Consider the following 72,089-nt stretch of genomic DNA (forward strand, 5'->3'; position numbering starts at 1 on the left):
AGGCATAAAACATTAACCATATAATAACAATTGAACCATATGACATCAATAGTTAAAAAAAGTAAATTTAGGACACAAAATGCCCTCAATTTGGTGATGTGTAGCAAGATGGGCAAAGGGTAGTAAAGAGTTTCCCACAACTACAATTTTTCTAATATGGTAGATTATAATTGATGAATTATTTCAATTGTTAAATTTTTCATTTCAAATTAAAAATATTTAAAAATAATAAATAATTATTTAAAATTAATATATAAATATAAATAAGTTGTCGCAAAAAATTAGCACTCACCCACTCAAATACTAAATTTTTAATTGAATAATTAGTTGTAAGTATTTTCTCGTGTTCGACTATTATTTTCCAATAATTAATTTAGTGGTTTATTTGTAATCAAAATAACATGAAAACAAATCAATAAGTGAAAAAATTGGAGTTAGTATATTTGTTTTGTGACTCATTTTCATCAATGTTTAAAAATATTTATTTTAATTAATTTACTATGAATATTTATTATATTTTTGATTTTCATCATTTTAAAAGAAATATGTGTATTTTTATATATCCACATTAGTCTTTTATGTCAAAGCCTATTTCATTAAAAGAGTTAGTCAGAAAAAGTGAAGTATTATGAATTAAAATGGTGACAAATATTGAAAGAAGAAAAAAATTAATTATTTATTATTGAATATAATAAAATGAATCAACTTACCTATAACATGTGGTAAAAACAAACTTTTCATAGTATAGTGCTTTATTAGTATATAGGAACAAGTTTTGATCTTCTGCTAACTTTTATTGGTATATCCATGGCGTCTTCCATTAATATGGGAGGCAGAGAATGGAGCATTGTAGGTAAGAAACTCGGTAAAAAGGAGTCACAAGGAAGGTGGGATATCATGAAGAATGAGAGAGGTGTTGTCAAAGGCATGACGACAACGTTCTTCTTCATGGACTTTGGAGATGGTTGGAAGGCTAGGGATTTGTTTTTTGAGTTTAAAGACATTGGTGTGGTGGATGAAATTGTTATCCCGGCTAAAAAAGATTCGAGGGGTTTGAAGTATGGTTTTGTGAGGTTTGTGAATGTAGAGGATGAGAGGATGGTGGAGACCAAGCTCAACAATATCTTCTTAGATGGAAGGAGGATAGCTGCTAACATCTCAAGATTCAAAAGAAAGATTGTTAGCAACCATGACGGTAGGGCTCCTTTCAAGAGGAATGATGGCAATGGTGTTAGGAACAAAGTCATATTTGGGAAAAATGATGTTGTGTTTGCTTGCCCTTCATGTGCTTATGAAGGGCGTGGGGATGGATCAGAAAAAAGTTACGCAAAGGTGGTGAAAAAATTCAAGGGGGAAAGTAAGGATATAGAGGAGGAAACGGATAAAGCCTTCACTTTCAATTCAACATAGGAAGAGAAATACAAGTTCTGTAAAGTTATGGTGGGCATCACGGTTGCCCCGGGCCTTGATTTTGGGGTAGCTCAGAGTTTGATAGAGGAAGGAATTTTTACGGTTCAAGCTATACCGTTAGGACCAAACTTATGCTTGTTAGAGGAGACTACGGGGGGAGATCTAAAGACTTTGCTCAAAGAGGGGGAAGAATGGAAAAAGAAGTGGTTTCGGGAGGTGAGAAAATGACAAACGACGGATGTTGAATGATTTAGAGCTGCATGGGTCTCTATATATAGAATACCTTGTCATGTGAGGAATAAACATTTTCTTGAAAAACTACTGTCTGATATTGGTATTATTATCAATTTCGATTTTCTCGATAAACCACCGGAGAGGCTTGACGTTCTATCTTGCATGATTTTCACTAAGTGCATAGAACCTGTTAGAAATATGGTGAAGGCTAAGATGGATGAAGGATGGACAAACTTGATGATAATGGAAGATCTCTTAGTACGTAGCGACTCCAATTGGGGTCATGGGGGAGATGATTCTTCTTACAATGGTTATGAGGATAGTGATGATTCATCAGAGGTGGAAAGTAAGGAAGATGACGAAACGGAGGTGAAGCTTCGTTTTGACGAGGTAGGGTTAACCGAGAATGATGGAGACATTTCAAGGAATTTCAGTAGCAATGGGAAAGTTGCTTCTGATGTTGGAAAGGGGGAGGTATTCGACGCGGTCACAAGAAACATTAATTGCAATAACAATTTTTTGGACAAATATGCATCGGGTAATGTGTGCCCTAGCCTCTCTGATACCATATCAAATGAAATATACAGCCATGTTGCTTGCTCCATAGCAATTGCAGACACAGCCAAAAAAACGGTGACGTGGAAACAAAGGTGGGACCCACTATGTTATTTGTTAAAACAGAACCTGGAGGTGATTCTTTTGGACCTTTATTTGATGGAAGTGGTATTGGATGTGGGCCTCTTTGTTTTTGTGACCCAAGTAACAACTTAATTGGAAATTTGATTACCAATTCCAACGGCAAAAATCAGAAAACACAAATCGTGGATTTGGCTAACAGTGAGGGTACCAATCCACTTACCTTCGATGAGCATTGCAACAAATTATAGAATTCCAAGAAGCTGAGGAAGAAGATGCGAGAAGTTATTAACCTGGGTTTGAAGATGGAAAACTTTGGCTATCTGGTGGAACTTCACTCTTGTCTCAATCAGGAACAGAATCTAATTGTATCAGGTATCAACAATCTCTATGCTAAAGATAATTATTTATCTCATGGCATACCTTTATCCTGGGATTCCCTATCCCAATTTGATATTAGGAACTGTAACCATAGAATAGAAAAAGGAGCTTTGGTAAAAGTTTCAGAGGGGTTATGGAGGTCTATTAAAAGACTGGGAGTGTCTAACAATTATGTTGATTTTGACCCGGTGACCAAAATAGAGGAGATAGAAAGGAGAGATCCAGGAGGAGCCAAGGTTGGGAAGGAGATTGAGAGGAATTACCCATGATAATTCTTTCTTATAATATTAGAGGTGGGGGCAGTAGCTCTAAGAGAAAGAGGGTGGGTTTCCAAAACCAAAAAAAAAGATGTAGATGTTGTTTTTATTCAAGAAACAAAATTAGGAGGATTGGATGAGGGCATAGTTAAAGATTTTGGGGGTAATGATAAGGTGGAGTGGTCCTCCTCGGATGCGGTGGGAGCGTCGGGAGGAATACTAACTATGTGGAAAAAAGATTTGTTCGCGTTGGTGTACAGTTTTAGAGGGGGAGGTTTTTTGGGATTATGCGTGTTGAAAGAAGGGAGATTGATCTATTTTATTAATGTCTACGCCTCGTGTGATCATAAGGTGCAGATGAGAACTCGGAAGAAATTGTATGATTTCAAAAACAACAATCCTGCGGGCTCTTGGTGTGTGGGGGGATTTTAATTCTATTTCGAGTCTTGATGAGAGAATAGGCATCTCAAAGAGGAAGTATACAAAGGATTCATATTGCTTCAAGGAGTTGATAGAGAAGATGGAGTTAGTGGATGTTCCTACTATAGGCGGCAAGTTCACTTGTTTTAGTAGCAATGGTAGAGCTATGAGTAGAATTGAAAGATTCTTGTTATCGGATAGTCTCATTGAGGATTGGAAGGTTGCGGGGCAAGTTATAGGTGGTAGAGAAATTTCCGATCACGCTCCTATTTGGATAAAAAATAATAAGAAGGATTGGGGCCCTAAACCGTTCAAATTCAATAACAATTGGTTGAATCATAATGATTTTGGAAAGTTCGTGGAAGAAGAATGGGCCAAGATTAATGTGAAAGGGAGGGGAGATTTTTGTTTGGTGGAGAAACTAAAAATTCTAAAAGGAAGGCTTAGTTGGTGGAATAAAGTGGTGTATGGTTGGTGGGATCTCAACATTGACAAGGCAAGCGAGGAGTTGACTTTTTTAGATAACGAGTTTGTTCATTTTGCAAGTAAAGCTCTGGAGGATGTGGTTAGAAAGAAAACAAAGGCGTTGGAGGATTTTTTGGTTAATCTTAACAAGAAAGTGTTAGAACAAGATTTGTTCTTATCAATTATCTTAGTTTTGATGATAACAATAATATGAATTTTGCTTAAGATAATATGGTACTCTAATCCAATGCAATTTCCCTTTCAGGAAATATATAAAGAGTACGCATAATTCAGCGCTCAGAAGTTGTGTCTCAAATGGTTCAGCATGCAACATCAGAACATGGTCTGGCAAGACATCAGAAGATGGTCGAAGCAGAATCAGAACATGGGTCTATGGAAGCATCAGAAGAACATGAGATCAGAAGCACTGAAGATCAGAAGATGGTATCACGCTCAGAAGCACTTCAAGGTCAGAAGATCAGAAGATGCTATGCACCAAGCTGTTTGACTCTGATGATATTCAAACGTCGTATTCACAAACATCAGATCAGAAGGAAGTACACGTGGCAGACTACGCTGACTGACAAAAGGAACGTTAAAGCTACTAAAGGCTACGTCAGTAGACACAGCGTGAACAAGGCTCGAGGTAGTTGACAAAAGCGTATAACATTAAATGCAAAGCTGTACGGAACACGCAAAGCATTAAATGCATTCAACGGTCATCTTCTCAACGCCTATAAATATGAAGTTCTGATGAGAAGCAAGGTTAACGATCCTGAACAAAGACAATTCAAATTAACTTGCTGAAACGCTGTTCAAATCAAAAGCTCAGAATCTTCATCTTCATCAAAGCTCACTACATTGCTGTTGTAATATCTTAGTGAGATTAAGCTTAAACTGTAAGAGAAATATCACAGTTGTGATTATCGCTTTTAAGAAGCATTTGTAAACTCTTGATTTGATTACATTAAGTTGTAAGGAACTAGAGTGATCGGTTGATCAGTATACTCTAGGAAGTCTTGGCAGTTGGCTGAGCAAAAAGTCTTAGGAGTGAACTAAGCCTAGAGTGATCGTGTTGATCAGTAGACTCTAGAAAAGTCTTAGGAGTGAACTAAGCAGTTGTTCCTGGAGTGATCAAGTTGTGATCAGAAGACTCTGGAAGACTTAGTTGCGGACTAAGTGGAAAACCATTGTAATCCGTGCGATTAGTGGATTAAATCCTCAGTTGAGGTAAATCATCTCTGCGGGGGTGGACTGGAGTAGCTTCGTTAACAGTGAACCAGGATAAAAATAATTGTGCAATTTATTTTTATCGTCCAAGATTTAAAGTCACACTTATTCAATCCCCCCCTTTCTAAGTGTTTTTCTATCCTTCAATTGGCATCAGAGCGCCGGTTCTAAGGTGCAAGCACTTAACCGTGTTTAGAAAAGATTCAGGAAGAGAAAAACGCTTCATTTAAAAGATGGTTGATGAAAGTGAAAAGACTACATCTACATCTGGCTCTGCTGAGCAATACAACGGTAACAATGGTTATACTAGACCGCCGGTATTTGATGGTGAAAACTTTGAATACTGGAAAGATAAACTGGAAAGTTACTTTCTGGGTCTAGATGGTGATCTATGGGATCTTCTGATGGATGGTTACAAACATCCTGTAAATGCCAGAGGCGTAAAGCTGTCAAGGCAAGAAATGAATGATGATCAAAAGAAGCTTTTCAGGAATCATCATAAATGCAGAACTGTTTTGCTGAATGCTATCTCTCATGCTGAGTATGAGAAGATATCTAACAGGGAAACGGCCTATGACATATATGAGTCCTTGAAAATGACTCATGAAGGAAATGCTCAAGTCAAGGAGACAAAAGCTCTTGCCTTAATCCAGAAGTATGAAGCCTTCAAGATGGAGGATGATGAAGACATTGAAAAGATGTTTTCGAGATTTCAAACTCTGACAGCTGGATTGAGAGTTCTTGACAAAGGATACACCAAGGCTGATCATGTGAAGAAGATCATCAGAAGCTTACCCAGAAGATGGGGTCCTATGGTGACTGCATTCAAGATTGCAAAGAATCTGAATGAAGTTTCTCTGGAAGAGCTTATCAGCGCCTTGAGAAGTCATGAAATAGAGCTGGACGCAAATGAGCCTCAAAAGAAAGGTAAGTCTATTGCATTAAAATCAAATATCAAGAAATGCACTAACGCTTTTCAGGCCAGAGAAGAAGATCCTGAAGAATCAGAATCTGAAGAAGAAGATGAACTGTCCCTGATCTCCAGAAGGCTAAATCAAATCTGGAAGACCAAGCAAAGGAAGTTCAGAGGCTTCAGAAGTTCAAGGAAGTTTGAACATGGAGAATCTTCTGATGAAAGAAGATTTGACAAGAAGAAGGTCATGTGCTATGAATGCAATGAGCCTGGACACTACAAGAATGAATGTCCAAATCTTCAGAAGGAAAGTCCCAAGAAAAAGTTTCATAAGAAGAAAGGTCTTATGGCAACCTGGGATGAGTCAGAAGATGATTCAGAAGATGAGCAGGCCAACTGTGCGCTGATGGCGACAGAAGATGACGGATCAGAATCTACATCAGAATCAGATTCTGAAGAGGTATTTTCTGAACTTACTAGAGATGAGTTAGTTTCCGGATTAACTGAACTTCTGGAATCCAAGTCTCAGATTTGTATTAAATACAAAAAGCTGAAAAAGCTATTTGAATTTGAAACAAAGAGGCTTGAATTGGAAAATTCTGAATTGAAAGACAAACTTTTAAAATTATCCAATGATGTTGGATCTCCTTCTAATTCAGAAAAATCCATTCCCAGTCTAAACCATATTCTGAAAGAATATGATTTAAGTTTCAGGAAGTTCTTATCTAGAAGTATTGGCAGAAGTCAGCTAGCTTCTATGATATATGCTGTGTCTGGAAACAAAAGAGTAGGCATTGGTTATGAGGGTGAAACCCCATACAAACTTGAACCTGTTGATGAAATGAAAATTACATACAAGCCATTGTATGATCAGTTCAAGTATGGCCACTCTCATGATATTAGGCACACTTCACATGCACAAAGTTTTCACATAACACACACCAAGAAGCATGTGACACAACCTAGGAAATATCATGAAACTCATATTAAAAATTATCATGCTGTTCCTCCTATTGCTTACAATGTTAAATCCAAGTTCAATCAGAACTTGAGAAAATCTAACAAGAAAGGACCCAAAAAGATGTGGGTACCTAAGGATAAGATTATTCCTATTGCAGATATCCTTGACTGCAAAAAGGACAAGGCACAACATGTCATGGTACCTGGACTCTGGATGCTCGCGACACATGACAGGAAGAAGGTCTATGTTCCAAGACCTGGTGCTTAAGTCTGGAGGAGAAGTCAAGTTCGGAGGAGATCAGAAGGGCAAGATAATTGGCTCTGGAACTATAAAGTCTGGTAACTCTCCTTCCATCTCTAATGTACTTCTTGTAGAAGGATTAACACATAACCTCTTATCTATCAGTCAATTAAGTGACAATGGTTATGATATAATCTTCAATCAAAAGTCTTGCAAGGCTGTAAATCAGAAGGATGGCTCAATCCTATTTACAGGCAAGAGGAAGAACAACATTTATAAGACAGATCTGCAAGATCTTATGAGTCAGAAGGTGACTTGTCTTATGTCTGTTTCTGAAGAGCAGTGGGTCTGGCACAGGAGATTAGGTCATGCTAGTTTGAGAAAGATCTCTCAGATTAACAAACTGAATCTGGTCAGAGGACTCCCTAATCTGAAATTCAAATCAGATGCTCTTTGTGAAGCATGTCAGAAGGGCAAGTTCTCCAAACCTGCATTCAAGTCTAAGAATGTTGTTTCTACCTCAAGGCCATTAGAACTCTTGCACATTGATCTGTTTGGCCCAGTCAAAACAGCATCTGTCAGAGGAAAGAAATATGGATTAGTCATCGTAGATGATTATAGCCGCTGGACTTGGGTAAAATTCTTAAAACACAAGGATGAGACTCATTCAGTGTTCTTTGATTTCTGCATTCAGATTCAATCTGAAAAAGAGTGTAAAATCATAAAGGTCAGAAGTGATCATGGTGGTGAATTTGAGAACAGATCCTTTGAAGAATTCTTCAAAGAGAATGGTATTGCCCATGATTTCTCTTGTCCTAGAACTCCACAACAAAATGGGGTTGTAGAGCGAAAGAATAGGACTCTGCAAGAAATGGCCAGAACCATGATCAATGAAACCAATATGGCTAAGCATTTCTGGGCAGAAGCAATAAACACTGCATGCTATATTCAGAATAGAATCTCTATCAGACCTATTCTAAATAAGACTCCCTATGAATTGTGGAAGAATAGAAAGCCCAACATTTCATATTTCCATCCTTTTGGATGTGTATGCTTTATTCTGAACACTAAAGATCATCTTGGTAAGTTTGATTCCAAAGCACAAAAATGTTTTCTTCTTGGATATTCTGAACGCTCAAAAGGCTACAGAGTATACAATACTGAAACATTGGTTGTAGAAGAATCAATCAATATCAGGTTTGATGATAAGCTTGGTTCTGAAAAACCAAAGCAGGTTGATAATTTTGCAGGTTATGATATTGATATATCAGAAGTTGTTGAGCCAAGAAGCAACGCATCAGAAGCAGAGCTTCTCAGAAGCAAAGAATCTGAAGACCAAGTATCAGCTTCTCTGGAGGATCTAAGCATATCTGAAGAACCATCTGTCAGAAGATCATCCAGACTCATCTCTGGTCATTCAGAAGATGTCATTCTTGGAAAGAAGGATGATCCAATCAGAACAAGAGCATTCCTTAAGAACAGTGCAGACTGTCAATTAGGTCTTGTATCTTTGATCGAGCCAACTTCTGTTGATCATGCTCTAGAAGATCCAGACTGGATAATTGCTATGCAAGAAGAACTAAATCAGTTTACAAGGAATGATGTTTGGGATCTTGTTCCTAGACCAGATGGATTCAACATAATCGGTACAAAATGGGTCTTCAGAAACAAGCTCAGAATGAGAAGATGAGAAATTCTTACGTATGAGTATCCTTTGATATGAAATTTTTTTTAAGAAGTTCTGATAGAAATCAATTAGAAATTGTGATTCAGTTATTACTAACGTTTCAGTGTCTAAGTTGATTCAGAATCTCTCTAAAAGCAAAACAGCTGTAACTGGCTATCCAGATGGTAAACACGTGTTCACTATTCCTGGACAAGCGTGCGTGCAGTTGAGGGGACGTCTACTTAGGTAACTGTGCAAATCACGTCTTTTGTCATTATTATCTCTCCTCATGTCACGTAACATTAAATGCTTTTCATCATTTACTCTCTTTCAGTTTTTTATATATTCTCTTCAATCGTTTCTTTTCCCTCTCATATTTCTCTCTCTCTGCATTCGGTTTCTTTTTCATCTCTCTCTCTTTTCATATCATAAACCCTAGCAGTTTCCATTATCTGAAAGTTCATCATGAATCCATCGTCAAGCTCTGGGAATCAAGACAATGATAGGAAACAAAAGAGAAAGGCATCTGCTGAACCAGAAACCAAACCTAAAAGAGTTAGGATCTCCTATGACCCTCTCAAAGTATATCAACCCTTTGACGGTTCCCGTCAATCACCTCCCTCCTCAAAGACCTCCACCACCTCTTCCTCCTCATTCATCCTCTCGGAACCACCTTCTTCACCATCTGATATCTCCTCTCCTTTAACCCTTCCATCAGATATTTCTTCATCCCTCTCATACCCTTTTCCCACCAGAACACCTAATCCCTATAGTGTCGTTCTTCCCGACTCAAGATTCACTGTCAACCCTCCAACCCCTACCACTCAAACATATCTGGAGCTTTTACATGCTGATGTAAATGGCTGGTTGGAGATTCTAGGTGCTGCTCACCTTAATCATCTGGATGAGTATGCTTCAAACAACCTCTGGAATACCTTTTGTCAGGACTTTCTGGATAAGGCTACAGACACTCAGAGAAGGATTATGTCTGAAGCTCCTGGTGTTCGTGGTCTCCGGTTGGAAGTTGGTGAGAGCAGCCATCACTGTCTCATCAGGAACAGAAGCGTTCTTGAAGAGAAGATACCTGCAGATGAGTTGGAAGAAGAAAATCTCTGCAGAGATATCGTGGTGTGGAAACCCCGGTCTTCTGTGCTCTGGTTTCCTGTGCTGACTGGAGATTTTCAGTGGCTGTTCAACTGGTTCAGAATGAACCCTTCTGAAAAAGCACCTCACATGGTCTTTCCAGTAGTGGTTTATCGTGCTGAAGTTGCTGGTCCTACTTCTCCAACAAACCTAGCAGCTATTCTTCAAGCATTGGAAGATGGAACTTCTGAGCTGCCTGAACCAGAATATGCTAAGGCTCCTTCTGAGTCAGACTCAGATGAGGAAATGGGAGATGCACAAGCTGAAGATCTTCCAGAAGATCACCCTGCTGAGATTGCTGTCCCTCTGGGCAGAAATACTGGTGCTTCTTCTTCTGGTGAAACCTCAGCTCTGATGGAGACCTTGGAAACTCTTCATCAGAATCAAGCTATGCTGGCTTCTCGTTTGGACGCGCAAGAAGCAGCCAATGCTGAGTTTCGTTCCTTCATGACAAGGCAAGCTACAAGCACTGACGGGATTCATGATGTTCTGGCGCGGATTTTGCGTAGGCTAGGATCTTAGTCTTTTGGTCTTTGTAGTTTCCTTTCCTTGTTGCATCTGTTTTTCCTGCATGCCTGTCTTGTAAATCTTCTTAATTATCAATGAAAAGTTTCTCTTGTTTTACATTCCAGTAAATGTTTTCTTTTGTCGTTTTATACATCTGAATCTTTTTAAATATTCTTTTTGATGTTATGACAAAAAGGGGGAGAAAGATAAATGATAAATGATTTGATTAAATCTATCAGTTGCTGGGTAAAGGCTCCCACACATTCACTAACAAGAACTGCAAGTTCTATATGGTTTAAGTGTTTTGCAGGTACAGAAAAGTGAAGAGAATCTTCGAAGCAAAACCATGGAGACTGAAGCAAGCTGAGTGCTATCAAGCTTCAGAGATCAGAAGCAAGAAAGAAGAATGAATCAGAAGCGCTGATAATAGAATTTGAATATCATTGTCTATCCTGTTATGACAAAATTCTATATGCTCTGATACATATAAATGTTATGGCTCTGATACATTATTTGCTCTGATACACGTTTTTAGCCTAAATGCTCTGATACATTTGGCTCTAATACATATCATGTATTTGAATATACATTTTATGTTCTAACTCGTTCATGCTGACTTTTGTCGTTTAGTTTTTGTTCTGTAACATTTCAGGATGTAGAGATGCTCTGATGATGCTCTGGTACATTCAACAATGTTCTGATACAAATCTAGCATGAAGTGATGTTGGTAGACATTCAAGTTCTGAAGCTATCCGAGGGAAGCAGAAATCAGAAGATGTGAATGTCCTAAAAGATCCAGAAAATTCAAGTTCTGAAGCTGTCCTGAATGGAAGCAGAAATCAGAAGCTGTGAATGTTCTGAAGATCAAAGAAATTCAAGTTCTGAAGCTGTCCTGAATGGAAGCAGAAGTCAGAAGCTGTGAGTGTTCTAAGGATCTAAAGAAATTCAAGTTCTGAAGCTGTCCAATGGAAGCAGAAGTCAGAAGCTATGAATTCTCTGAAGGCAGAAGCTTATATGATCGTCTCTACCGAAATAATCAGGGAAGTCTTTTATCAAAGTTCTTCGAGTATTTATTTCAGGGGGAGATTATTTATCTCAGGGGGAGATTGTTAATCTCAGGGGGAGACATATTCATATGCTTATGCTATAGCTGTGTAATTTGTCTTTTGCCGTCTACTCTTTCTGATCGCAAATTCATATCATTTATATATGTTTTTGTCATCATCAAAAAGGGGGAGATTGTTAGAACAAGATTTGTTCTTATCAATTATCTTAGTTTTGATGATAACAATAATATGAATTTTGCTTAAGATAATATGGTACTCTAATCCAATGCAATTTCCCTTTCAGGAAATATATAAAGAGTACGCATAATTCAGCGCTCAGAAGTTGTGTCTCAAATGGTTCAGCATGCAACATCAGAACATGGTCTGGCAAGACATCAGAAGATGGTCGAAGCAGAATCAGAACATGGGTCTATGGAAGCATCAGAAGAACATGAGATCAGAAGCACTGAAGATCAGAAGATGGTATCACGCTCAGAAGCACTTCAAGGTCAGAAGATCAGAAGATGCTATGCACCAAGCTGTTTGACTCTGATGATATTCAAACGTCGTATTCACAAACATCAGATCAGAAGGAAGTACACGTGGCAGACTACGCTGACTGACAAAAGGAACGTTAAAGCTACTAAAGGCTACGTCAGTAGACACAGCGTGAACAAGGCTCGAGGTAGTTGACAAAAGCGTATAACATTAAATGCAAAGCTGTACGGAACACGCAAAGCATTAAATGCATTCAACGGTCATCTTCTCAACGCCTATAAATATGAAGTTCTGATGAGAAGCAAGGTTAACGATCCTGAACAAAGACAATTCAAATTAACTTGCTGAAACGCTGTTCAAATCAAAAGCTCAGAATCTTCATCTTCATCAAAGCTCACTACATTGCTGTTGTAATATCTTAGTGAGATTAAGCTTAAACTGTAAGAGAAATATCACAGTTGTGATTATCGCTTTTAAGAAGCATTTGTAAACTCTTGATTTGATTACATTAAGTTGTAAGGAACTAGAGTGATCGGTTGATCAGTATACTCTAGGAAGTCTTGGCAGTTGGCTGAGCAAAAAGTCTTAGGAGTGAACTAAGCCTAGAGTGATCGTGTTGATCAGTAGACTCTAGAAAAGTCTTAGGAGTGAACTAAGCAGTTGTTCCTGGAGTGATCAAGTTGTGATCAGAAGACTCTGGAAGACTTAGTTGCGGACTAAGTGGAAAACCATTGTAATCCGTGCGATTAGTGGATTAAATCCTCAGTTGAGGTAAATCATCTCTGCGGGGGTGGACTGGAGTAGCTTCGTTAACAGTGAACCAGGATAAAAATAATTGTGCAATTTATTTTTATCGTCCAAGATTTAAAGTCACACTTATTCAATCCCCCCCTTTCTAAGTGTTTTTCTATCCTTCAGAAAGAAGGTCTTCTTCGGCTTAAATTAAGACAAATGTGGCTATCCGAAGGTGATCGAAACTCCCGTTTTTTTCATGATTCCCTTAGGAATAGAAAAGGAAGAAGCACGCTTTTTTCTATTTCTACAAGGAGGGGTAAGTTGGAGGAAGTTACCGAGATTAAAGATTTCATCTCTGATCATTTTAAGGAGTTCTTTAAGGAAAATGAGGTGTGTAGACCGGTTCCTTTAGATATGGGATTGGGTTGCATTTCAAGTATGGAGAGTGTGGAGATGGAGGGTTCGTTTTTGGAATCAGAAGTGAAGGAGGCAATATGGTCGTGTGATGGGAATAAGAGTCCCGGTCCGGACGGGTATTCTCTTGAGTTCTTCAAGATGTTTGGGACGCTACTTAAAGAGGATATTATGCGGTTTTGCTCCAATTTCCACTCCAAAGGGAAGCTTGTGAAATCAATCACCTCGTCTTTTATAGCTTTAATTCCCAAAAAAAAGAACCCACAAGATTTATTTGAATAATGTCCTATATGTTTGGTGGGAAGTCTATACAAGATTATCGGCAAGTTGTTGGCCGCTAGAATCAAAAAGGTTATTGGTAATTTGGTCTCCTCAAACCAAACCGCGTTCTTTCCAGGAAGAAATATGATGGATGGTGTGATGATAGTGAAGGAGTTATTGGATTGGTCTAAAAAATGAAAAAATGTTGTTTCTTGTTAAAGGTTTACTTTGAAAAGGCGTATGACTCCGTTTCTTGGAATTACCTAAGATTTGTGATGAATAAAATGGGCTTCGGAGTTAAGTGGATGGAGGCTTGCATTTTCACTAGTCACTTGTCGATTTTGGTAAACGGTAGTGCTACTAGTGACTTCAAAGTGAAAAAGGGATTGCGCCAAGGGGATCCTTTGTCTCCTTTCCTTTTTGTTCTAGCTATGGAAGGATTGGCCGCTCTCGTTAGAAAAGCGGTGACATTGGGGGATCTTACACCGTTTCATTTTGAAGAGGAGGTAAAAGTGGACATATTACAATTTGCAGATGATACTATCATCTTGGCCGAACCAATAAGAGACAACCTTTGGAGCTTGAAAGCTATTTTGAGAGGATGGGAGCTTGTTTCAGGTTTGAAAACGAATTTCTCTAAAAGTAATGTTTGTGGGGTTAACATAGGAGATGGATTCATGAACTCCGCTACTACTTTTCTAAATTGTAATAGAGGGGACATTCCGTTCACTTTTCTCAGAAATTTGGTGGGAGCGAATCCTAGAAGTAGGAAGGTGTGGACTAAGGTGATCAACAACATTAAAGGAAGATTGTCTTCTTGGAAGGGTAGGAACATTTCGATTGGTGGTAGAGTGACGCTCATTAATGCGGTGCTAAACGCTATACCTTCTGACACTCTTTCTTTTTACAAGGCGCCGGTGGTGGTTATCAAAGAGATTAGAAGTCTCTTAAGCAATTTTCTATGGAGTGATAGTGCGACCAAAAGGAGTATTCATTGGGTTAATTGGAAAAAGGTTTGCAAACCGAAAGAGAAAGGTGGTTTAGGTGTCCGGGATGTGGGGGAGATTAATAAAGTTATCCTTCTCAAGTGGAAATGGAGAATCCTTGAGGAGGACAATGCTATATGGGGTAGATTCTTGGATTTACGCTACAACAATTCAAAAATCAAAGTGCTACATTCAAATGGTGAAGATTGTAAACCAAAAGACTCTAATTGGTGGAGGGATATAATTTCCAACTATATCAAGGTGGACAACGGAGAAGAAGGCTTCTCGAGGTATGTTTTTTGCGATTTAAAGAAAGGAAAGGATATTCTGTTTTGGGGCAGCATGTGGATAGGTGATCAATTATTGAGTACTTTATTTCCGGAACTGTTTTTGTATGGTGCAAACAAACTGTGCACAGTAGCTGCGACATTCACTTGGGATAATGATGATGTTGTCTGGCACCAGGAGAAACTTATTGGTGTAGAGGCTGCTGTCTTCAACAGCACCGCCGGTGTAGAAACAAAATCGCAGTGGCAGCAACTCTCTCTACTGCTGGCCGCGACTTATCCTGCGAAGGAAGGGGAGGACCGCTTTGTGTGGAGGCCCAATTTAGATGGTGTTTTTTGGTCGCTAGCATTTCAGCCATGGTGTCGAATTCCAAAGATTTAGCGTGGTCACCTTCGACTATTCTAAATCTGAACGCTGTGTGGAAGACAATAACACCGAGTAGAATCAAGATTTTCATGTGGGGAATGCTCATTTCAAGATTACCAACGAAAGACATGTTGATCACGAGAGGTGTTGCTATAGAATCCCAAAATCTTCTCTGCGAGTTTTGTGGGATTCAACCGGAGAATTCGACTCATTTGTTCTTTTCTTGTGAAGTGTCGAGGCATGTTTGGGGTAGAATTTTTACGTGGATGGGGGAAGATCTACCGCTTAATTTTGAGGATTTTTTGAATTTTAATTCTATCCAACAGAAGGTGAAGAACACAAGTGCGAAGATTAAGATCAATTTCATTTGGATAGCGGCAATATGGAGTTTATGGTTGATGAGGAATGCAATGATATTTGAGAGAGCATCATATAGTTTCGACGTGGTTTGTTCAAATGCTATGTTATTTTTATGGAATTGGTTGATTAATTGTAATCCGGTGTTTTTTCATTGTTTTTATGATTAGTTCATAAAACATTTAGGTTGTTTTAATTTTTTGTAACAGTTTTATGTTGTAAGAGTTGCACCCCTATTGCGATTACTTATATTAAATGGCTTATTGAAAAAGAAAATATATATATATATATATATATATATATATATATATATATATATATATATATATATATATATATATATATATATATATATATATATATATATATATATATATATATATATAGTTACATGATAGTGAGATATTAGTGAGATATACAACGATATAAATAAAAGTTTACCATATCATATATTGTTGGGTATATTGTAATTGAATTATAGCTCTTCTTCCATGGGGGCGGAAAAATAGATAGATATATGAGGACCAATGACATAATAATCACAATAAATGGATTGGGATGTTGGAAATTCTTTGCAATGTGTTTTGAATTAGTCAATACATGCAACTGTGGTGGAACATGGGAGTCGCCACCAGGGGCCATGCATGCCTCTTCATTCACCCTCAAAATCATCAGACTTGTCATTCCAAGTAGGCTCAGAGAAATAATGGCAACAAATAACAACCATAAAATTTAAGGGATAGGTAAATTTAAGGGATTCTAAGTCTACCCAAAAATAAAATATTGAAAATCAATAAATGTGTGATTTCATTCAACAATATGTGGAAAAAAATAGAATCTTTATATGTCTCAAATAAGGAAATAATAAATTGATTTTGCTGAATATATAGCTTCATAAATTTGAAATTTGAAATATGAAGATGAAACTGTTATGCAAATCACTCGCATGATTTTCAAGAGCTTTTTCATCACATGTTCAAAAGGGATATTGTTTTGGATCATTCACAAGGCCTAAAGAAAAAGGGCCAAGAGCACCACTAGATGGTAAAACGCGTTGAGTTGATCCTTCCTCATTCATTAAAGAACATACAATTTTATAAAGTGTTATAAAATTGAGGTTGAACACTTTATAAATGAGAGACTCATATACTTATTATCTTAAAGTGTTGGATGAATATGTGATGTCTCTCTTATTTATTTATTTATTACTCTTAACCTAATGTGGATGCTCTTCAAGATGACCTAACCCCTCCAAAAAGATGATGTAGAAAAAAATTACTGAGTTCATGGCCGTAAACAAAGGAGAGGGGAAATTCAAATGGGGAACCATAAATTTTGAATAAAACTTTTTTTTCAAAAAGAATTTTAATCACCTTTAAGTTATAGGACTTGAATTCTCTTCTGTCTGTTGTAGCAAGTAATGCAGAATTACTCACGTTGTTGTATTATTGTGTCTCGTATGTTTTGTAGCCACCATCAAATATGTCGATAAGCTCCACTAAAACTATACGCCCTACGTTATTGACTTTTCTCCATGAAATTACAAACTCAATTATGGTTTCCTCTATCTTCATAAATTTTCATTGTCATATATATATATATATATATATATATATATATATATATATATATATATATATATATATATATATATATATATATATATATATATATATATATATATATATTTATAACTAGTCACTAAGCCCTTTGGCGCTATATATATGTGTGTCTTACGATCATCATTGCATATATCAAACACACACACATAACACATTAAGTGAAGTGAGTAATATTAAGTTTATACATTCATCACTAATTAAGCTATGGAGAAGAAATCACTAGCTGCTTTGTCCTTCTTCTTCCTTTTCCTCTTTGTTGCACGTAATTAACTCATCATTCTTAGTATATTACTTAATTGTTATATAATGCATTTGTTAAATTCATTAATCATTTTATCTTCAAACAGAATTGACAAATTATTTGTATTTTTTATTTTAATTATTTAATGATATTCTAATACTGTTTTAATGGTAATTATGGATGCAGAAGAAATTGTGGTGACAGAGGCAAACACTTGTCAGCATTTGGCTGATACATACAGGGGAGTATGCTTTACTGATGCCAGCTGTGACGACCACTGCAAGAACAGAGCCCACTTAATTAGTGGCACTTGCAATAATTGGAAATGTTTCTGCACTCAAAACTGTTAAAACTTTTTATAACTATAAATAAATAGTATAAATAAATAAGATGCATGCAGTTGTAGCTAGCGCTGCATCTATGTATGTACTCATAGTGTATGACGTACTAGTTATGCACTTTTATCTTATGTGTGTACTTATAGTGTATGACGTACTAGTTATGCACTTTTATCTTATGGAATAAAACATAAATCAATAATAATTAGGGAAATTCTACGGTGCATTCGCCCATTTGACTTCAGTGGTGAAGTCACTGTCTGACCAATCAGAATTAAGCCCTAAGTCCTAATAGTGCCACAGTGGACTGAAGCATTAAATGACCCTTATTGACACTTACTGTGGTAATTTTATAGTTTGTATATTGCAACTTAGTCCCTAACATATTAATATTGTTTTTAAATTTTAATGTTTATTAGTTCCTAACATATTAATATTAATATTGTTTTTAAATTTTAATGTTTTTAAAAGAATAAAATAAATTATGATTCATCTTCCACACTTCATCTTTTCATAGTCGTAAAAATATAATTTCAGATACCCTTTGATTTCAACAATTTCACTTCAATCTCCATTTCACCAAATCAAAATCTACTCAAAATAAATCAATATAAACATAAATATAAAAAAAAACTAACGTGAGAAATTATAATTGGTTTGGAGAATTTTCCGGCGGTGGTTCTCCGCCGTTGACATCGACACTGTCATCATATAAGCATCATTAGCATAAATTTTTTGTAGGAAGATGTAGATATTATATTGCTAAATCTAACTGCGTCGTCAATTTCGATTAAAATCAACTGTGTTCATAGATTGATTGAATTGTTCAGTTAGGGTTTATTTGGTACTTTTTGGAAATTCGTATTTATCTTTGGTTGATAGCTTTAATAAGTTACATGGTTGGAATCGTGATGAAATTCCGAGCAATTTGGTATTTTACATTTTTCAATTTGATGAGGAATGGAGAAAATATGAGTTTGGCCATGGTGGTGGTCTTGAGGAAGAAGAAGATGGAGTTTGGCTTTTCACCATTGTTGGGTTATCAAAGCTTCAAATTGGTATTCCTCAAAAGAAGTAAAATTGGACAAAAAAGAAGATATTATTGTGTTCAGAATATAATTTCCAATTGAACCATGTGATTTTTTAATATTTATTTGCTGTGTTATATGAGTATGAAATGTGCAGGTCCGGGAAAAGCATGGTGAGAACAATGGAGGAACAGTACCGGCGTAAGCTTTTTTGTTTCAGATTTTTAAGCGCTTTTGTTTCAGATTTTTAAGTTCATAAAGTGCGGGGGCGTGGGTTCGATCCCAGCCACCTGCAGTTTTCCTTTACCTTTTTTTTAAATGATGCACGCTGGTGGTTCGTTTCGTCTGTCCCGTACTTCAAATCAATGAGATTGGACACAATTGTTTGGCAGGCACAAAGCTCACCAAATTTTGTATGCGATATTCAATGATCATACAGAGGCTACTCTAAGCTTATTATTGGCTTTCATGTGCTACTTATGGGAAACAATATATTATTTGTTCTTTTTGTGACTGTAAATAATGTGATCAAAAGTTTATGCGGTGGAGATCAATGAATTTACTAATATTTATAGAGCAGTTTATGGTTTATATTTTAATCTTTATTACTGACTAAAATTAAAATACATATTGACATATAATTATTGCATCATTGAATATACTTCTAAATTAAAATACATATTAATATATAATTATTGCAACATTTAATATTTTTATATGTTTGTCTGAAATTATTTTAAAAAAATCAGATTATCATTTATTTAAAAATTACTATTTTTAATGTTTATTACTAACCAAAACTAAAATTAAAATACTTTTAAAATAGTTCAAATTATTTTTCTTTTGTTTGATATTACAGAAACGAATAGTAGCAAGCGAAAATGTTTATCAATTAAAAATTAAAATACGTTGTAATTTCAATATTTATCAATTGTTATTTAAGATTAAAGTATTTCACTCAACATATAATTATTGCATCATTGAATATAATTTTAAATTAAAATACATATTAATATATAATTATTGCAACATTTAATACTTTTATATATTTGTCTGAAATTATTTTAAAAAGAATCAGATTATCATTTATTTAAAAATCACTATTTTTAATGTTTATTACTAACCAAAACTAAAATTAAAATACTTTTAAAATAGTTCTAATTATTTTTCTATGTTTGTTAGATATTGCAGCAATGAATAGTAGCAAGAGAAAATATTTATCAATTAAAAATTAAAATACGTTGTATTTTCAATATTTATCAATTGTCATTTAAGATTAAAGTATTTCACTCAACATATAATTATTGTATCATTGAATATACTTTTAAATTAAAATACAAATTAATATATAATTATTGCAACATTTAATACTTCTATATGTTTGTCTGAAATTATTTTAAAAAGAATCAGATTACCATTTATTTAAAAATTACTATTTTTAATGATTATTACTAACCAAAACTAAAATTAAAATAGTTCTAATTATTTTTTTATGTTTGTTTGATATTGTAACAATGAATAATAGCAAGAGAAAATATTTATCAATTAAAAACTAAAATACGTTGTATTTTCAATATTTATCAATTGTTATTTAAGATTAAAGTATTTCACTCAACATATAATTATTGCATCATTGAACATACTTTTAAATTAATATACATATTAATATATAATTATTGCAACATTTAATACTTTTATATGTTTGTTTGAAAATTTTAAAAAGAATCATATTACCATTTATATAAAAATTATTATTTTTAATGTATATTACTAACCAAAACTAAAATTAAAATACTTTTAAAATAGTTCTTGAGAAGAGAGAAACCCTATGATTTCTAAGAGAGAAAGGCGTTGGATTTTATGATGAGAGAGGGGGAATATTTGTTTTTTTGGAAAACAGCAAGAATTGAATGAGTTAGTTAGTCCTTAATTCATGATTTTGGTTATCTCAACGTGACTATTTTGTTTTTTTCTATGTAAAATAATTAATTTTAAAAAATATATAAAGTCAATTATAGTAAATTTTCTAAAAATAACAAATGTAAAAATGACAAGGATTCTAAAAATGTGACATTTGTCAAACTTGCCAAAATACTATTTTCCTTTTTTTTTTATATTTATATTGTATGATTCACAATATGTATATTGGAGGTTTTTGTAATATTGTATGATATTGTATGATTCACAATATGTATATTGGAGGTTTTTTTATATTAGAGATGCATTGATGATGGTCATCTGTGTGTGAACCATGGAAATAGTTAGTAGATGATGGTGAACCATGTCAAAGATGCATTGATGATGGTAAACTATGTGTGAACCATGTCAGAGATGCATTGATGATGGTCAACTATGTGTGAATCATGTCAGAAATGCATTGTTGATGGTCAATTATGTGTGAACCATGAAAAATAGGCAGTAAATGATGGTGAACCATGTCAGAGATGCATTGATGATGGTCAACTATGTGTGAACCATGGAAAATAGTCTGTAGATGATGGTGAACCATATCAGAGATGCATTGATGATGGTCAACTATGTTTGAACCATGTCAGAAATGCATTGATGATTGTCAACTATGTGTGAACCATGGAAAATAGTCATTAGATGACGGTGAACCATGTCAGAGATGCCTTGACGATGATCAACTTTGTGTGAACCATGATAGAAATGCATCGATGATGGTTAACCATGTGTGAACCATGTAAAATAGTCAGTAGATGATGGTGACAATCTTCCATGGTTCACACATATTTAACCATCATTTACGCATCACTGACATAATTGACACATAGTTGATCATCATTTATGCATCTCTGACATAGTTCACACATAATTAACTATTATCTGTTGATTATCTTCGATGGTTCACTCATAGATGACCATCGATAGGGTAAATTAATTTTACACTGATATTCAATAAAAATATACTATTATGCCATATTATGTAAATAATTCAAAAATTTGAATATGATTTGACGGAATACATGTCAAGGAGTCAACCGAGGATGTTCGACTATGTATGAACTATGTCAGGGAGTCAAATGATGATGGTCAACTACGTGTGAACTATGTCAGAGATACATAAATGACGGTCAACTATGTGTGAACCATGGAAGAGATTCAACAAATGATAGACAACTATGTGTGAATTATGCCAGAGATGCATAGATGATTATCAACAATGTGTGAACCATGTCAGGGAGTCAACCGATGATGGTCAACTACGTGTGAACCATGTCAGGGAGTCAACCGATGATAGTCAACTATGTGTGAATTATGTCAGAGATGCATAGATGATGATCAACTATATGTGAACCATGTCAAGGAGTCAACTGATGATGTTCGACTATGTGTGATCCATGTTATAGATGGACAGGAGATGGTCGACTATGTTTGAACCATGTTACATATGAATATAAGATGGTTAACTATGTGTGAACCATGTCAGGGAGTCAACTAATGATGTCTGACTATGTGTGAACCATGTTATAGATGGACAGGAGATGGTCGACTATGTGTGAACCATGTAAAGGAGTCAACTGATGATGTTCGACTATGTGTCAACTATGTCAGGGCGTCAATTGATGATGTTCGACCATGTGTGAACCATGTCAAGGAGTCAACGGACGATGCTCTACTATATGTGAACCATGTTAGGGATGCACTAATGATGCCCGACTATGTGTGAACCATGTCAGGAAGACAACTGATGATGTCCAACTACGTGTGAACCATGTTATAGATGGATAAAAGATGGTCAACTATGTGTGAACCATCTTAGGGAGTCAATTGATGATGGTAGACCATGTGTGAACCATGTTAAATAGTCAACAGAAGATGGTCAACTATGTCAGAGATGCATGGATGATGGTCAATTATGTGAACCATGTCAGACAGTCAACTGCTAATGTCCCACTATGTGTGAACCATGTCAGAGACGCATAGAAGATGGTCGACTATGTGAACCATGTAATAGATGCATTGATGATTGTCAACTATGTGTGAACCATGGAAAATTGTCAGTAGATGATGATGAACCATGTCAGAGATGCATTGATGATGGTCATCTGTGTGTGAACCATGGAAATAGTTAGTAGATGATGGTGAACCATGTCAAAGATGCATTGATGATGGTAAACTATGTGTGAACCATGTCAGAGATGCATTGATGATGGTCAACTATGTGTGAATCATGTCAGAAATGCATTGATGATGGTCAATTATGTGTGAACCATGAAAAATAGGCAGTAGATGATGGTGAACCATGTCAGAGATGCATTGATGATGGTCAACTATGTGTGAACCATGGAAAATAGTCTGTAGATGATGGTGAACCATATCAGAGATGCATTGATGATGGTCAACTATGTTTGAACCATGTCAGAAATGCATTGATGATTGTCAACTATGTATATAATGTTAAGTTTTGGTTAAAAAAATGTTAATAGTTTGAATATTAATAATTGAAAGATTAAAAAGTAAAAAAAAATTAATTTTTAAAGTATTTATTTTGTTAAAAATTTATTTTATTAAATATTTAGTTCATTAAAGTCACTTATATTTATAACTTTTTCTTTAATTTATAAACTAATTATTTAATAAAAAGTTTAATAGTTTGGATATTAAATAGTTAAAATATTTAATAACCTAATTACTTAATGAAAAAAATATTTAAAATATTTAAAATATTAGTTCTCCATAGTCATTCTTTGCAAGCTCTCCAATTCGTGAATAGTGTTTTCGTGAATAGTGAAGGTGAGTGAACAGTGTCGCGGCTGCTACCCTAAGGGGAGAGAGAGCGACTATGTGTGAACCATGTCATAGATGCATAGATGAAGGTCAACTATGTGTGAACCATGTCATAGATGCATAGATGAAGGTCAACTATGTGTGAACCATGAAAGATAGTGTATAGAAGACGGTCAATTGTATGTGAACTTTGTTATAGATAGTTAAAATATGATGGTTAACTATGTGTTAACCATGTCAAAGATTCATAAATGATGGTCAAATATGTGTGCATCATGTAAGACAGTCAATAAAAGATGGTTAACTATGTGTGAACCATGTCAGAGATTCATAAATGATGGTCAAATACGTGTGCACCATGTAAGACAGTCAATAGAAGATGGTCAACTATGTGTGAACTATGTTAGAGATTCATCAGATGATAGTCAATAGATGGCGGTCAATTATGTGTGAACCGTGGAAGATATTTAATAGAAGATTATAAACTATGTGTGAATTATGTTAGAGATACATAGATGATGGTCAACTATGTGTGTCCCATGGAAGATAGTCAATCGAAGATGGTCAACTATGTGTGAACTATGTCAATGATGCATAGATGATAGTCATATATGTGTGAACCATGGAAGAGATTCAACAGATGATGGTCTACTATGTGTGAACTATGTTAGAGATACATAGATGATGGTCAATTGTGTGTGAACAATGGAAGATAGTTGACAGATGATGGTAAACTATGTCCTAACTATGTATGAGATGCATGGATGATGGTCAACTATGTGTGAACCATGTTAGAAATGCATTGATGATGGTCAACCATGTGTGAACCATGGAAAATAGTAAGTAGATGATGGTGAACCATGTCAGAGATGCATTGATGACGAGTCAACATAATGGGTTACATTGCAATGGATGTACTCTGAATCATATTTTAGTGGATCAGAGTTAATGAAATGGGTCACATTGCAATGGATGTACTATGAATCATATTTTAGTGGATCTGAGTCAACGAAATGGGTCACATAGCAATGCATGTACTCTGAATCATATTTTAGTGGATTTGTATGGTGTTTCTGATATAACTAAACAAAAGGAGCAAAAATAATTAAATCACTTCTCAAGCTTCCAAATCCCTCAAAAGTGTTGCATAAGCGACACAATTCACTGCCAAAGTCGAGCATCGTCAGTTAACTATCTAACATAGTTCACATATAGTTGATCATCTTCATTGTATCCCTCACACGGTTCACACATAGTCCCCCATCATCAATGGACTATCTAACATGGTTCATACATAGTTGATCACCATCAGTGCATCCTTGACACGTTTCACACATAGTTTACCATCATCAGTGCATCCCTGACATGGTTCACACATAGTCAGACATCATAAGTTGACTGTTAGACATGGTTCACACATAGTTAACTATCATCAGTGCATCCCTGGCATGCTCACATAGTTGACCATCATCAGTTGATTGTCTTACACGGTTCACATATGGTTGATCATCATCAGTGCATCCCTGACATGATTCAAACACAGTCGGACATCATTAATTGACTGTCTGACATGGTTCACACATAGTTTGACATCATAAGTTGACTTTCTGACATGGTTCACACATAATCGACCATCATTAAAGCATCATTGACTATCTTCCTGTTGACTATGACTTTTAACATGGTTTACACGTAGTGAACAGTGGAAGATAGTCAACAAATGATGGTAAGCTATGTGTGAACTATGTTAAAGATACATAAATGATGGTTAACTATGTGTGAACCATGTCAGGGAGTCAACTGATGATGTCCGACTATGTGTGAACCATGTCACAGACGCATTGATGACGGCCAACTATGTGTGAACCATGGAAGATAGTCAACAGAAGATGGTAAACTATGTTAGAGACGGATTTTTATCCGTGCCTAACAGAGACGGACATTGAGACAAAAATTTACAATTAATTAAATAAATATAAAATAATAAATATTTATTTTAAAAAATGAAACGGTTATATATCGTGTTTTAAAAATGAAAATAACAATTAAATAAATAAATAAAAGAATAAATATTTGTTTTTAAATTTTAGGTTTCTAATGTATTTTTCTTAAAATTAGATTCACAATTTATTTATTTAAAATTTATTTTAGTTTTAATTTGATTCTATAAACTTATAAGTTTTTCAAAATATAAATACTAGACTTTTTAATTTACCAAGACTTTTTAATATTTCAAAATTTTTTAGTTTTATTTTCTTAGACTAAATTAACTAAAATATATATATATATATATATATATATATATATATATATATATATATTTCTTAAATTATTTGATTATATAAAAATAAATTTTAAAATTAAAATTGATAATAAATATTACAAATGAGTTTGCAAAATGGATAAAATCAAAAGTTATAGTGCAAATATATAACTAATTAAAATTAATCAAAATTACTTTTGTAAATTTTATTAACTCAAACTTCTTCCACTTTTTCATATTCCCTCAACTTTTCTAACAAATCCTAAAAAAATTTAGAACGCTCCAACATTTCCCTCCTTTGAAAGCTCAAAAATTTTCATCTCCCTCTCTTTCTTGGATACCTATTCAAACACAAATTAGAATACTTGTCTTTCTAATTTCACCAAAACCCATACATCTCTTACTCCTACTATGGCTATGGGTGAAAAGCGCAAGTTCATGCGAAACTTAATCGATGGCTGTCAAGAGAGCTATCGAGTTTGGGAAAAGGTCAGCCTCGTTCTCTTTCTCTTAACAAATCGAATTTAATTGACATTGTTGTTGTTGTTTTGCTTCTTGTTTTGATTTTGTTTTTTTGGGTGTATTTATAGCTTCCCGAAAAGAAGGTTCCATGTGCAATTGGGAATATAGAGAAAGTAAATGAGACTGTTTGCATGCCTGATGATTAAGAGGTTTCGATTTTTTAACTTTGATTATTATTACGACCTATATTTTGTATGAATTAACTCTTGATAGGATTAGATTTCAATGTTGTGATTGTAGAGTATGTATGTTGGTTACTGGTAAGTTGCTATTAGATTGGAATTAGGGGTTTTGCTTCTCTTTTTCGTTTCAACTCTGTTGTAGTGAGATTATTCTATACCAGGTTCAATTGTCTCATTCCCTTTTGCGTCTCTAAATTTTACATCATTAATCTCAGTTCCTTGTTGGTTCCTTTTTTGTTTCGATTGATCTTTGGTTGTGTCTCGTTTTGTGTCTCGTTTTGTATCTGACCTGTTGCCAAATTACTGAGTTTTATTATCTAAATGACAACCTTTTTAACGATTAGAACCCCTGACAGGTTGATGTGCAAACAGGGAGGGAATCTGTGACTGCCGAACTTGTCATTCATGTTCTATTTTCACATGACAACCAAAGCAAGTCAAGATTTACATGCGTCAGGCAATCCAGACTGCGAAGGCCGAAACGGTTATGCAAGCAGAATATAATTTTTCAATGCCAAATATCAGATTTTCTATGTTCAATGGTTGATTGGAGACAACAGCTGGAACCAGAGTTACGCAATATTCTTCCCTACAAATTCTGGCTTTCAATCTGGTAGACTTACCTGCTTCCATTTTTCTCATAACCTCTACTCTATCCTGCGCTTTCCCTTTTTACTAAGCTCGCAAATGCTGCATTTGATTTTGATGAATCTGGAGCCTTGCACGCCATAGCATTTTAGGGGGTCGGTGCTACACGACCCTGTTCAATATTAACAACGTATAGTATATAATATATATTAGAAACTTGGGGGTGCCATGGCTTGTCCTCGCTCAAATGATGCTCTGCCACTCGCCACTGTTCCAAACATACATTCCTATTGTATGTTTGAAATGGAGGTATGTTTGACACAATCATGGTTTGCTATGATTTTATTGAAGCTCCAAGCTGTTTTGTTTGCCAACTATGATTCCACCAAACCCACTGTTAATTCAAACATACAATTTTTTATGTTCAGCTGACATTTGAACAAGTTTGGATTAGCTTAAGAGAACTTCTCAATTAAAATAAATTTATAAATTTCACTTGTAAAATAGTCTTTGTAACTTTATGGGATTAACTCATGCATCTTAATCAATGGAGATGTAACAGTGTAGGGCTTTGTTTTTGGTCATTTCGACTGTTCAATTTCACTCTGTAATGTAATGTATCTTGAATTACTATTCTTTTAAGGTTTTAAGAAGGCAAGCTATTGAAAATGATTTGCTATTTGTAGTAGGCTATAGATATTATATGCATATGCTTTGCCTATATTCTCCTAGGACCCTTAGGTTCAGTTTCTTTTTGAAAATTCAGCAGCTCAATACACCGCCAAGGTTTACAGAGTGAAAGAAAGTGTGAGAATATGTATGTCAATGTCTTAAATATTATGTTATTATGCAATTCTATGTTGAGATGGCTGTTTGATGGCATGAAGTGGAACAAGCATTATTGTTCTGTTGATTCAATATAACTTGTGAAAAATCTGGTTCAGGTAGGGTTCAAGTTATGCTGTGATTTGAGCTAATCAAAGAAATTAAGAAATCTGCATTTTTTTTGGTCTTTCAGTTAATAGTCACGGCATAGGGTACACAACACTTTTAGAAGTACCTCCTTTCTTCTGTTTCTTGATGCAGTTACTTCATATGTAGCTGATGTGTTTTTCAATAAACAGAAATGGGTTAGCTAATTAGGCTGCTCTGCAACCTGCATTATTTTTCTATGATACAATGATATAATACTAAAAATTGAGTTCTGTTGAAAGAAATTTGGATGGAGTGAGTATGGGAGACAAAGTTTGTGTTTGGATCTGCAGAATTACATGGAAAAGAAAGATAACTAACTATCTGCAAAATTTATTAGAACTGAAAGCTCTCTTTCTCATCAGTATGTATGATGCAATTTTGTGTGGGTATGGGAGGCAAAGGTTGTGCTTGTATCTGTATATTTACATTGAAAAGAAAGAGTACTATCTGCAAAGTTTATTAGAACAGAGAACTCTTCCTCATGAGTATTTATGATGCAATTATGTGGCAGGTTTGCACTCAGAGATCATGGAAGCGCCCCTATGGAGTTGGTCTTCTGGTAGCTGGATTAGATGAATCAGGGGCTCACCTCTATTACAACTGCCCAAGCGGAAACTACTTCGAATACCAGGCTTTTGCAATTGGTTCACGCTCACAAGCTGCAAAGACATATTTGGAACGCAGGTTTAACAACTTCACAGCCTCCTCCCGGGAAGATCTAATCAAAGATGCACTCATCGCAACTAGGGAGTCATTGCAAGGTGAAAAGCTCAGAAGCTCCGTATGCACCATTGCTGTGGTTGGAGTTGGTGAGCCATTCCACATTTTGGATCAGGAAACCGTTCAACAGTTGATTGATACTTTTGAGATTGTGAGGGAGGAAGAAACTGCACCTGCTGAACCTGAGGTAGCAACTGAGCAGGATGCTGCCCCAGATCAGGCTCCTGGTGCTGATCAAGGTGGTGCCGAACCCCAAGGTGGTGCTGAACCCCAAGGTGGTTCTCCAATGGACATTTGATGATCTAAGATCCAGTACTTGAGTTGTTAAAAACTGTTATTTAAAAAATGAATAGGTTTCATGTTGAACATGTTACGGAAGGAGACATCTCTTTGATGAATTTTTCTTTGCTTAATCTTCTTTGTCTTTGAAATTCATCCATGGCTCATCATTGTGAACGTTGTAGTAGCTGCACTGCATTTGATGAACTTGAACACAGTATTTTCAATATTCTCTATGATACAATTTACTGACATTCAGGATATAAAATGTTGGGTAAAGTGGGTTTAGTCTAATGCGTTGCAAATATATGTTATGAAAAAAATGAGTATCCTTTAGTACACTGTTTAAATGTTTGCATAAATGGTTGATTTGGGGAGGAGTTTGAGTAGCCCTTTTTTTCAAAGTAAAAAAGAATGACATTATAACTAATTTGGCTAATCAAGTGTTTCTAATGAAAATTGAATCAGAGTTAACTCATGAAAAATTAAAATTTTTCAAAATGAATGTTAACAATGTTAAATAAATTCTCTTTTTATCATCAACTCATACAACTATAACTTTCCATAACCAAATTAGCCAATGTTAAATAAATTCTCTTTTTATCATCAACTTATACAACTATAACTTTCCATAACCAAATTAGCCAGAAGCATTTATCTTTCAATTTTACATGCTTTTATTGAAGATATAAGTTTAGAAATGACTCAAAGAAGGAAGAAAGCAAAGGAGACAACAAATTTCTATGAATAGCTTTTTTCATTTGGGCGTATCAGACTTGAAAAGACCCTTTATCTGCACGTGTTTGTACATCCACTATCAATTATCTAATGTCACTTCACTTCTTCAAGAGAACGAATAACAGACGCACCACTGTATGTGTCCACTTCGCTGCATTCTAGAAGTGATAGACCTTTGATCATTCTAGTATAGCATCAATTGACTGATAGGATCAATCTAGTATCACCGAGGAATTTAATGGTAAATTGACATAGAAGAGAGGGATGAAGACTGCTATGTTGATTTTGGCATAAAACACAGAATCAAAGTGGCTCTTATGTGGATTAAAGTGTATAAAAAAGTGATAAAAATGGCACTTCAAGTTCTTCCAAGAATAACTCCCAATTTCTAGTTCTACTTCTGGGACCCTGCACTTCCCTTCTTTTTATTCCAACTATTGCCAATTTCTCTCTGCTCACACATACCCCACCTTTCACACTTGGAAACTATGATTGCCTTTGCCATGCATCCATTAGGAACCAATGTTATTACAGCCCATTGACAATATTTAGCTAGAAATGCTCCAACAACTACTGAATCAGCATTAAATGTGATAACAAGACAAGGTCAATAGGTGCAACTTTGTTCAGATACCTCCCAAAATATAAGGCTTCTCGTGTCTCTATGTCTCACCTCACAATTCCAGCATATGAGTAGCAGATTATGATTTCAATGTGGTGAATTCACTTGGAACTGTTCTCACCTTTCACTTTATTGTAAAGCATTGGATAATCAAGTAACTAATGACCAAAATAATGTCTCAAACATAAATATCATTGAATAATCAAATATTCATGTGAAACTCACATGCATTGGATACATCAAACACTAAAAAGATCCACATACACGAAGGGTACTTTCCTTTTCCAAAGAAGATACCAACTTGAAACATTATGGAACAATTGATTCGTTAATCTGAAAAGGAGTCATACCCTAGCCCGGGACATGTTTGTTATTATTGGGGAAAAAAAAATCCCCCTTTCATGAATTTGAACAAAATAAGTATATTGCTTGATGTCATTTTTTCAAGATTGGAATTGAAGATGCTTTTCTTTAAAAATCTCATTGTGTAGAAACCTTTGCTTGTTTTGGTAGGACATTATCTGGAAGAATGAGCTCAGGTGGGACTTCACGAACAACGCCCAGCATTGAGTCATACTCTTCGTCTTTCCGCGCAAACTTCTTTCGGAGAGCCTTCTCAAACTCAATTTCATCATAAGGCTTGGCATTTTCAGATGCATGGACCTGTGCAAGGTTACTGTAATTGAGAGCTGACTGAGAGATAAATGATATCTCTTCAGCAGTAAGCTTCCTCAGGAATTTTGCTGGATTTCCTGCCCAAACCTGCAAGTATTGGCAATTTTATGGTTATAGATCATTGATGATACACATAACAAGTATAAGCAGAATTCAAGAATAGAGGTGTAAATCGTGGGATTGTTACGTGGATCGTTAGATCCCACCAAATCATCCCGGGCATTTTAAAAGAAAAATCACCAGCATCTAAACACAATATAGAGATGAGAATGCTTGAAGACACGATCACAATCGAAAGGCAAGAAGTCTATCAAAAAGAATGTGAAAGGCATGAAGAAATTGAGATGAGAAAAAGTGCTAGAGATGACAAGATCCACAGAGCCGTAAAGGATTTCTCGAAGAAAGTGGAATCTAGAAGCATTGAACCCGTAAGGGATTTGTTGCTAGAAAATGATAGGAGAAATTCCCAAGTTGGGAAGTAATTACTCTATTATAAATGCAAGTCTAAAAAAAATGTCACCTTGACAACTATGATTAGACTTATAGTTTTAATTCGCTATTAGATAATTTGCTAGGAACCAAGTAGTAAGAATGGATAGGATGCTGAGAGTTTATGGAAATTTTTATAGGAATCTCATCTTATTTGAGTTTGAAACAATGGGAGAAGTTGACCAGCGCAAGAAAATGAAGAGTATAATAGAAATTGAAAATATTTGATAAACAACACTTTATGGGGTTGCAAAGTTCCTCCCTACTGAATCATTTCCGACCACAAATTTCGACCCAATACGTAGATCTCCGGCTTTGTAATTTGTTAATCCCAACCAAACACACAAATAACCTGAACAGGTACACATACATACCTCTCCAGATGGAATCCTTGAATTCTGTTTCACAAGGGCACCAGCAGCAACCATAGCATGTTTCTCAACAACAACACCATCAAGTAGTGTAGAACCCATACCAACAAAAGCCTCATCCTCAACAGTGCAACCATGTAAAACCGAACTATGACCTGCCAGTGCAAATTTTAATACAGGTTAAAAGAAAAATGTGATATCATTCAAGATTGTGGCAAAAGTATTATTCAGAGACTCACCTACAGTAACATTATCCCCAATAATAGTAGGCAACACCTTCCCACTTAAATTTGACTTAGCAACGTGCACCAAGGAGTTATCCTGAATGTTGGTTCCGCTTCCAACACTAATGTTGTTGACGTCACCTAAGCATAAAGTGAAGTTCCTACATGATTAAGATTCATATCTACAAAATACAGACTCTGACAAAAAAATAACCTTTAAATTACATTAGCCGATCAGAGTAATGAAACTTTGTATCAAATAGCTGTGTTTTTGAATGTTTTCAAAAACATGGTGACAGCAGTAAACCAAAATGGCATAATAGGACAGTTCTGCAGACAGAAAGGTTATAATAAGAGTGAAATTAGAATTGCCCCTCACCAAATTTGTTCTTCCGAGGGAAAATTACGACTGTAGAGTGGAAATTCAAAGAGAAAAGCTGATTTGAACCATGAAGGTAACTTTCCATAGACTCCTGGTGGCAGTGGGATTAAAGGGCTGAAAAAAAAATATTTGACTTAGTTGTTTCTCCTTAATGACACAATGAAATATGTAGTAACATGGAGCAGGTAAACTTACCTGGTTTTTTGTTTGTATACCCTATACCCCTCCACGTTTCCAAACTTCTTATCTGCTGATTCCTGCCTCCATTATGCAACTCATCATTAGAAATGCGACAAAAATGCTTCATAATTTTGATTAAATCAGAGGTAAGAAGCAAACCTCGAGCAGTGGAATGCCACTGATGAAAAGAAGCAACAGTGTAAGAAAGATCGGTCCAATGATTACTAGCCATTCAGCTTCCTTCAGTACAGGTGTAGATGCCACAAAAATTCCCCACCAAAGCAATATCTGAATTAAGCATTCATGAAGCTTGATTAATACTTTACACCATTTTAGTGTAGTATATCCACAGTTCCATGTCTATCATTCATAGCTTTTGAGGGGCATCCGATGTGGCTACCATCGTGTGATATGGTCATACCGGGAATGAACCAATTCTACTTGCACATACCACTTTAAGCTTTCAGGATATTCTCCAAAGTTTGGTTCATATATCCTCCACCTACTGATCGAGCAGGTAATGTTGGCTCGTTTGGCACTGTTGCCCTGAAATGGTTCTTTGAGGGGGTAATGCTGATGCAGAATATCTCTTGGAAATTATTCAACACACCTTTGTTATACGGGTTTTCCCGACGATCATATCGATATATGAAGTTCTCATAAGTAGTCTGCCAGAACAATAAAACATACATGAATCAAACGAGTTGTATATTTAAAGCTTGTGGATTTAAAAGAATAAAATTTACCTGATTTGTACTTATCAGATGTTAAGAAAAGAAGAACCAAGTCCTGAAAATGCAGTAGCATCAGCATTCAGTTGGATATTTTGCTATGATTTGGACATAACATCTATGTCTTTGTTCATATTCTTCCAAGGAAAACTCTGAGCAAGAGCTTGAATGCCTTTTTCAAGATTACCACTGTTCTCTAAGACGACCATCCGGGAATGATGGAGCAAGGACCTTTTCATTATTCTGTCTTGCGTCTTGAACTCGTGTAATTGTCTTTTTCTTTTCATATGGAATAAACAAACCTAAATTTGGTCCCAAGCACTCTAAGAAATGTGGCAAATTCCTGCAGAGACATACAATGGTTTTAGAATATAGTCATTACAAGCATACAACTTTGGAAAATATAAAAGCTTATGAAAAAGATTTGAGTTCATGAAGCATTTCCATAAAAAAAAAAGTCAAAACACACCTGCAGATGTTCTAATTCGGTTTGCGCCGAGGCTCAGTCATGGACGCTTCAAAGTCAATATAGAAAAGGTAATCAAAGTACCTAACTCAATGTCGAATAAAAAAAATATACTATTTCAATGCTTGCATCTTAGAAACACAATGTAATGTTAAAAACATAACTCACTTGGCAATGCCAGTGTTGGAATCATCGACAACTCTTAGTGGATGATTTCTTTGAGGACGACTTTCAATATGATTCCGTAGCACATATTGTTAATAGTCTTTTAATCATCATCTATTGAGTTAGACTAACAAACTGAGATATACCTTGGATAAATTTATGTCCCTCGATGCAAATATGGCCAAAACCTTAAACAGAACCCCAAGACCTTGATCCAGTGTAAACACAATGCTTGTCAGAAAAATAATGAATGAGAACGATATTGGTTCGAGGGAATCTACAACTGTGAATGTATATAGTCAAGGGTTAAAATCAGTTGTCACCTTAAAAGGCTTATTGGCTGTTGGAATTATTGGATCCCTTACAAGCACAAGATAACGACTGATGATTTCTGAATCGTCCTGGAAAAGACATCGAAAAAGTTATTACGTCTTATTACTTACCTTTCATATGCATTCTTGTTAACAATCAATTGAAGATTCTGAGAAAATGAAAATGATTGGTACCTGGATACTTTCTGCAAGTACATTAAGCCCGTAGATTTCGGCCACTCGAACGCTTCCTCCGACGGCGGAGACAAATCGACATCAGAGAAGCTTTCCGCCGGCAAATCTCCGGATAAGATGTTGGAGGTTTCCACGTTGTATAGAGATATCATCGAGGAAGAAGTTGGAGTAGGAGAGCGACATCGCAGTGGAGGAATTTAGGGATTTAGGGTTTCAAATTGATTTCTTCGATTGGGAAGTTGGGAGAAAGAATTGGGAAGTTGGGAGAAAGAACAAGATGAACGAATTTGAAGAAAAAAATATAATTTGTGTTTAAAATAAATTATCATCTAATAAAATAAAAGTTAATTTTAATTTGTAAGATATTATTAAATGAATGAGGACTTATATGCAATAATCAAAAGTTTTTTTTAAAAATGGGTCCCACAGTAAAGTTATTTTTACCATAGAGCTGATGTGGCTTAAATTAACTTAGAATTAATTAGGGTTGATTAGGGCTTTAATTCTATTGGTCAATTGCAGTGACTTCACCACTGAAGTCAAACGGGCGAATGCACCGTAGAATCTCCCAATTAGGGAAATTCTACGGTTTCACCACTGAAGTCAAACGGGCGAATGCACCGTAGAATCTCCCTAATAATTATCTTGGTCCATTTTTGTCCATTTATGGTAATTGTGCAAAAATAGAAAAATATCTCATTTATATATTTGTCGTTGAATTAGAAAATTATCCGATATATTAGTTGATATATCTTTTAATGGTGATTTTATTTTCATCTAAGAGTTTAATTTCTATGCATTTGTCTATATAAAAAACACCATCAATATATCTAACCATTCAATTATATTATTTTTGTTTTAAAATAAGGAGAAAGAAAATAAAAGAGAAGAGAGAAAGATAGAATGATTCTGTATTATTTCATCGGTGTATATTTTACAATGAGGTTGGTCCTATTAATAGGACAACATATAGATAATGTAATAAATACACAATATTATAAATAAAAAATAAGATGCTTGGGAGACAATCATCCAATTATTCATAACACTCCCCCTTGGATGTTTGTTTTGGACATGCCTCGTTAAAACCTTACTAGAAAAAACCCAGTGGGAAAAAATCTAGTGAAGGAAAAAGAGTACAATATCATTTTAAAATAAACTTATTTCTCCCCTTCAGCTGAATGTTTATTTCTCCCCTCAGCTGAACAATTATTTCTTCGACGATAAAGACCAATCCTTTTGCACTGAAAAGTCCTATGTAGTGCTAAAAGTTTCTGCATGATTAGATGAACTTGTTGTTGTATGTTTCACCGATCTTCATGAAATAGTTGTACCACCACATGTAAATAAACAAATAACCTGTTTGTAATCTACCATTATGCGGATCTGACAAGTAACTTGCATCTGCATAACCTGTTAATTCGAATTTGAATATTTTGGTATAAAATAGACAAATATCTATTTTACCTCTAAGATAATGAAGCACATGTTTGATTTTGTTCCAATGTCATCGTGTAGGTGAAGAACTGTGTCTTGCTAATAGATTGATAGCAAGATAAATTAGTGCTTAAATTACACTAGGATATGGTACTTCAAGACCAATTACTTTTTCATCCTCTTCTCGAGGTCTAAAAAAATTGTTTGCAAATCCCATGATCTAACATCATAGAGGTAGACAGCATACGAGATTTGTCTATCATATAAGAACATTTTAACATTTTTCTATATATGAGATTTTCTTATATAGAAATGTTTTAATTTTTTTTTCTATATAACCTTCTTGGTATATAAAAATTTCATTTTCTAAATGTTCATTAAGTAAGAACTTTTTCTTTCCCAAGTCTTTCATCTCGAATAATTTCCCTAAACAATTTATAGCTTTTGGAATCTCTTCAGGAGTTCCAATAATATTTATGTCATCAACATAGATAACTATTATTGGAAATTCTTTTCCTGGTCAATTTGTAAAATAAAATGACAAATGGAGTTAATTGTATATCACTCTCTAAGCAAATATTTATTAAGATGGTTATACCACATGCGTCCAAATTGCTTCAGCCCATAGAGAGATTTATTCATTTTATGGAGTAGTTTCTCGAAATTCGAAATTATGTGTCTCTGATATATAAAACCCTTTAGGAAGTTTTATGTAAATGTCACTATCAAGTGAGCTTCATAAATAAGATGTTACAACATCCATCATGTTTATATTAAGCCCTTCATGTACTACAAGGCTAATAAAATATCAAAAAATTAATTGAATCCACTACAGATGGATATGTTTTATCAAAACCAATCTTAGGTCTTTTTGAAAATCATTAAGCCACAAATCAAAATTTATACCATTACAAAAACTCATTTATATCTCATTGGTTTCACACCTTGAGGTGTTCGGACTACATGTCCATAATCAAGTCACTTGTAAAGTGAGTTTAAATCTTATTCAATTGAATATATTCATTTTGGGCAATTCTCACTTTGTCTACAATATTTAATAGACTTTGATTCATGATTTGTTCATTTTGACCAATTATCACTTTGTCTATAATCTTTGATAGACTTTCTTTCATGATCCTCGTTATCATTTATCATATTTAGCGCTATATTGATACAAATACATTGCCAATGTCGAATTTATTTGGCTATCTTAATTTCGGTTCCATTTCATTTCATCCATGACATAATTTATCGAGATCTCTTTATTGCACATTTCAAGTACTTGATTAGTTCTTCTGGAACTAAAAATAAATTATGTCAAAGTGCTTTTAAAATTTTCATATCCTCACTTGGGTCATCTTTAACTTTAGTTTCTTTTCTAGGTAGAAGACTTTTAATATTGAAACCGACTTTCATACCACGCTTCAGGCGCAGTTACAACTCATTTGCAATATTAGATTATTCAATAGAAGAATCCATTATGAGTGGAATATTGGCACCTGATAATTTATTTCATAAACTTTGCAAATGAATAATATTTTGAACTTTTTGCTCATATTGGTTTGTAAGATGATCAAGACAACAATTTATTTTAAATTGTTCATTTGAACTTCTGGTTCACTCTTCAGATGCACAATCTCTCCCCTAATATTGGAAAATTTAATTTCTCAATAAATAATCAGCCTAGTGGACTGCAATCAAGTATCCATTTTTTTGCTCAAATTATATCTCAAAATTGGGATTTATCTGAAATATAATTTTTCAATATTCTTTCAAGACCCGTCTTATTGTATTATATTGGAGCAATTGAAAATTACACAATACGTCCAAAAGTTCACTTAGACGATAAGTATAAGGTTATTAACCTAAAATACATTATACATCAAGGAAGGAGAAATGTATCACAATGTGTTGGCGTGATGCAGATAAATATCTTAATATTCATGTTTTGCGTGTTTCAAATATCTAATTTAGAATTTATAATCTCACAAGTATCAACCATATAAATTAACTTTAGACGTCTAAAGAATGGATCTTCAAGTCCATTTTTTTCATGAACATATGCTACAAGATGTTCAATATTAATTTTAATAATACATGTGATACTTAACAAAAAAGTTCTGAAAAATTCAGATGTTGAGATCTTAGTTTGAGAAAACAATTTCACAAACTGCTGGTTGTGAGTAGACAATAAACATTTGCATCATATTTTAATCGATGCAATAATTAATGTCATCAATAATTCAATTTATCGTATTTTTTATTTTCCTTTAGAAACACACAAAATTTATTGGATTGAAGAAACTTCTGGTTATTCAATACTAGGTTTGATCTTTTAGTTGAGAAAATAATTTCACAAACTTCTGGTTGTGAGTAGACAACAAACATATGCATGATCGTTTAGTTGATGCGATAGTTAATATCATAAAATATTTATATCGTCTACATGATTGGTGTATTGATTCACAAATACAACCTTACATATGTTATATAAAAACTCAACTTATAAATTATTTTTTTTAGGAACATACAAAACTTATTGGATTGAAGAAACTTCAGGTTCTTCAATGCTAATTTTTGCATCATAATACATTCGAGATGACCCAACCGATTTTGCCAACAATACACTTAAGTGTGATTTATAAACTTCTGGTTTACAATAATACATATATGTATTTTAATTATTCTAAATTGTTTGAATCAACCATATTATTATCTAATAAATAAATCTTCATAAACCATACATACATATTTTTATTTGATTTAATTGCTATAAATTAAATCTAAATTTATTTCATAATAACTTTACTCAGGTCACACACATTTATTCAAAAGAATTCTATGCAATTCAATTTTATTTTATCATAAAAATTAAATAAATTTCATACAAATATAGAAACCACGTTATTACTAATTAAGCGTGATAGTCAATAAGGAATGAGTCAAAGTAATAAGATTGTATTCTTTAATTACTATAAGCTATAATTATATAATATAAATTTAAAAATATATATCATTAAAATTGTTGCACCAAATTACATTAATTAACCAATATAAAAACTATCTTAAAATATCAAACACATCTTAATATTTGACAAAAGTTTCTTAATTTAGAAATCTAATAGCAGCAATAAAATATATAACATTGACTAATTGATACATAAATATATTAAGTGATATATTATACATAACAAAATTTATTCTATTAAAATATTTTAACATCAAACACATAGACAATGCCTCAATCATCAAAGACAATAAAAAAAATATTATATAGCCAATTCTTTAGTGAAATATATAAATTTATAATCTTAAACATATAACAAATTATATTCTAACAATTTTAAGAAGTTTCTAACACAGTCAAATGTTAGAGAAAAAAATTAGAATAATATACATATTTATAAACAATAATTTAAAATAAATATAATCATCTTTCTGAAATGCGTTAAAATTATTAGTTTATAAATGATGATCAAAGAAAAATATAAGCATCATTTTGAGATGCGTTAAAATTATTTGTTATAAACAACGATCTAAAAAATATAACCATCCCTTTGGGATGCGCTAAAATTATTTGTGTCATTCTTCTGGAATGACAATTATTTTATGAGCATGTTACAAATTTTTAGATCAATATAACAAAAAATATTTATGAAATCCTTCTAGGATATTCAATATTATTCTTTCAATCTTTCTCGAATTGGATAATATTATTGATGCAATCATTTTGCAATATCATAGATGCAATCCTTTTGGGATTCGTTAAATTATAGATGCAATCCTTTTGGGATTCGTTAATATTATAGATGCAATCATTCTGGGATTGTTAATATTATCCTTCAGAGATGCTTTATATAATAAACTCAATATTATCCTTCAGAGATATTTGATAAGTTCTTCATGAACTATATATAAACTCATTACTATCCTTCAGGAATATTCGTTAAGTTCTCCAAAAACTATATATAAACTCATTACTATCGTTCAGGGATATTTGTTAAGTTCTTCAGGAACTATATAACAAACTTTTTATTTTGTAATAATTCATGGATTATTTGATAATTTAATAAGATATAATATTGAAACTCAATCACAATTTTTTCCCCGAAGTTCTTCATAAACTATATCACAAATCTTTTGTTAATAAAAATAATAATATTTACAATTTTTTTTAAGAATGCTTGATAATCTGTTCTTCAGGAACTATATAAAAACTGAATATTATCCTTCAGGGATATTTGATAAATTCTTCAGGAACTATATAAAACCTCAATATGATCCTTCATGGATTTGTTTTGCTATCCTTCATGGATGCTTAATAAGTTCTTCAGGAACAATATTAATAATTTATTTTGCTATCCTTCAGGGATGCTTTAACAAGTTCTTCAGAAACTATATTAATAATTTGTTTTGCTATCCTTCAGGGATGCTTTAACATTATTCATGCAAACTAACTATCAGAGATGCATGAAAATCATCACTGATTTTCTTTTTCATTTTCTAATCAATATATTTATAAATAACACATAAAAGATATATAAAATATGAAAGAAAAATAAAGTAAATAATAGTACCATCTAAATCTCAGAGCTTCGTGCTGATAACGTGTTATGAAATAAGGAGAAAGAAGATAAAAGAGAAGAGAGAAAGATAGAATGATTCTATATTATTTCATCGGTGTATATTTTACAATGGGTGCAGTTACCGTGCATAGATAAAAATCTATGCACCATGCATAGATTATTATGGACCCTTGGATCATTGGATCAAATTCTAGACATCAATTGTTATTACTCAATACTCAATACTCAATACTCACCACTCAATACTCAATACTCAATACTGGATTAAAAACATGATCTAATGGCTTATGTAGGCTTATGCATGGTGCATAAGTAAAATCCTTATGCATATTAGCCAAAGCCTTTTACAATGAAGTTGGTTCTATTTATAGGACAATAGATAGATAATGTAATAAATACACAATATTATAAATAAGGGATAAGATGCTTGAGAGACAATCATCCAATTATTCATAACAATTTTAAAAGAAGTTAAAATAAAAGTCAAATTTTAAAAATCAACAATTATGATTAATTAATAATGCAAATTTTCTTTACAGTCAGTGCATTTTAATTAAATTTTTTTATTAAATGGTTATGTTGAATACATAACCATGTCTCTTTTCTGTGAGTTCTTAAACTATTTCAAAGAATACAATTCTATTGTTTTGAATATTTTTTCTGGTGAACAAAAAATACAATGTATAAAATTAAACAACAAAAAAGAAAAAAGAAAAAAATAAAGGAGTTTATAATTTACAAGTTCAATATTTATAAAAAAATATTAATTTTACCGACAATATGATCACTTACAAAATTTAGCTTTACTCAACCACTTACACGAGTGATAAGTAAATTTTTTTATTACTAAGTGTTAAATATGCTTGGATCTCAAGCCCAAAAGCTAGGTCAAGATGTGAGGCTGATTTCGGATCTATCGTAAAGTTGTCCACATATTTTAAAGGTGTTTATTCGGTGAAGTGTTGGTCTTACGGTGCGTTTCATTGGAATTTGACAGCGTGACTTATTCATTAGCTTGTTGATTACAATGAGTAATGAAAAAGATGACTCTCTTCAGTCGGTTAGTGTCCAACTCATTGGAGACAATATTATTCCTATTGGAGTTATGTAATGAAAAAAATTTAAAAGGAAAAAGGATGTGAAGTTATGTTGATGGAACCTCGGTTAAACCTACAGATAAAAAGGATGACACAAAATATGCAAAAGAGTTGGAAACATGTGATGTTAGTAATTCGAAGATTCTTACTTGGATCAATAATCATGTTTCTCAGTCAATAGGTGTGCAATTGGCAAAATATGATACTGCTAAGGAGGTTTGGGACCATTTGAAACGTTTGTATGCTCAATCTAATTTTGCAAAACAGTATCAGTTGGAGAGTGATATTAGAGCTCTCAAACAGAATAAGATGATCATTCAAGAATTCTATTCAACGATGACTAATTTGTGGGATCAATTGGCTCTTATGGAATCGACTGAATTGAAAGTTGTTAAAGAATACACTAATCAAAGAGAAGAGCAACGTTTGGTTCAATTTCTTATGGCGCTTAGGAATGATTTCGAGGGACTTCATGGGGGTATTCTGCATCGTAATCCTCATCCCAATGTTGATTCCATTTTTAATGTATTGTCGGCAGAAGACATTAGACTCAAGTCCCACTCAAATTTGCTTCCAGGTAAAGGAGTTCTATCCACTCCTCCGTCTGTTTTTGCTGCTCCATTTCACAAAGGAAAACCTCAAGGTAGGGTTGGGCTTGGTATTGATGAATGTGTGCTTTTTTTAAGGAGAAAGGTCATTGGAAAGCACAATGTCCTAGATTGTTGAAAGCAAATAAGAAAATTTTCAAGAGTCCGTCTTCAAATGTTGTTGCTGTTGCTCCTACTACCGTTGGTTCAGGTTATGATCGTGTATATCCATCTGAGGCTACTTCTCAAATATCTGATATTGCAGAGCAGCTTCAAAAGCTAGCTCAAGAAGTTAGGCTGCCCTCACATATTCATACACCCAACAGTCCGAGAACCTTAGAAATGTGGGACTTCAAAAAAACTCTAACAAACACAAATACCAACTTCAACACCCACCCTCACGCCTAGCGTGTAGGCCTGGATCAAAAGCCCACACTGCAGTCCTTAACCCGACTCTGATACTATGTTAAATATGCTTGGATCTCAACCCAAAAAGCTAGCACAAGAGGTAAGGCTGCCCCCACATATTTATCCACCCAACAGTTTGGGAACCTTAGCAAAGTGGGACTTCAAACAAACTCTAACAAACACAAATACCAACTTCAACAATAAGCATATGCGACACTCCATGTTTGACTTGATTCTTCAATTTTTTGGTATTTTCTGTTTCTTTTTACCCACATGTGTGCAACTATATAATAATGTGGTTCCTTGATCTTAAATTTCTTCGGTTATTGGTGATATGTTATGATAGTTCGTTACACTATGTTTATATTACTTAAATTTTCTCCTATTAAGAGTTTTTACTATTAATATGTTTTTTTCTTGGTTTTAACAAAGAATCTGAAGATTTTTCGAAATGACCAAACTATTTTGAAATCATCCTAACTAGACAAATGACCTAAAATATTTTACTTTAAAAGTAACTATGAAGATGCAAGGAGGGGGTGGAACACAAAGAAGGAATTAAAATAAGGAAAAGTACAAGAATCATGCATATCGTGGTGCACCCACAAAACCTAGCAGTTTCAACATCGACGAGTAATAACCACTCAAATGACTCATCGACGCAGTCCAAAGTTTCTCCATGAAATGCAAAAACAAATACAAAATTAAATCATGGTACACCTACAAGGCATAATGGCCATATCAAGACCTAGAAGGCCAAAGAGTCACACCCATAAGCACATTGATATGGTACCAACTTTCTACAAAAATGCATTAGCAGTTCAAGTGATCAATCCAGTGCGACTACGTTTTGACATACTGTGATTGTTCCAATTTATAATTTCCACTTGCTTAAAAAGGCAAGATTAAAAAACCCACAATATTTCACCCCAAAACCTTCTTCCTCCTTAGATAAACAAATAGAATCCCAACTCACCTTTTTAGAACACTACTACAAACAATATATTTCAGAACGAAGCTTTCATCTCAGCCAGAAAAAATAAGGTATTATACTTAGGCGCAACATATTTTATTTTTTATAATAATAAAAACAACATATTCCCTCGGTTTTTAAGAAAATCGAGGGGAAAAAATCAAGACACGCTTCGAATCCCAACTTTTGCAGTTTATGTTTTTATTTGTTTATAAGTGTAACCTAAATAAACTAACCCATCAATTTTTCAATATAACCGAGAAATCAAATAATCAGATTTCACTATAAAAGCACTCGTCAATATATTTTAACCTAATCCTTACTTATATGAAGTCACCCTAAACTCGCATGCATCATTCTTTGGAATGAATTGCAAGATAGAAAAGAATATTCAATGTTCTTCTAGCTAGAATAAAACATTTTTTCTGTCCTCGCAATCTATCTCACTAAATGTGTTGATGTTATTGTTGTATTTTTGCTCATTTGATAGATTGCAAGTGCAGAAAATCAATCTTGCTTCAAATATTTATTGTAAATTTCCAAACAAAGAAATATTATGACATTTCTTGTGTACTCCTCTCTCTTCAAACAAACAGACTACTAAAAAATAGTGAATTTGAATGCAAAGTTCTGACATACAAGCATCATTCGTTTAGAAGTTAGAACTTAAATAAAGAAGGGAGCTTCAACTTACAAAAACAATGGAGCTTAATCTTTGAAAACATTTGTTGTACACAATTTATCTTAATATTCTGTGTAAATAATGTAATATTTAAGAAAAAAGAATTATTCACCTCGATTTTAATCCAAAACCGAGGTGATAGTTTAAAGGAGATGATAATTTACCTCGGTTTTATAGTTAAATCGAAGGGTATAATAATCATATTTTACTATAAAAATACTAGTTAAACAGATTTTACCCTAATCCTTAATAATATGAAGCCACCCCAAAGAGAGAAAATATTTACCACCGCTACAACATATCTCTGGGAAGGATTGCAAGTATAGAAAATAAAAAATTTCATTGGCCTTGGAAACAGATCTCTAGCATCTTGTATGTGACCTCTAGCATCTAAATATTGATATCATCGAAGATTTGTAGCCTACAATGTATTTTTAATATTATTTGAAAACAATGTTATTAAAAAAATAAGGCTTAATTACAATTTTGGTCCCTCAATTATCTTTTTTTTTTTTGGGTTTTGGTCCCCCTATTTTAAAATCCGAAATTTTAGTCCTTTTATTTTAGTTTTTTGAGAATTTTGGTCCCCTTGAAAATCCGAAGGCAATTTTTAATGAAATGGAACTCAAATTGATGATATGTTCAACATAAATCTTAAATAAACTTAGTTTTTGTAAACAGTTCACTGTTGAACTGACACTAACCCATCATCAATGTGTTTACGGTGATTTCCGGTAAACAACCGCTAGTCTTCCAAACTATAATAAATATGATTTGGTTACTCGCAGGATCGACTAGATTGATCCTAGGACATAGTCAAAAAGATTGTTATTGATGGTCATTCGAACCATATCTATGATTCATCTTGTCAATAAGAATTACTTCGAACGAAACAAACAAAATTAGCAATCACTTCGTTATACACGTGAGTATAACTTCAGCGAAAGGTAAGTCAAGATAAAATATGAGATGAAACTGTAAAAGTGCAAAAATCTTAAAGTGCAGAAATGTTAAATACTTCAAAGATAAATGACATGAAAATAATGAGTACAAAAACGTAAATGGCAAGAAGTAAACGAAATGCAATAATATTGAAAGATACTTGAAAATAAAGGGAAAATACACATGTATTAAAATGGTGGTGTCATACGTACATTTCTCAGCGAACTCTTTCTCTTTAACACTTGATACTTGAGTAATATGTGAGTGATTTGTACAAAATGAACACACTGAATCCTAACATTAGAACCCTTATTTATACTAGTTTCGACCTTAACGGTCCTACGCTAATATAATGCCACGTTTCTCATGAGAATCCTCGGAAAGCCATCTGTCTCTAGACAGTTATGAAAACTTCTTCGAATTTCAAATCCTCCCGCCTGAATCCTCCTTCGACGCGTGGCAATATAACTTAACATTAAAATACCACGGAAATACACTAAGCATCAGTACTTAACATATTTCGTAAAATTTGTCTAAGTCTCGAAGATATACACTCCTACTAGCTTCAGCATTCACTATCTCCGTTATGACTTAAAAACTCTTCATCCTCGAAACATGGCCATCAGGAGCCATTTTATCTTCAAAGACGGTCATCCGGAACCATCCTCCTTCGAGTCTTCACCCTTCGAAGGATCATATTTGCAAAACGAAATCTTCAGCTAACAAATTGCCCCCAATAAATGCCTGTTTCGAAAAACAAGAGAAATAGGCGTTTCTTGTTGTAATAAGATTTCGTTTTTAGAGTTCCAAGATCATTGACTCACGTCATAATCATTGATGACCCTATTTCCAAAACGTCTTGTCATTTTCAAAGATGTCTACTCATAACTTACATTCCCACGTTCTGGTCTTACTTTCTGATCATTACTCCTATATACTAGGAGTAAAGCTAATAACTATTCGACCGTCGTTGGATGAAATCAACGCCTGCCGCGTGTCTCTTGGTTTTTACCCAAAAGATTTGAAAGGGTTTCCGTTAGACCTTTAAATACCGAAACTTTAACCTTCACATAACTTTCACCTCTTATTTCCTTATTTCTCCAAAGAAAATAACACTCCTGATTATATTCAAAACCCATTCCAAAAAATCAAACTTACTCATGGCGTCTTCCTCAAATGTTCTTCAACCAGCTCTGAAACTTCAACAATCTACACAGATGGGGGATCAAGAGTGTGTACCAAACCCAAATTCTGCGGAAGTACGCGCCATTTATGCTTCTCAGGTAATCATCCCTTTTGAACTTTCTGGAAAAACTCATGCTTTCATGGGTCCGTTACCAGGAGAAACTAACCCTTCTCTGAATAAATTCTTTCCTGCTTATTATAAAACTAGGCCGTTAGTTAGTAAGAACAAAATAGATGAAGATGGCCGTCCTACTTCAGCAAAGCCTGATGATACGGAAAAATCTTCGACCGAAAACCCTTCAGCCCTAGAGAAAATTAGGTTAGACTATGTGTCATACCCAAAAATTTGCCCATACTATTTCTCTTATACAAATTCAAATCAATACACAAAGCTCCTAGACACACTCTTCTATACAAGACTCTAAAATTAGGGTTTGGCTCATTTAAAGGAAAATCAGTGAATCAATGGCTCCAAGACATCTCATATGGCTCAATATATCTCACATTACCTCTATGACAAGTATCAAGGCCTATCTCAAAGTTCTGGTCACTCAAATGTTGAGAAAGTCAACATTGGTTAGAGGACTCTTTAAGCTTTCTAAAAAGTCCTAGAATTCCTCCATACCTAAAAAATTAAGGGAGATAGGCCTTGGTAAAGTTGACTAATTTTGGAAGGAAAGATGTGGAGCAAAAGGCCTTAAAATAAGTTTCTTTGTAAAAAGGCCCATGTTTTTTAAGACCTAATCTCTATCTTAAGCCCATGCACGACCCATAAATCACTATACCAATTTTTAGTATTAATTTATTTTTTTTATTTTGAATTTAATCATTTAAATTCAATTTAAATGGAATAAATAATAGACAGAAGCAAAAATTATATTTGTCTCCAATTTTGATATAATATCTCATCAAAACAATAAGACAAAAATTGGATCTAATTTAAAAGGGGATTGGAGAGATTTGGTATGAAATTAGAAATTTTCCAATCAAATTCCAATCAAATATTCAATCATATCAATTGCCAAGATTGGAAATTATTTTGTTAGCCTAATATCTTCTTTATAAAAGGGCTGCAAGGGTTATACGTAGAAAAAAGGGGTTTTTAGGACTGCCTCAAGAACTCATTCAAGAGCAAAGGTTCATAACTTCCAAGAGATTTGCAGATCAAAAATTCCATCGATTCAGACATAGCAAAGCATTCCATTCAATTCCTTGGTGTTCCCTGGACATAATTCCATCATCTCCTTCGATCAAAAGGTGCGAATTCGGATCTCCATAACCAAGGTCAGTGAAATTCTTTTTCAATCTTTAATTCGTGCGCACAAACATCATAAAGCACTTTGGAAAGCATATTCATGTTTAGAATTGTATTTGCAATCTTTCTGTGCCGCTTGATTCGCGTTTGAATGCAGAAATTACGTTTTGCCATACTTAGGGATTCGTAATCTTGAATTTGGGAACTTGATTTAGGAACGATTCTAGACCGAATTAAGGGTTCCGTTGAATTCAGAGGGTCGGTTATGGTCGATCTGGGTTGTGTTTGCGCATCTGTACTTTGATTTTGCAGGTTCACCATGGCCAAACAAGAACAAGAGTCACGAAGGTGACGAAGAACAGTAGTTAGCGCTATTTTTTTTTTAAACTCATTAACGTCGCTGGATTGCTTATGTAAATCATGTTGTGTTTATTCAACATTAAGTGAAAACTGGCCTGGTGGTAAGAAGGCGTGTCCCTTCATGCTTAACGTCGGGGGTTCGAACCCAGTATGAAACAAATATTTTTCCAAGCATTAGTACGCAGATCCTATGTTGCCAACATACGCGAGTCCACGATGCAGCCTCGCCTCAAGGCCTTAGGATCACACCTGAATTGGATCTAACGCCTACAGGGTTGCAGATCCACCGTGGAACCTTCAGGATGCGCCACATATGATCTCCAGCTAAGTTTTTTTTAAATTTTCTTTATACATATTAATTATTAATTATATAATCCTTCTATTTTGTTTATATTTATATATATATATATAGACTTTTGTTGTATTTGCTTTTCTTTTTCTTCTTTTACTAATATAATTTAGTTTTCATAAACTTTTTTTTATTTTATATACATAATAATGATAATATTTATTTATTCATATTATGCCTATTATTTATTTTTCTTAATGTATTTATTTTATTTATTATTTTAAATAGATTATTTATTTATATATCTTTAAAAATTCATATTTATGTTATTTTAACTCCAAAAAATTCATAAAAATTATTTTTGCACTCGATTTTATTTTTTTATCCCGATTTAATTAATTAGGTCGCGAGATCAATAATTAATTAAATGGTTTGTATTTTCTTATTTAATTCGTACGCTAATCAGGGTTTACGAAGATCATGCCTACACTCACCCTTATTTATTTTCCTCTTAATTTGTAGAGTTGATCAAGGGTTCGAGGAAGATCAAGGCCAAAGATAATTATTCATCCCTCTTATTTTTCTGTCTTTTAATTCTCCCATCCCCGCAGGTGTTTATTGTAATAGCGTAGGAACTTTAATTTCTGTCTTTAATTTCTGCTCATTTTAAACTGCGTGGTTAGTAATCTTAGGGAGTGCAAGCCTTGATAAAATTAACATATCTCACTAATTATAAGATAAATATCTGAACTTAACCACATGATTGTTGCACCCACACACCCTTTAAGGTACTCCCTCTGGTTGCCTTTGTTGCTTGTTGCCTTGTTGCCTCTATTGTACTAAATAGTCAAGTCCCTCGATTCCGAGGATACCTAAAGCAAAACAAATGTTGCCCTCAGTTCATTCATCATAAATTTTGTCCCTCGATGTTGCCTCGGTAAATGATGATTTGTCCCTATTGCTAAGGTATCCTCGCCTGTTGCTTAAAGGTTAAAATGACTATTGTATCCTTCCCTTAGACTACCTGCCCTTTTTATGGCAAGGGACAGTCTTATGGCGAGCGATATCTTGATGACCCTTCAAACATCCAATTGAAAGACTTCCTGCCCTCTTATGGTATGGGTAGACCCTTTCGCCCTGAAAAGCTAAAAGAACAAATTTCTAAATTTAGGGTAGTTGTTGTTAATTGCTTGCTCAATTCAAATTTCAAATTCAACTCTTTTTCCCACTCTTTTCAAATCAAATTTAAAAAGACTACGCTTATTTACAAGCTAAAGTTCTTCTTCAAAGTTTTTACTTTTCACACCTCATTTTCAAACATTTCAAAGTGAGCCAAGCAATTAAGAGCCCTGTCATACCCTAATTTTTGACCCCCCTGAGATGACATATCTTCAGGATTTTCATCAAGTCAAAGTAAGTACCCAGGGCAGTCTGGCATTCAATCGAGGGTGTTCAAAGACAAGAAAACTCAGGAAAAGGATCAATCAATAGAGGGATTAGTCTCTAATACAATCATAAGACTCAAAAGCCTCATTATTTCACCTATGATTGATTAGACACCCAGTCATCTAAGTACAGAATTACTCAGATCAACAGACTAGGGTTTGGAGCCTATCAAGGACTAAAATCAGGGATCACCTTTGGGAAACCCTAAAAAGCCCCAGGGGATCATTCAAAGACATCAATCATCTTCAAATAGCTCATATGACAAGATCCACTGGACATCACACCTCAATTCAAAGTCTACACTCATCATTGTCCTCTGGTCGACAATTAGGGTTTTTGACCTAATTCACCAAGATAGTTGACTTTTAATCAGGGCATGGATCCAAAACTCAAGACATGATTCAAGAATCTCTACTACCTCAATATAATCTATTTACATCATTCATTTGAGGAGAAGATCTTGATTCTACACAAAAGTCCAAATCTCACCATATCTGGAAAAAAGTCAACGGCATGGGATCACCATTGACTTTTAAGATTTTTGGTCAAACCATGACTTTCAAGGATCAATATCATCAATATATGGATATTAAAGTCATTTTACCAAAGAAATTCAAAGAAATTCATCAAGGAGCAAAAAGTCGGGAATTAGGGTTTTTGAGGGCACTGTGAGAACTCAAAATTTCACCTACACAACTCAAAAAACTTCCAACATGAAAGTTGTAGATCTTGCAAAATAAAACAACATCTTACAAAGGAACTTTTTTCAAAAGATCAATCATTTAAGAGTTTTGGAAATTTTGGAGTTTTAGGCCATAAACACTTAGAAATTTTTCTAAGTGTTTTAACCTAGTTTTCTTCCAACTTTGGCCTCATTTTTCACAAATTTGCCAAAGGATTCTGAAGAAACTCCAAACTAATGATTTGAAGTAGATGTTTAGGGCTTTCCAAATTGTGTTCAACCTTCTCCAAATTCATTTTGAGCTAAGAGTTATGCTTGTTGAAAGTTGGCCTCATGAAGTGAAATTATAGGTCATGCATCATTTTGGAACTTTGGAATTTTGTGCACATGACCTCAATTATGGATGCTACACGACCCATAACACATCTGAAAACATGCCATGCATTCATTTTCACCATACCATAAGGATTGAAGAAGATTCTAAAAACAAGAACATGTGATTATGTAATGATTACATTTGTGAATTTATGGCAAATTGATGAATCACCCAAGGAATCTTCTCACCAACCAATTAGAGCTCATTTCTGGCTCAGAATTGTCCCCTAAGATCAAGCAAAATCGAGGGCTAGGGGATTGATCAAATGGAATCAAAATTCTCATCATTGCATAAGAGATATTTGCAAACTTCCTTCATGCTTAAGAAACCAAACTTCTTTCATTAAGCAAGCTCACTCTTCTGCAACTATACTGAACCAATTGCCTATAAATAGAGGCCTCATTCTCATTCAAAAAACACACCAAAGCAACAGAATTCTTGCTTTCTCTTTTCTTTCTTCATACTTAGTTTTTTCGAAGGTCCTTTGGCAAGAAGACTCGGATTCTTCAAACCAAAGCTCTCTCTTTGAAAATAAGTATTCAAACACATTGAGGGAGGCATTTAGAGGTGATCCAAACCTCTGGAACACTTCTGGGCATGGAGAATCATCACCTCCACCTCTCATTTGGAGCACTTGCAGTTGGAGGACCATGGAGTAATTCAGGAAGTTTCAAGCCAAGCCAATCATCCAGGCACACTCCTCAGGTCATAGTGAAGCTAACCAGATGGCTGCAGCTCATCTGTAACTCCAAATTCAACAACCTCCATGTCTACTTGAAGCTTAAATCGAGGGAGGTCCATAGAGCAATTCAGAAGGATTTAAGCTCCAATAAGCATTCAGTTAGCATCATTGAGTCTCAAGGAAGCTATTGAGATCATTCATTCAAACCCAGGTGCTCTCAATCATCCTCACGACCTCCATTTTCAGAGGTAAGTTCCTGAACTTCACTTCTTTAATTTAAGCACTCTTTGAGTTAAAGCTCGATTCTATCTTGTTTAGCATCATCAGAGGATTGAAAACCCTCTATCATCATTCATTTATCTTTCAGTATAGCCATTTAATTTGATTTTTAAGTTTTAGGGTTCTTCACGATTTCTGGTAAATTAGTTAGATGTAGTTAATATCAGTCTATGTTAGTTACATATTTAGAATCGTGAGTGAATTTAGAACAAGTTTCATCTTTATATCGCTGCAAATGGTTGAGAATTGAGAGAGTTCAGAAATCCAAATCGTTGGAGCTTGAGGAAGAAGATGACAATGGTGGTGGCGCGCAAATTTCAAACCTCAGGGCAGAGTTTATTTTATATTTAATGATAGGTGTTTCATAAACGACTGAATAACTTGCTCTAGTGGCCACACATGCGCTCTTAGTCTCCTCATGCCCAAAGTCTAGGGTTCGAATCCCCCTCGCCCCAGACTTTTTATTCCTTTTATTTTTTTCATGATTTACACGCTTATCTGAAAATATAATGTGTTGGATGTGTATCACTATCACCATGCGCGCGCTGGCCCAGTGGTTTGGTTTTGGGTATGTGACCTAAAGGGCGTGAGTTCAAGCCTTGGTGAAGACATTCCTAATTTTTTATCACTTGTCACACCTATTTTCTTCACAACTTCACACAATTAATTCACCTATCAAATTAAATCATTTTCACTTCATTTTTCATACACCTATTATTTAATATATCTATTTTGTGAATAGTCAAAAAAATCATAAAAATATTATTTATTTCATGTATTTTAATTAGGTTTAAAATAGTATGTTTTTAAGTGTTTTCTTAAATACTTTAAATATATATTGTCACTTTATTTTAACCTAATCATTTTGTAAATAATTTTATGATAAAACCCTAATTGTTTAGGTCTTAATTAGGTAAAAATCTTTATTTTTACCTTAATTAAGTTGACTTTTGTCAATTTTCAAAACTGTTTTCAATCTCCGAACAAATCAAATGATTAAGGTTCTTAAACAACAGAACCTTATATCATTTACAAATCATTTTCAAATTGCTCTCATAACCAGTACTGTAAAGTACTGGGCCTCTAATAGAGTGTAAGTCCCAAAAACCTTCTCTTCTTAGCTTGTTTTCAAAACTGTATTTTCAAAATCTTCTTTCTGTTTTCAAAACATTCTTCTGGTATTTGAAGGGCATTATTCCCGGTGAAACTCTTCAGATACCTATGTGACCTTTGTCCATCTTCACTTCTTCTGTTTTCAAAAACCATTAACTGTTTATCATATATATATTCAACTGTTATCAACAAAAAAATTACTGGTGAGGCTTTGTACATACTTCTTCAAAGGCCTCCACTCCATACAGGTTAGGCTTTACAAGCTTTCCATTTACAGTCTTTATTTAAATTACTGTCAAATATAAACTGTGCATATATATTAGTTTAGAACTACGTTTGAGTATAAACCTTAGGACAGTTAAACTATATATATATTATAGGAATATGGCCTAGGATTGAGAATGTCTTCCCGGTGAAGGCTCTTTCCTAATTAGAGATTTGTAGTTCAAACCCCCAAGATGAATTATTCCCGGTGAAACATCTTGGCAAAAACCTTAGAATCCAAATAATAGGACACATCCACCCAAAGAGGAATTATTCCCGGTGAAACCTCTTACCCATTTGCTTAGAGCCAAAATAAGTTCAAAACTACATAGCTTTCTCTTGTGCTATAACAAGGACCCTCGATTAGCCTCCTCTTGGGCTTTGTACAAGGACCCACAGGCTTCTTAAAAGCATTTCCAGCTTCCTCTTGAGCTTGTATACAAGGACCCATCAGGTTTCTTATAAACATAGGAACAGGTCTTTAGTCACCTTTTAGCCTACCCTGGTGAGTTTTCTTCCAATTTAAACCAGACTTTAAACAAGCTAAGTTTGTCTCAATTTTGCATTGAGTACACCTTTTGGAATGAGAGACATGGACAGTCTCTGTCACCCTTATCTTCATCAATCTTCCTTAGCAGAGTCTAGGATCTATGTTTATCTTCTCCTCAGCATGTGTCAGCCTTCATCTTGGGCTTTAAACAAGAAGTCTCCACTAGATAATCTTTCTGCCAATCATTTTCAATAAAACCCCTGGAAAGGGTTAGCCTCCAAATCATTTCTTTCATTTCAATAAAAACCCCTGGAAAGGGTTAGCCTCCAAAACCAATTAACCATTTCAATAAATTCCCTGGAAAGGGTTAGCCTCCAAAATCATTCTTTCATTTTTTATAAAATCCCTGGAAAGGGTTAGCCTCCAAAGTCAATTAATAAATGTCAAAAATAAAGATTCATTTCTCTTAGGAGATAATTTCCCCAAAAAAGTCAAAACCCCTGGAAAGGGTCAGCCTCCAAAAACATGATAAAGTCAGTCTTTTAACAGACAAATTCACCAGCTGAGTCAAAATCCCTGGAAAGGGTTAGCTTCCAAAGAAAAACAGTCTTTTAATAAATAAAATCTCCTCAATAGAGTCAAAACCAACAAAAACAGTTAGCCTCAACCTTGGGCTTCATACAAGGCACCCAAACAATAAAACTCCCCTGTCAAGAGTCAGCCTCAACCTTGGGCATTGTACAAGGCAGATAATAGAGTCTCCCCAGTGAGTTCTTCATCATTCAGTAGCCACAACCTTGGGCTTTGTACAAGGCAGATAAACCATATTTTCATGTGTCAAAGATTCCTAACACCTAGGATCTTTTCCCCATAGAGTCATCCATACTCAGTTTATTTAAGAGTCTGCCACAACCTTGGGCTTTGTACAAGGCAGAAAATAATGTTTTCCCTAGCTAGAGTCAGCCACAACCTTGGGCTTTGTACAAGGCACATAAAATAGAGTCATTCATTCAATTATCCTCAGCAATCAGCCACAACCTTGGGCTTTGTACAAGGCACACAAATAGAGTCTCCCTAAGTAGAGTCAGCCTCAATTCTGGGCTTTGTACAGAACACAAAAATACCCTGTAATTAATCCCCAATGGAGTCATCTCCCAGAGTCAATAATAATTAATAAATCAATCAAAAAGCCTCAAGCTTGGGCCTCATACAAGCCAGCTAAAGTTAAATCTTTTATACAGTAGATAGACATAGCTTATCTCTATAGAAAGATATTTTTACTACTCTACCACATTCAAACAAACAAACACTTCAATTTCAATTTCAATCCAGTCTCCCATTTAGGATTTTGAAAGGCATGAGCTGGCAGTAAAACCCAGACATGTGGTAACTTTCCCTAATTTGGATGAGCATCTTTCTTTCATTTAAGAGGCATTTGACTGGTATACTTGCACATACACAAGTAAGGTCCCCCTCTTGAATGAAATGAATCCAGTTATTCTGTCACTCTTTTAAATGTTTGTGGTAGAATAGTACGAATACCTCTCTGTAAAGAAGATTTCATGCCTCTTTACTGTAAACAGAGATTTAATTCCAAGCTTCAACCTTGAGCTTTAAGCAAGGCACCAAAAACAAGTAATTTCCCTAGTTAGTTCCCCGAACTACATTAAGCTCTGACTTCCACTAGGGATATGTAGGCATGAGGTTCACAAGGAATCTCAGCGAGCTAATAAAATACCAAAAATAGTCAGTCTGTCTATCTGCCTGTCTTTCTTTAATCAATTCAATTCTCTCTCCTAACACAAAGGAGAAACTTTCCCAATCATTAGTAGCAAACACAATCACAATGACACAGAGAAGGTTCCTGTAGAGTACTATAGATATGTAGGGTGTTTAAACACTTCCCTATGTATAACCGACCCCCCGGACTCCAGAATTTCTAGTCTAGGTGAAATCCCCACACTTAGCAAACTCCTAGGGTTTAGTTGAGATCTTTTTTTCCCTTTCCTACTCGTAGGACCAATAAGAAAGTTCGTGTGATATCGTAGGAAGAACTGAAACAAAATTCATCCCACCACGGGCGCATTCTCCTTCCAAATTTCGCGTGAAGGGTTTAGCGTGCCGTCCTCCCAATTGAAACGGGGAGGTAAAGAAAACGACCACCACAAGCCCATGGAAAACCATGGATGCAAAGGGTGCTTTTTAAACCTTCCCTTTGTATAACTTACCCCCCGAACTCAAAATCGTTTTTAAAAGGTCTTTTTCTGTTCTTTTAGCCTTTCCTAATTGGATAAAATAAAAGTCGGTGGCGACTCTTGCTATCCGCACATTTCAAATAAAGTCAGTTCACTGTATTACACTATGTAACCAATTTTGTGAAAGTTTTTAGGTCAATTCCTTTAGCAAAAGACCCTGAACTATAATATGCCTGGTTGGCAAGAGTAGAGAAACACAAGGCTGCTTTCTGGAAAGAACTGGGCATTTATGATTTAATCCAACTGTCCAAGACTGGTTTAGAATACAACCAAACCATGTTAGTTGCGTCAGTTTATTTTTGGGATGCTTCCCACAACACTTTCCATCTTCCATGTGGAATGGTCACCCCCACGCTTTTCGACATAGCTGCCATTACGGGGCTTCGACCAACTAGAGAACCCTTCGACCCCAACGTCATGGACACTGATACTATTAACTTCAATGAAACAACTGTTACTTATACTGCATTCATTCAACAGTATCATGACGAAAATAATGAGGTAGTCTCAGACAAAGAGCACATTGCTTTCTTAGCCTTATGGCTTTCGAGGTGCGTCTTCTGTTCTAGGTACATACAAGTAGCAAAAAGATATCTCTGTATGGCTAATCAACTCCATGCCGGAACAAAACTAAACCTGAGCCAGTTAATTCTAGGGTTTCTCTACGAGAACCTAGGTGAAGCAACAGACCTTGTAAAGAATTATAAAACAGGTTCTTTGCTTTTCGCTGGCCCCTTCTGGCTGCTACAACTATGGCTCAATGCTACTTTCGAGACTCAGCTCCCATTTCGAGGTGTTGTGAACGAAGAAGATCCGGATATTAAAAATCGAACTGTAGAAGGAACCAGGTTGGCTTCGCTAACTCCAAAAGAAGAGACTAGTAAACTTCGCGAGCATTTTCTAGCATATATCATGATGTTTGCTCGGTGTTATCAATTCAGCCCTTCGATGGCTCCGTTCGTAAACAGGACAGTGGGTCCCGAATGGTTCACTCGAAAGTTTCCACCAACATCTCAAGATCAAGAGACTGAATCCATGACTATTTGGGGAGCTTTCCTTACCCCAAGATTATTCTATCACCGTCTTCGCCCCTCCAAAAGCCAATATGTTCTCCTCTGCTACCAACCAAATCTGGTTTCGAGACAATTTGGACTGGTTCAAATAAAACCCAAGTGTCTATACGAGAAAAGGAACCACATGTGTTTGCACACTTTATATCTGACTGAAGAAAAATGTGATTCAAAAATTTCTAGATATGCTGATGTGACCAATCTTTCGCCTATCCCTTTCAATCCCGTATTTTACTCTACTCCAGATTTTCAACAATGGTGGACGGACTATTACACCACGCAAATCTTTGACGCCGAGAGCCTTACTCGCGAACTAACTGAAGCTTTTGCTGATGTGCAGGAAAAATTTCAAAAAGGTACTTCGACTCATATTAAAGAAATACAAGCCTTTCAAAAGTTCTTTGAAACCATTTACAGGCCTGATGATCTTAGTCGGACCGTTCGTGAATCTGCAGTCACTTTGCGCGAAAAGTTTTCTGCTAAACTGGATAAGTTGAAACTGCCCTCGTCTGTTCGACCAGAACTGCGTTATGAAGTGGCTTTCAAACTTAATCTTCCAAAATTCCCTCCACTGCCAAGCGCTGATTTTGGTGTGGCTTTAAGCCCTCCTTTCCCAGATTGGTTCGTGTGTGGGAATGATTTTAAAATTCTTCAGGAAAGTACTAAAAAACGCGCTGAACGAGTGGTCCCGACTAAGCATACCCTGGATACTTTCAAAGGACATCTCCATATAGATCTTGAACATGTTCGTGTCTTGACTCCAATACCTGAAGGTTTGGATTCAGACAAAATTCTTTGACTAACGTTCCTTTTCTGCTGAAATACTAATTCCAGTTCGAACTACAGTTGTCGCTTGAAGGAGAAAGGTTAAACAGCTCCCTGCGCAGAAAGCTTCTGAAGTTTCGCAGAGCAACAAGCCCAGTGAGAGTGACTCTTTCACTGCTGACAAGAAAACCACGGTATGTACATACTTTATCTTTCATTTGTATGTTATATGAATCATCCTTACCTTACCCAATTTATATTTTCAGAGTTCGAAGCCTCCACCACATTCGAAGCGAAAATCCTCTCCAGTAGCTGTCTCAGATGAGGATGACAAATCTCCACCTCGAACCAGACAAGCCCAAAAGAAAAAGCAGAAGGCCGCTACTCCATCAAGACAAGAAAAGGGATCTGGGTCTTCGAAACTTACTTCACCGGGTGACAAGGTATCTTCTGAAGAATCACCTTTGAAAGGTGGTAGTAACGCTTTTGTTGTCGAGAGCCACAATTCGAGCCCAGATAACATCCTAACTAAGGTATTTGGATTTCCCAACCTGCTCATCTTTATAAATTTTTAACTTAAAATAATTAAGTTAACGTTTTACCTTATGATTGTAGGATGATGTTGGCACAGCCACTTCCGACCTCAAATCCTTCACTCTTAATATTGATCTTGATAAACTCCAAGGTAAATGCATATTCTTTTTACAGCGAAGAAATTTCTTGCAACTTTCCTTACCATGACATGTTCTAATTATTCCATGCAGGTAAATCTCATGTGCTTTCACCAGTGATCGAAGACGCTCAACCTCTTGCGACTATCATTCCTAGTACAGCAGTCGAAGGGAGCCATTCAACTGATGATTCTCCACCTACCCATAAGAGCGAAAAAGCAGACCAACAATGTTCAGGTAGCAACAATGCAGCTGGTCATCCAACTGGTAGTGAGGACACTTTATCTGAACAAGATGTCATGGAAGAAACCTCCAAATTAACCACAGTAGTTTCTCACGAAACCACAACTTTTGGGACCATAGTTTCTCCTGAAACTACTTCGACTCCTGCCCCAACAAAGCCTACTCCTTCAGAATTGGAGCAGCTTAAACAAACCGATCCTCTCAGCTTCCTCAAGGCTATGATGGATATTGATAATGCTTCACCTTCTAAGCTCGAAACTTCTCCAGCTGTACAGCCAGAATCTGGTAATAAAGAGGATACTTCTATCCTTCTTCATCAGATAAAGGAAAAGTTCTTCGAAACCAACCTCGTTGAAACTCTTAGCAAGGATCCTATCAAAAGTCACAGCTTGAATCAACTTCTGAAAAAGGTTGATCTACTCCTAGTTTCGAAAGAAGTCTCAGAGGTGATTGTTTTGCTGGGTTCCCTGATCGAACAACTCCAGGCCAATATTCTTCGAAAACACAATGTCGACGAACAGCTGACTGCGAAAATGGCCTCTCATAATTCTTCATGGAAATCTGCTATTGATGCAACCAAACAGGGTGAAGCCCTTAAGCTTAAATATTCAAAGAACCAGGAAGCATATGACGAATGTGAGAAGAGCATCAACTCCTGGAAGCAAGAGATAAAACTGCTCGAAGAGAAGATAAAGGTGGCTGAATCTCGTAAGGCAACTCTTCAACAATCCAGTGAGCAGGAATTGACTGAAGTTGCATGTTTAGGAATCCAACATTTCGAGGCTGCACGAAAACTAGTTCCTGAAATTGACGAACTGGAGAAACAAAGGGCCCTGATTGAACTTCGCATGTCTTCCTGGGAGATTCAATATTCGAAGATAAAAGATAGTCTCCCTAAAGATTTTAATTAGTTATCTCAAACCTTGTACTTCATTATCATGCTGTACTTTTGCTTTGTAATCAAACTCTTCGTAGAATATATATGTATGCTCAACTTTTATCTTAGCTTTTATCTCCCACTTTGTTCATATTTTTGCAATCCTCACAAACAGTAATTTTAGCAAATCTTCCAGATTTCGCCAAAATCTATTTCCTGATTTGCCACAGTAATTTTAATTAATGTAAAACACGTGATCTGACCATCCTTCGCACCTTTTAACTTAGACTTGACGTTTCCACTCCCTTAGCCGTAATCATTATTAAGTGATGACATCACTTTCTCCAAAACATCTCTTTAAGACGTGCGTGCATCAGTTTTTCATGATTGCATCTCAACTTCCAAGGGCGGGAAACGGCGGAAGCCATAACTCATCTTTGGAATACCAAACGCAGTCTAATCACACATTAAAAATTAAACTGTTCCACTTCTGTCCCCAAGTCTATATAAGAGGTTAACATCACACTTCTTTTCTTCACCCTTATTCCACAGAACCTTATCTTGAACCTTCGTTGCATCCTTTTGCATTTTCTTCCACACAAAACCAGAAAAACATTTCCAAATTTTTTCTACAAAATGGCAGTACCCCTCACTTATAACAATATCAGAGCTTGCATCAAAAAAGAGTTCAAGGTTTCTGAAGAAGACTTTGAAAACAACTCCATAAGCATTAGTGCTTTCTTTGTCAACCAAGAGCTTTATTTCTATTATGAAATCTTGGAGGGACCAGTTTATCCCAACATGGTGGCTGATTTCTGGATGTTTGCGTCTTTACGCATAGATCCAGAAGGTAGAACCACCATAATCTCTGAGGTTCGAGGTGCCCACATTAGGATCACTCCCACCACTATCTCTAACCTTATGAGATGCAACAACTCTGGGGAGACCTTTGATGATAACAGCTTCAACATGACCACTCACCTTCTGTTGAGGACTCTCATGGACAATGACCCTTTCAGCGCCAAGGTCATCAAGATTTGGCACCAACTCCTTGTGGGTAATTTTCGTCCACGAAACCATGATCAAAATAGCATCATGGTGGAAGATTTAAAGTTTATACTCTGTGGCTTTCGTGGGAAGAAAATTAACTTTCCTTTGATGATCTTCAAAGGGCTTGTTGAGGCAGTCTCTATGGCTGCTGCTCGTCAAGGGGTTGTGACGTGTCTTCCATATGGGAGACTCCTATCTTACATATTCCTCAAAAAGGGTATAGTGAGAAGGATGCGCAGCTCTGGGTCCATGGATATGTTCGAAGCGGAGAGTTTGCCCCTGCTGGCTTTGGAAGGTTTAGATCAAAGGATCAATTAGCAAGTGTTTTCCCTAGGTTTTCATGTTTTCTTTTTTGTAATCTCAAATGTTCTTGGGTCATGTTCTTAGATCTCTTTTGTAATGCATGCACTTTTGCCTTTTAAACGACAAATATTTTGGTGTTTCTCTGTCTCTTTACTTTACCTATCATATATTTTGATTATAAAGCCATTTTGGTAACGGTTTGACCATTTTGGCTTTCGTAGTACCTTGAATATCTACGTTTTTGCAATCTTTACTTCGTACATGCTTGGTTTATATCTCTTCAGATATTTCCCGTTTACTCTTAAGATCCTACGATCTTCTGCTAATTCTTCAATTTCGTAAGCATTATTCGAAAATACCTTTAAGATTCGAAAGGGTCCTTCCCAGTGTGGGGACCATTTACCAAGTGCCTGATTCTTTCGATCTATAGGTAAAATAACTTTCCAAACTAGGTCATTATTAATAAACGTTTTACCTTTCACCTTTTTGTTGTATGCTCTGGATACTCTTTCCTTTTGTCTTTTTATCATCTCCAACGCTCGAAGTCTGTCTTCGTCCAGATCTACTAACTCATTCATCATTAACTCCCAGTATACGTTGGGAGGAATATCTGCCTGTCTTTGTATCCTTACTGACTGCAGATATATCTCGATTGGGAGTACTGCGTCATGACCAAACGTCAGTTGGAAAGGCGTTGTATTTGTAGCTTCTTTTGGAGACGTTCGACAAGCCCAAAGTGCTTGGTCCAAAGTTTTATGCCAATTCTTGGGTTTCTTCTCCACATGTTTTTTGATAAGGCCAATCATTATCTTGTTTGTTGCTTCAACTTGTCCATTTGCTTGAGCATAGTAAGGTGTAGAAATAAATAGTTTGAAACCTATTTCTTTGGCGAAGTCTTGCATTTTCCGCCCAGTAAAGACCGATCCTTGATTAGTAGTTATACTTTCTGGGATTCTAAATCTGTATATAATATGTTTCTGAATAAACTCAATCACGGCCTCTTGATCCACATTCGCCAGTGGTATTGCTTCGACCCATTTTGTGAAGTAGTCTATTCCTACTAATATGTATCTTTGACCTTTAGACGACTTAGGGTGAATTTCTCCAATCAAATCTAGTGCCCATCCCCTAAAAGGCCAAGGTTTCACTATTGTACTTAATTCTTTTGCTGGGGCGTGTTGGATACCTGCATGTTCTTGACATTCTTGACACCCTTTCGCAAACTCTATGCAGTCTTTTAACATGGAAGGCCAATACATTCCATAACGAAACAGAAGCCATTTCATTTTGTGTCCTGCTTGATGTGCACCACATGCTCCACTGTGTACATTCGAAAGAGCTAAATATGCTTCTGCTTCACCCAAGCATTTCAACAATACACCTTCAGGAGTTTTCTTAAACAATTCGTTTCCCATCAGAAAATATGACAGGGCTCTATACTTTACCTTCCTGTCTATATCTATCGAAGGATGTTTTAGATAGTTTATTATTGGACTCCTCCAATCTGTATCTGCCAATGAGTCTATGTTTAGTATTTCGAACTCTTCTATGTTGGCGTAACCTAATTGTGAATTCTCCAGATCACTTGGGGAAAGTTTAGTAGACATTGATCTCCCTCTTACTTCAATCAATTCTTCTAACTTCTCTTTTGATACCTTGTATCCTGAAGCTAGCTGTGCCAAGTCATTTGCTTCTTGGTTGTTGGTCCTTGAGACGTGTTTTAATTCCACATATTCGAATTTCTTGAGCAACCTATTTGCTATGACAAAGTACATGATCAAATTTTCTTTGATGCATTTGTATTCCTTTGTCAGTTGTTTAATGACCAATTCAGAGTCTCGTTTAATTTCGACTCTGGTTGCCCCCAATTCTAACAAAGCTTCAAGTCCAGCAATTAATGCTTCGTACTCAGCTTCGTTGATGGAGCATAAAGGGCCTTCGATTTTATACTTAAGCTTTGTTGGAATTCCATCAGGAGAAATTATTAGTATTCCAACTCCGGTTCCCTCTCTATGAGTCGAACCATCGAAATATAACTTCCAAGGCTTTAGATCCACATACTGTTGATGACTCTCAACTACTGCATGGTCGACAATGAAATCTGACACAATTTGACCTTTCATCGCCTTGAGAGGCTGAAATATCAGTGAATATTCAGTAAGGGCTAAATCCCATTTACCAATTCGACTATGCAATATTGGCTTAGATAACATATGTTTAATAACATCACAATGAGACGAAACATAAACATCAACTGGCTTTATATAATACTTAAGTTTGATACAAGAGAAATACAAGCAAAGGCAGAGTTTTTCTATCGCGGTATATCTAGTCTCTGCATCATTGAGTACTCTACTTAAGTAATAAATGGCTCTTTCGATGCCATTTTCATCTTCTTGTGCCAACATGCTGCCTATTGTTTTATCTGAAGTTGAAATGTATAGGCGCATGTGTTTCTTCCCATTTGGGGGAGATAGAATTGGTGGATGAATCAAGTATTGCTTGATTTTATCAAAAGCTTCTTGATGTTCAGCACGCCATTCAAATTTTCCCTGCCTAAGCCGTAGTAGAGGTGAGAAAGCTTGCGTGCGTCCACTCAAATTAGAGATAAATCTTCTTAAGAAGTTTATCTTTCCCAATAAAGATTGCAGTTCTTTCTTCGTGGATGGAGACTTGGTTTCCATTATAGCTTTCGTCTTATTTTGGTTGATTTCTCTCCCTTTCTTGTGGACTACGAAACCCAAGAAATCACCTGCCTGCACAAAGAAAGAACATTTGAGGGGATTCATCTTCAGGCCATGTTTCCTCATTCTTTCGAATGATTGGCCGAGATGATCGAGATGACTGATATCTGAGGTAAACTTTACTACAATGTCATCTATATATACTTGCATGAATGTTTCTATAAAGTCGTGGAATATAGAATTCATTGCTCTTTGATAGGTTGCCCTGACATTTTTTAAACCAAAAGGCATTACGACCCATTCGTAAGTACCTATTGCCCCTGGGCAACGAAATGCCGTTTTGGATACATCATCTTCTGCAATAAAGATCTGATTGTATCCAGAATATCCATCCAACATGCTCAAATACTCGAAGCCTGCGGCTGAGTCTACTAGCATTTCTGCCACAGGCATGGGATATTCATCTTTAGGAGTGGCTGCATTGAGATCACGAAAATCTATGCATACTCTTAATGAACCATTCTTTTTAATTACAGGTACTATATTAGCAATCCATTCAACATACCTTGTAGTTTGGATGAACTTGCAACGTAGAAGCCTTTCGACCTCTGCTTTAATCTTTGAATGAATATCCGGCGCGAACCTCCTGGGAGTCTGCTTTATAGGTTTCTTACCTTCTTTTATTGGTAATTTTAGTTCGACCAAGTCTCTTCCTAGCCCAGGCATCTCATCGTAATCCCAAGCAAAACAATCTTTGTTTTCTTTTAACATTTTGATGACCGTCGCTTTTAGTGCTGGTTTTAGTTTCGCGTTGATGTACGTTATCCTCTTTTGACCTTCGTCTCCAAGATTTACTTCTTCGAGTGGATCTTGGGCTAACATCTTTATATTTGATGCCATTGGGTCCTTTTCGAATCCTAGAGGCTCTTCATCGTAAATTGCGTCTAACCTCTGACTCGATTCCTCTCCTATGATCTCTTCGACTTGAACCGGATCTCTAAGGGATCTAGAACTCGTATGTATCTCTGGATCTGTCACTTCTTTTTTGGTTAGAACTGTGTTAATCATTACATTTGATAATTCGGCTTCGAGAGCCGCCTTTCTTTTGTTCTCGGCTACGTAAGCCGAAATCTTTTCGAGGAAGGAGGACTCAGACATTATTAATGTCATCGTCCCAGCCTGGTTGCCGTATTGGTGGATAATTCTCCAATGGTGCTATATCTGTTGGGCCATCCATGATCTCTCTGTCCCACTGGAATCCATTTAGGTGTAGAGTTAAATAGTACAACGCATTCTTATTTGGGGTATACATCTCCTCTGCAGCATGACAAGGACCTATGTTTGCCAAGTTTCTATCGAAGTTAGTTTTATTAACTTGGTTAACTTCAGCCATATAGTAACTCTGATCCCCTTCGATATTCTCTACTATACCATCTTCTCTCCAAATGGTTACCCTCTGATGCATTGTTGAAGGCACAGCTGCAACTCCATGGATCCACTCTCTCCCAAGCAAAAGGTTGTAGTTTGCTTTTGCTGGTATAACCATAAACATAGTTGGCCTCGTGACTGATCCCACGGTTAAATTCACCCGAACAACCCCTAGTGTTTGTCCTATCTTGCCTTCGTAGTTAGATAAAACCATGTTGTGTGGCCTTATATCAGTATTGAATATACCAATTCTTTTCAGCACGTATTGGGGCATTAGGTTCACTGCTGCCCCCCCCATCGACTAGGACTTTATTAATGCCAACATTTTCAATTTTAGCCCTTATATAGAGTGGTTTCAAGTGATTTCGCATACCTTCATCGGGCCTCTCGAAGAAAGCGTTATGTTCTTCAACTACACCATTATTCAGCACATAGTAACACACAGGTCTGTGTTTCGCCATTTCTTCGATATCAGCCTCTTCGCAGTCTTCAACTTCAGTTTCCTGATTAAACTCATGAGGGAGCACAGACACAACGTTGCCGTTGAGGTTTATAGATGACACCCCATCAGAATCGAAATCATTTGTCATTCTATCTTCTTCTTTCCAAGAACTGGAATGCATCTTTTCTTCTTCATCCAAGATCTTTTCAGCTTCGAATAGTCTGCGTTCCACCGGAGGTTTGCTTGACTTTGCCCCCTGATGTGGGACTTGGTTGCTACTAGACTCTCCAGCTTCTCTTGGCCTATATTCCCTTTGAGCTTTTTTCATTCTCTGGTGCCTTCTCCACTGGGATCGGGACATAGGATTTTTTCCTTTGTAATTCTCCAATCGATACATCTCTCGATTTGGTTTTTGGAATTGCTTCCTATATGCCATTGCAGTCCTTCCTCCTTGGTCCCAACTTCGCCATTTGTTGGTTCTTGCACCAGCTTGCACCCATCTGTCCATGGGTACATCCGCAGGAACTTTGAATGTTACCCTTCGAGCTCTAGGATGTGGGCTATCGAGTCTTTTCGTTGGGGCAGCTACTCTGGCATACCTATACTAGAAGCTAAATGAGGCCTCCAAACTGGAGGACGAGGCAGTTGACCAGATCCTGCACACTACTCACGGTACGTTTCATTTTAATTGTTCCGTATTTATTTATGTTTCGTATTTACTTATGTTTCGTATTTATTTATGTTTCAGAGCTGGATCATCTCCTACTTCTCCCGCATCCACGGCTTCCACATCGATCCCGCGTACGTTGATGCGATGCCCATGGCCGCCAGATACGTTCTCCAGAGGGGGAACAATGCGGTGGGACCATACCGTGGGTACTTGGACCACACGATGCACGACGACGTCACCTGGAGGCCGTTCAGCGACTACACTCAGATTGTCCCCTTTGACGGCATATCTCTATATTCTGGCTGGTTGGCATGCGGGACTACCATCATGGTCCGGTATCTCCCTGAGCGGTGCATGCGGCAGTTCGGATTTGTGCAGATGATACCCAGGTCACCCTTTGAGGCTGCTCCCGACACAGTGACTAGAGTGCAGCTCACTGCCATGTTTGACGATTGGGAGCATCATGTGGTACCGGAGGAGTACCGTCGCATGCGGGTCACCCAGGACTGGCACAGTGTGGAGGGGTACGTCACATGGTTCTATCGGGTGTCACATCCTCTGCTGACACCCGACGCTCCCAGCGCTCCTAGGCCAGCACACGAGGAGATCCTGGAGAACCAGCAGGCCGAGGATGACCACGCCATTGATCTCCTGCCGATCTGCCAGCGGATAGAGATGCTTGGGCGGGACGCGTTGGATCGAGGTGTCGTTCATTAGGGCGGTCCAGAGGCAGTCGCCGTGATGGAGATGATCTTCACTGATGCGGGCCGTGCGGCGGCATACAAGCGGCAGAGGAGGGCCCAGGGTGAGAGGGTTAGGCACACCCAGTAGTGGTCGGGTTTATTTTTTTTGTTTTCGGATTGTATCTTTCGTACACTATTATTATTTGGATTTCGATCGGATCGGTTTGTATATATCACTTTTCTTATCATATTAGTATATTAGTATTTTCTGTTTATATATCGATTATTTTATTTGCCGTCTATCTTTAATTCCAAAATCATATAAAAAAATACAGTTTCTGCATAATTCGGAAGTTCATTTCCGAAACCCAAAATCTGAACAAAGGTGTTTTCGGAAGTTCATCTCCGAAAACACCCCCCCATGAGGTGTTTTCGGAGATGCACTTCCGAATTGTGGAAATTTTTTTTAAAAAAAAATGCTTCGGAAGTTCATTTCCGAAGCAGGGGTAATTTGGGTTTTTCGCTAGGGGTGACCCCCATAGGGAGGTGGCTAAAGAAATTTTCAAAAAGAAAAGGTGGGTGAGCTTGGTAGGTGAGTCGATGGGTTATTGATCTTAAATTTGCAATGGATGAGACCTTTCTTTGACTTTGAGTAGGATTTGTTGGATAACCAGTTTGACTCTTCACGAAATACCCTTACTTTGGAATGTGATCATTAATGTTGGCCTCTGAGGGAAAAGAGGTCTAATCTATTGCATTTGCATATAGCACTCCATCTAGTTGTCTACATCAGATTCTAACTTCTAACTTCTATTTGGTGTACTTGGACCCCTTAGAGAGTGAATGTCTTTTATTGACAACCTTCCCAAATAGAAAGAAATTATTTAAGAGATGAATTATTCTTTATTGTGATGGTCTATCTTGCGAGTTGTGTGTTCAGTCTATTGAGTATGTCTCTCATTTTTTTATTACTTTCAAAGTGTTGGCTAATGTGTACTATAAGATTTTTCGGTGGTTAGCTAGGGTAATGGTCTTGTAGAGAATTTTAATCTAGTTGTTTGAGGTTTTTTCTTTCTCATAGGTTTGCCTAGGATTAGAGGAAACTTATCATGTGTGTCTATTTATGAGGAAGACATGGAAAATATAGGAATCTCTCTCTATGTGGATTTAAAATTTTCAGGCTTTGATCGTGGTCTCTGTGGATTTGAAATTTTACAACTTTACCTTCATTCTTTTGTCTTTCTTTTGTTTTATTTTAGAGGGCGCTTCTATATTTCTTATGTCGTTTAAATGTCTCGTTGTACTTTATTATCCCCTTACACTTCTCACTTTTTCATATTTATATATAAATAATTATTTGCCTTTAAAAAATGGAAAAATATTTAAAAATTCTCAATAATATTTAATATGAAAAGTTATTCAAAATAATTTTTAACTTAAATACTTTTTTGAAAATTTAATATTCAATTTTTTTATAAGATATAAAATATTTAAAATAATATTTAACAAAAACATTATTTTAATCATTGATGAATCATTGATGGTGATAGTGACGCAGGCAAACCAAAAATTTGAGATGGCGATAAAATAAATTAAAAGTTATAAATAATTATCCAAGTCATAATATATACAAAATATTTAAGTTATCATAAATATAAAGTATGTGACTTAAAATCAACTTTAAATTAATTTTGACATTAATTTTTCTCTTTAAAAAAATGTGATGATGATATATATAAGAAAACCAAATTTTCATATTGTTTCTCAACTTCATTTGATAATTTTTTTATAGAAAAAATTTATTCGTGGTTGTAGAAAGTTGTTTTTTTTTTTATGATAAGCAACAATTGTATTCAATAAGAGTTCAAGGGAAACTCAAATCCGAATACAAAAGAAATGACAAGAGCCAAAGCCTACAAGTGAAAACTACAACCAGCTATTACAAGAAATCCAAAGGATTTTTATACCATTTATAGAAGTTACAATTTAAGCGATTCGAACCTATTTGCAACCACCACCAAGAAATCATCTTGATTTTGATCAATATTTCATCAATATCCAGAATTTCATTATTGAAGACTACACCGTTTCTAGCATTCCATAGACACCAACACGTTGCCAACCATAATGATACTTCCCTACCCTTACCAACCTTATTGTTTAAAACATGGAAAGTAGAGAGAAAGTGAGACCTGCAATTTAGGCTAGCGCTATTCCACGGAAAATGAATGCCTAGCCAGCTCCAAATTTCCGCCCAGATGCGAACAGTCCAACAGCATCGCAAAAATAAATGATCACTACTTTCAGCTACAGAATTGCACAAGGGACACCTGCAGTTATCCTCTCCCTCCAAAATGCCTCTCCGATTCAATTGGTCACGGGTCGCTAATTTGTTTCGCATCAGCCTCCAACCAAACAGTTTTACCTTTTGCGGAGTATGCGAGTCCCAAACAGCATTCAGGCAACGTCTGCAAGAAGGGTCAATGAAAAATTCGTCCTGCCCCTTCAAGAGCTTCTCGAAACAGGATTTAACTGAAAAAGATCCACAACTGTTCCAGGGCCAAAAAGGTTTGTCTGCCAAATCCGAATTCACACTGATGCCCGCTAAGAGAGATTCCAAGCCATCAATTTCTGATTGTTCTACCCCATGACTCGGTTTCAGCAACGAATGAATGTCCCAACACCACACCGAATCGGTCCACTTTCTGTAATCTTTCACAGCAGCTCTTGTGTTCTCCACTGCAGCAAAGATGTTAGGGAAAACAGCATAAAGAGGCTCTTGTCCTAACCACCTGCATAGCCAAAATGGAATGCAATCACCTTTACCGAGTTTCCAGTTTAACAGCTTTATAAAACCTGCACCTTCCGAAACGCCGTTGTCAAAATTTAGTTTTAAAAGATCTCTCCACCACAAAGATTCTTTCTTCGATTTCCTACCCCCTTCATCAAAGACCAATCTTCTAAGCATCGAGCTGTAACGTTGTTGCAACAGCTTGTGCCATATTGAGTGTTCCTCCGTTAGACATCGCCAAATCCACTTACCCAACAAGGCAACATTGAATAGTTTAATGTCCTTGATTCCCAAGCCACCATTTGTTTTTTCTTTACATACGTCGTTCCATTTTATCCACGAAATTGCCCCCTTTTCCGCCGAACCGTTCCATAGGAAGTTTCGTTGGAAGCTAGTTAGCTCATAAATGATTTTAACAGGGACTTTGAAAAAAGAAAAATAGTACACTAGAATGTTAGCCAGAACAGAATTGATCAATGTTATCCTTCCACCCATCGAAAGAAGCCTCCCCTTCCAAACTGACAGTTTATTCCTCACGCCTTTAACCACCGGTTTTCAGAAATCCAGCTTTCTATAGTTACCTCCAACCACAATTCCCAAGAATTTGAATGGAATCTTGTCAACCTTACAGCAAAAGAATTGTGAAGCTGCCTCCAAGAAATGATCTTCCAAACCGATGCCGTAAACCTTGCTCTTAGCCATGTTTATACTCAGACCGGATACCATTTGAAACCCGCGCAGAATAGACTTTAGAGTCCACAAATTAGCCCAAGATGCTTCACCTACAATTATTGTATCGTCTGCAAATTGCAACAAACTAAAGTTGGCATTATTTCCCAAAGAGAATTCTTTGAACAAACCCGAGCCTACTGTCTGTCGCATAATTGCTGCCAAATCTTCCGCTGCTAACGCGAAGAGGAATGGAGATAACGGGTCTCCCTGACGCAGTCCTCTTGACACAACGAAATCCTTTGTAGGACTGCCGTTTACTAGAATAGACATGCTGCTAGAAAAAACACCTGCCTCCGTCCACCGTATCTATAATGGCCCGAACCCAACAATTCTTAGCATACTACGTAAGTAGTTCCAATCAACACAGTCGAAGGCTTGCGAAAAATCCACCTTAAACAAGAAGCAATCCTTCCTATCTCTTTTAGCGCAGTCAAGAATTTCATTAGTCACAAGTATTCCATCCATTATTTGACGACCCGGTATAAAAGCCGTTTGGTTGCAAGAGATAGTTTTCCCCATTACTCTTCTCAATCTCGCAGCCAGAATTAAAGATAAAATCTTGTAGAAGCAACCAATGAGACAAATTGGTCGAAATTCTTCAATCTTGTGTGGATTATCCACCTTTGGTATTAGAGCAATGAAGGACGCAGTCATGGCTTTTGGCACTTTGGCGAGAAGATGAAATTCTTGAATGAAAGCCACAAAATCTTCTCCAACAATACTCCAACAGCGCTTGATAAACAAGAGATTGAAACCGTCAGGCCCTAGGCTTTTATCACCTTCACACTCAAAAATGGCTTCCTTAATTTCTTCTCTTGAAAATTGCTCTTCTAGGCTGATACAATCATCCGCTGATAACTTGTTGAATTCCAAATTATGAAGGTTGGGTCTGCTTCCCCCAAACATAATTATGTGAGATTAATAAGCGAACTTAATTAATAATAGATATTAAATTTTAGATATGCAAATTTAAATATGTGAATTCCCACTTATTAATCTTTAAGGAATGCATTTTTTTTGTCATTAAACATACAATAAAAAAGTCATTATGAAGTGGAATAATTTATCAATCGAAAATTAAATTTTAATATGCCAAATTGAAACTAAAGAACAAATTTTTTAAATAATTAATAAATTATTCAAATTGAATGTTTGGTCCGACGAGAATCAAATAAAAAATATTGAAGTTGAAATTATAAAATCATTCTTCAATTGATTACTAAAATTTATAAATAAAAAATTTAATTGGTATGCACTGTGTAAAGTAATTATACATCGTGTGAATCGTAATCGTTAAATGGGTATTAAAATTTAACTTCTATCTTAATTATTTATAAAATAATTTTTGTGAATGGTTGAGATGCACTGACTGTATAGAAAACTTTACACTGACGGTACATAATAATTAATCTCATAAATTAATATTTTATAACTAGCATACACTTTATAAATTAGTTTTAATGGTGTTTATCCTTAAGAAACAGAAATACAAAAAATACTTAAATTTTTTTATTATTTTGTTACTAAATATGTTATTAAACTCTTATAATTTTAACACTAAATAATATTCTATTGATACTTCATCATTGGTAAATCAAAGAAATGTCCAAATTTCAATATTAAATGGTTTTTCGTTTATTCGAAGTACAAATATTTAGTACTATATTATAATAATACTTTTGTGTATTTTAATTATAGAATTGAAATTTAAAAAATTTGTATTTTAACTTGAGGTTAAAATTATTTTAATTAAAAAATTTGATGTAAGGTCTCTACCAACAAGAAGTTATTTGCCTATTTTTTTATTGTATACTTAGTG

At 35.5% G+C, this 72,089-nt stretch overlaps 3 protein-coding genes and 1 long non-coding RNA gene across 9 annotated transcripts; 3 read left to right on the forward strand and 1 right to left on the reverse strand.

The window, feature by feature from the left end:
* Positions 1 to 3,438: 3,438 nt before the first annotated feature.
* Positions 3,439 to 13,615, forward strand: LOC131651094 (uncharacterized). Its single transcript, XM_058920765.1, has 3 exons — positions 3,439 to 3,903; positions 12,926 to 13,275; positions 13,462 to 13,615. Exons 1-3 carry the CDS (start codon positions 3,439 to 3,441, stop codon positions 13,613 to 13,615), a joined length of 969 nt encoding a protein of 322 aa, XP_058776748.1.
* Positions 13,616 to 17,622: 4,007 nt separating this feature from the next.
* LOC131647977 (uncharacterized) lies at positions 17,623 to 19,234 on the forward strand. Its single transcript, XR_009298014.1, has 2 exons — positions 17,623 to 17,959; positions 18,801 to 19,234. It is a non-coding gene; the product is annotated as an uncharacterized LOC131647977 (long non-coding RNA).
* Positions 19,235 to 28,066: 8,832 nt separating this feature from the next.
* On the forward strand, positions 28,067 to 29,265 carry LOC131647978 (proteasome subunit alpha type-1-B-like). The gene has a single exon (XM_058917784.1). It carries the CDS (start codon positions 28,407 to 28,409, stop codon positions 28,941 to 28,943), a length of 537 nt encoding a protein of 178 aa, XP_058773767.1. The 5' UTR covers positions 28,067 to 28,406; the 3' UTR covers positions 28,944 to 29,265.
* A 1,193-nt stretch (positions 29,266 to 30,458) lies between these two features.
* LOC131653643 (gamma carbonic anhydrase 2, mitochondrial-like) lies at positions 30,459 to 34,780 on the reverse strand. 6 transcript variants are annotated; one of them, XM_058923895.1, is made up of 11 exons: positions 34,474 to 34,780; positions 34,291 to 34,368; positions 34,114 to 34,175; positions 33,806 to 33,886; positions 33,352 to 33,679; positions 32,765 to 33,273; positions 32,621 to 32,682; positions 32,423 to 32,539; positions 32,059 to 32,184; positions 31,823 to 31,974; positions 30,459 to 31,046 (listed from the first exon to the last, which is right to left on the reverse strand). In XM_058923895.1, the coding sequence occupies exons 8-11, from the start codon at positions 32,508 to 32,510 to the stop codon at positions 30,765 to 30,767; spliced, it is 648 nt and encodes a 215-aa protein (XP_058779878.1). In that variant the 5' UTR covers positions 32,511 to 32,539; positions 32,621 to 32,682; positions 32,765 to 33,273; positions 33,352 to 33,679; positions 33,806 to 33,886; positions 34,114 to 34,175; positions 34,291 to 34,368; positions 34,474 to 34,780; the 3' UTR covers positions 30,459 to 30,764. The 6 variants fall into 6 exon arrangements, with proteins under 6 accessions (XP_058779878.1, XP_058779879.1, XP_058779875.1 ...); XM_058923896.1 differs by having other exon boundaries at positions 33,806 to 33,851; positions 33,971 to 34,175; XM_058923892.1 differs by having other exon boundaries at positions 33,971 to 34,175.
* Positions 34,781 to 72,089: the final 37,309 nt, after the last annotated feature.

The sequence above is a fragment of the Vicia villosa genome, linkage group LG2, assembly GCF_029867415.1.
Source record: "Vicia villosa cultivar HV-30 ecotype Madison, WI linkage group LG2, Vvil1.0, whole genome shotgun sequence".
In the NCBI taxonomy this organism is placed as follows: domain Eukaryota; kingdom Viridiplantae; phylum Streptophyta; class Magnoliopsida; order Fabales; family Fabaceae; genus Vicia; species Vicia villosa.

What these genes read in the sequence shown, in the direction of transcription:
- LOC131651094 (XM_058920765.1), top strand. Translation starts at nt 3,439, where the DNA reads ATGGAGTTAGTGGATGTTCCTACTATAGGCGGCAAGTTCACTTGTTTT. An exon ending in GTAAAGCTCTGGAGGATGTG is followed by an intron (nt 3,904 to 12,925) that starts GTTAGAAAGAAA and finishes TCTATCCTTCAG; the next exon opens with AAAGAAGGTCTTCTTCGGCT. An exon ending in AAGAGTCCCGGTCCGGACGG is followed by an intron (nt 13,276 to 13,461) that starts GTATTCTCTTGA and finishes TTTGGTGGGAAG; the next exon opens with TCTATACAAGATTATCGGCA.
- LOC131647978 (XM_058917784.1), top strand. Translation starts at nt 28,407, where the DNA reads ATGAGTATTTATGATGCAATTATGTGGCAGGTTTGCACTCAGAGATCA.
- LOC131653643 (XM_058923895.1), bottom strand. Translation starts at nt 32,510, where the DNA reads ATGGAAAGTTACCTTCATGGTTCAAATCAGCTTTTCTCTTTGAATTTC. An exon ending in TGGGGATAATGTTACTGTAG is followed by an intron (nt 31,975 to 32,058) that starts GTGAGTCTCTGA and finishes TTGCACTGGCAG; the next exon opens with GTCATAGTTCGGTTTTACAT. An exon ending in CAAGGATTCCATCTGGAGAG is followed by an intron (nt 31,047 to 31,822) that starts GTATGTATGTGT and finishes CAATACTTGCAG; the next exon opens with GTTTGGGCAGGAAATCCAGC.